Source organism: Salvelinus fontinalis, chromosome 12 (assembly GCF_029448725.1).
Source record: "Salvelinus fontinalis isolate EN_2023a chromosome 12, ASM2944872v1, whole genome shotgun sequence".
NCBI lineage: Eukaryota > Metazoa > Chordata > Actinopteri > Salmoniformes > Salmonidae > Salvelinus > Salvelinus fontinalis.
The window spans coordinates 17807668-17879756 of NC_074676.1; positions in this window are offsets into that span (position 1 = coordinate 17807668).

Below are 72089 nucleotides of genomic sequence, written 5' to 3' on the forward strand. Positions count from 1 at the left end.
TTGAACAGGCTAGTAATAAGGGTTGCAACAATTCCGGCAGATCATTTTAGGAAGAGAGGGTCCAGATTGTCTAGCCCGGCTGATTTGTAGGGGTCCAGATTTATCAGCTCTTTCAGAACAACAGCTATCTGGATTTGGGTGAAGGAGAAATGGGGGAGGGTTGGGCAAGTTGCTGCGGGGTGTGGAGGGCTGTTGACCAGGGTAGGGGTGGCCAGGTAAAAGCATGGCCAGCCGTAGAAAAATGCATATTGGAAGTCTCAATTATTGAGGATTTATCGGTGGTAACAGTGTTTCCTAGCCTCAGTGCAGTGGGCAGGTGGGAGGAGGTGCTCTTATTCTCCATGGACTTTACAGTGTCCCAGAACTTTTTGGAGTTTGTGCTTTGAGCAAGGCTTTAGGCTCTACAGTGAAATAAGACAATCACTAACCAAAACAGCAATGAACAAGGCATATTGACATTAGGGAGAGGCATGCATAGCCGAATGATCATAGGGTCCAATGAGTAGCTGGACGGGCTGGAGACACGGCGATTCAGACAACTAGCGGGCTGGATATAGCAGGCTAGCAGAAGGGCCTTAGAGGGACGTTGCAACGGAAGAAGTCTGTTGTTTTAGCCCCCTCATGCAGTTACGTTGGCATGCCAGTCGTGCTGGATCAGCAGGTGTCCGTGTAGTAAAAGGGTCCAGGCCAATTGGCAAAATAGGAATAGCAGCCCAAGAATTTGACTGATGGACCAATACAGCTAACAGTCCGGTATGCCCTAGATAGCTAGCGGGCCGCGGGTAGCAGGCTAGCAGATGGGCATTCAGGGGACGTCGCGACGAAGGAGCCAATTGAAAAAAATGTTTTTATTTTTTATTTTACCTTTATTTAACCAGGTAGGCTAGTTGAGAACAAGTTCTCATTTGCAACTGCGACCTGGCCAAGATAAAGCATAGCAGTGTGAACAGACAACAACACAGAGTTACACATGGAGTAAACAATAAACAAGTCAATAACATGGTAGAAAAAGAGAATCTATATACAATGTGTGCAAAAAGCATGAGGTAGGCAATAAATCGAATAATTACAATTTAGCAGATTAACACTGGAGTGATAGATCATCAGATGATCATGTGCAAGAAGAGATACTGGTGTGCAAAAGAGCAGAAAAGTAAATAAATAAAAGCAGTATGGGGGTGAGGTAGGTAAATTGGGTGGGTAGTTTACAGATGGACTATGTACAGCTGCAGCGATCGGTTAGCTGCTCGGATAGCAGATTTTTAAAGATTTTTGCAATTCGTTCCAGTCGCAGGCAGCAGAGAACTGGAAGGAAAGGCGTCCAAATGAGGTTTTGGGCGGATTACGTCGGTAGTCCAGTCGTGTTGGATCGTCGGGGCTCCGTATCGGCAATAAAAGGGGTCCAGGCCAATTGGCAAAATAGGTATTGTAGCCCAAGGAGTGGCTGATGGTCCTCTTCAGCCAGCCGGGAGATGGGCTTGGCATAGGCTAGCTCCAGGCTAATTGGTGCTTGCTTTGGGACAGGGACGTTAGCCAGGAGAAGCCAATCGGATAGCAGCTAGCTAGCTGCGGTGATCCAGGTGAAGAGGTTCAGAGCTTGCGATAGGATTCCAGTGATATGGAGAAAATGGAGTCCGATAAGCTCTGGGTTGAAACACACTGTACAGACTGACAGGAGTTGTCCTGGCTAAAGTTTAGCTGATGACCGCTAGCAGTGGCTAGCTGACTACTAGCTGGTAGTTAGTTAGCTGGCTAACTTCTGTTGGGGGTTCCGGTTCTTAGGTAAAGAAAATAGAAGATCCATACCATATTGGGTGAGAGCGGGTTACAGGAGAGTATGTTGAAGTTGGGGTTAAAAAAAATATATGCGAAGAAAAAATATGTAAAGATATATACACGGGACACGAAAAGATGAAGACAAAAGACGTGTGACTGCTACGCCATCTTGGATTTAGGATTTAACAGTCTGATGACCTTGAGATAGAAGCTGTTTTTCACTCACCCTTGTGGGGCCCCTGTGTTGAGGATCAGCGAAGTGGAGGTGTTGTTTTCTACCTTCACCACCTGGGGGCGGCCCGTCAGGAAGTCCAGGACCCAGTTGCACAGGGCGGGGTTCAAACCCAGGGCCCTGAGCTTAATGATGAGTTTGGAGGTTACTATGTGGTTGAATGCTGAGCTATAGTCAATGAACAGGATTCTTACATAGGTATTCCTCTTGTCCAGATGGGATAGGGCGGTGTACAGCGCGATGGTGATTGCATCGTCTGTGGATCTATTGGGGTGGTAAGCAAATTGAAGTGAGTCCAGAGTGTCAGGTAAGGTGAAAGCACTTCATTATGACAGAAGTGAGTGCTACTGTAGTCATTTAGTTCAGTTACCTTTGCTTTCTTGGGTACAAGAACAATAGTGGACATCTTGAAGCAAGTTTGGACAGCAGACAGTGACAGGGAGAGATTGAATATGTCCGTACACAATATATCCGTAAAACAATATGGTCAGCCATATTAATTTAATTCACTTAATACACATTCACTGTAGTCATTTTTTTCTATTTAACCTCTTCAGATTGGAAAAGTAGTTACTTTTTTATGATGTTGAACTCAATATTAGGAAGACATTCTTCATTTTTTGTACACTCAATGTAGAGTATAACCATTGTTAAGATGGTACTACTTATGAGAAATAAGTAGAGTGAGTGAATTCGGAAAGTATTCAGACCCCTTGACTTTTCCCACATTTTGTTACATTACAGCGTATTCTAAAATTGATTTAAAATGTTTTTATCCTCATCAATCTACAAACAAACCCCATAATGACAAAGAAAAAACTAGTTTTTCAAAAATGTTGCACATTTATTAAAACAAAAACAGAAATACCTTTAAAGAAGTATTCTGATCCTTTGCTATGAGACTTGAAATTGAGCTCAGGTGCATCCTGTTTGATTGGTGGAGTCTACCTGTGGTAAATTCATTTGATTGGACATGGTTTGGAAAGGTACACACCTGTCTAGTATTGTGTCGAGGCGCAGATCTGGGGAAGGGTACCATCATTCTTAAGTGGAGGAAGTTTGTAATCAGGAAGACTCTTCCTAGAGCTGGCCGCCCGGCGAAACTGAGCAATCGGTTGAGAGAATGTGGAAAGCTGTCATCAATGCAAAGGGTGGCTACTTTGAAGAATCAAGAATATATTTAGATTTGTTTAAAAAACAATTGGTTACTTCATGATTTCATAAGTGTTATTTCATAGTTTTGATGTCTTCACTGTTATTCTACTATGTAGAACATTTAAAAAAATTAAGAAAAACCCTTGAATGAGTAGGTGTGTCAACTTTTGACTGGTACCGTAAACTTAAATCATACTTCATTAATATATTTTAGATCAATTTTAAATATATTTAATACATTTAATGTACATTTTATTTGTATCTTATTAGCATTATGTCTATTAAATGAATTTAAAATGATCTAAATTGGGCCACTGTTTTGTACTTAAGTATATTCAGGCCAGTACATCAGGAGACGTGGAGGAGGCCGTAGGAGGGCAACAACCCAGCAGCAGGACCGCTACCTCCGCCTTTGTGCAAGGAGGTGCACTGCCAGCGCCCTGCAAAATGACCTCCAGCAGGCCACAAATGTGCATGTGTCTGCTCAAACGGTCAGAAACAGACTCCATGAGGGTGGTATGAGGGCCCGACGTCCAAAGGTGGGGGTTGTGCTTACAGCCCAACACCGTGCAGGACGTTTGGCATTTGCCAGAGAACACCAAGATTGGCAAATACGCCACTGGCGCCCTGTGCTCTTCACAGATGAAAGCAGGTTCACACTGAGCACATGAACACATGTGACAGACGTGACAGAGTCTGGAGACGCCGTGGAGAACGTTCTGCTGCCTGCAACATCCTCCAGCATGACATGTTTGGCGGTGGGTCAGTCATGGTGTGGGGTGGCATTTCTTTGTGGGGCCGCACAGCCATCCATGTGCTCGCCAGAGGTAGCCTGACTGCCAATAGGTACCGAGATGAGATCCTCAGACCTCTTGTGAGACCATATGCTGACACATGCACATTTGTGGCCTGCTGGAGGTCATTTTGCAGGGCTCTGGCAGTGAACCTTTTGCACAAAGGCGGAGGTAGCGGTCCTGCTGCTGGGTTGTTGCCCTCCTACGGCCTCCTCCACGTCTCCTGATGTACTGGCCTGTCTCCTGGTAGCACCTCCATGCTCTGGACACTACGCTGACAGACACAGCAAACCTTTTTGCCACAGCTCGCATTGATGTGCCATCCTGGATGAACTGCACTACCTGAGCCACTTGTGTGGGTTGTAGACTCCGTCTCATGCTACCACTAGAGTGAGAGCACCGCCAGCATTCAAAGTGACCAAAACATCAGCCAGGAAGCATAGGAACTGAGAAGTGGTCTCTGGTCACCACCTGCAGAATCATTCCTTTTTTGGGGGTGTCTTGCTAATTGCCTATAATTTCCACCTTTTGTCTATTCCATTTGCACAACAGCATGTGAAATTTATTGTCAATCAGTGTTGCTTCCTAAGTGGACAGTTTGATTTCACAGAAGTGTGATTGACTTGGAGTTACATTGTGCTGTTTAAGTGTTCCCTTTATTTTTTTTAGCAGTGTATTTTTTATGTCCCAGGCTATTACAATGGAAAGCTATTCCGTCTCCCAGATTGCAATTCCTATGGCTTCCACTAGATGTCAACAGTCTTCATTGAAGGTTTCAGGCTTGTTTCTTGAAAAACGAGCAAGAATTTGGAGTTTTGGTGAATAGCGCACCGGAACAATATCAGTCTTTCTGCGCACGAGGAAGAGGGTGCACACTTACTAATTTTACTTTCCTATTGAACATACTACTTTCCATATGAAATATTATAGTTCATTTACATTTTAGAGTACCTGAGGATTAAATAGAAATGTCGTTTGACTTGTTTGGACGAAGTTTAGCGGTAGCTTTTTGGACTCCTTTGTCTGCCGGTTAAACGAGTGGACTACTGAAATCAATGGTGCCAACTAAACAGACTTTTGGGGTATAAAGAAGGATTTTATTTAACAAAACGACCATTCATGTTATAGCTGAGATACTTGGGATTGCAAACAGAGGAAGATCTTCAAAAGTAAGTGATTTATTTAATTGCTATTTGTGATTTTATGAAGCCTGTGCTGGTTGAAAAATATGTTGATCTGTGGTGCCTCCAAGTGTATTTTGAATGAATACACTAAATTACAATTAAAGCGTTTGAAATTGAAGTACAGATTTAATTAGTAATTTTCTATTAAGGTATCTTTAATCTCCAATTGCACACTCCCTCAAAATTTGAGATCATGCTATTTAATCAGGTTCTTGATATGCCACACCTGTCAGTTGGATGGATTATCTTGGCAAAGGAGATATGTTCACTAACGGGGATGAAACAAATTTGTGCACAACATTTGAGAGAGATTAGCTTTTTGTGCATACGGAACATTTTTGAGATATTTTATTTCAGCTCATGAAAACTACACCATCTATATTTTTGTTCAGTGTAGAATTTAACACTCAAAAATGTTTTAAAAGATAAAGACATTTCAAGTGTTATATCATCAGCTATGTAGTGTTTTAGTAATGTACGAATAGTAGGGGAAGATAAATAAATATTGGTGTTATTCATAATGTGGTTTGTGCTCCACTGGTTGCCCTTTTCTCATGGCAAAGGGCCACAAATCTTTCTGCTGTGATTGCACATTGCGTAATTCCCCTAAAATATATAGGAGTTTACCAATGATTGATTTGTTTTCAAATGCTTTGTAGATCTATGTAATTTGAGGGAAATATATATCTCTAATGTGGTTATACTTTACGTCTGGCAGGTTAGGAAGTGCAGCTCAGCTTCCACCTCATTGTGTGGGCATTGGCCACATAGCCTGTCATATGTCTGCCTATGGTGGCCTCTCAATAGCAAGGCTATGCTCACTGAGTCTTTACATAGTACAACTATTTTCTTAATTTTGGGACAGCCACGGTGGTCAGGTATTCTGCCATTATGTACTTTCTGTTTATGGCCAGATAGCCTTCCAATTTGCTCAGTTTGTTTGTTGTTGATAATTTTCACAATGTGTAAAATAGTTATTTTTTGCTTTGGTCATGTTACTGTCCTCGGGCTCTGCGGGGTCTGTTTGTGTTTGTGAACAGAGCCCCAGAACCAGCTTGCTGAGGGGATTCTTTTCTACATTCATCTCTCTGTAGGCGAGGGCTTAGTTGTGGAATGCATGGGCATTGCTTCCTTTTAGGTGGTTGTAGAATTTAACAGCTCTTTTCTGGATTTTGATAACTAACGGAGATATTTAAACCTGAAAGCATAGCAGGGGCGACACACTTCCCATTACATTTTCCCACCAAGGAGGGGGTGATAAGAGGTTCTAATAATCATTTCAATAATTGCTCTCTAAGTGGAGTAAAAGCTATATTAAAACAATTGCTAAACAACATTTAGCAATAATGACCTTTTAAACTATTTACTGCACTCTGGTGTTGTGGAAAATTAGGTTTCAGCAGATGCATTTAATTTAATTGTTTCCCCTGTATGCATTTTACAGCGAATAAAGGTATAAAGAGAGGGACAGTGTAGTGAATGGCAAATCAAACCAGTGAACCAAATATGAAGCCAAGATTGACTTCAAGACAATTACTGATTGTAACATTTGAGACCATGATTTCAACATCTGTGTCGATTTAATTCGTTGTGTTCTGCTAACTTCTTACAAAAAAACATGAACAAAACAAAAACAACAACACATTTATGGTCAATATGTGCTAAACACTTGTCATACAGTGCTTTGTTGTCACCAAAACATACGTCAACTGTGCCCATCTGTTGGGTAAATTGTGACACACCCCTCTAGCCTTAGCATATTTTCTCTTTGTGAAAATGAATTAACGGCAGTCCTGATTCATTAAGAGACTTAAATAATTGTTTTCCCTTGCGCAGCAACATGAAGGATGGTGAGGGAAAAAAGCATTTATCAAACTTTAATTTAGCAGGAAGCACTGAGAGAAAAACGCTTAGATGTATTAGTCTTAATCTGTACTCGCCTGCAAATTTCTGTCCACTCCAGTGTTTGCAGATAATTTCCTGGTTGTTTAATTGTTTTATTGTATTTATTTAACCAGGTAGGCCAGTTGAGAACAAGTTCTCATTTACAACTGCGACCTGGCCAAGATAAAGCAAAGCAGTGCAACAAAAACATCAACACAGAGTTACATGTCATAAACAAACATACAGTCAATAACACAACATAAAAATCTGTATACAGTGTGTGCAAATTATGTAAGGAGGTAAGGCAATATATAGGCCATAGTGGCAAAGTAATTACAATTTAGCAATTAACACTGGAGTGATAGATGTGCAGGTGGGGATGTGCAGGTAGAAATACTGGTGTGCAAAAGAGCAGAAAAACAAATATAGGATGAGGTAGGTAGTTGGTTGGATGGGCTATTTACAGCTGCAGCGATCGGAAAGCTGCTCTGACAGCTGATGCTTAAAGTTAGTGATGGAGATATGTCTCCAATTTCAGTGATTTTTGCAATTCGTTCCAGTCATTGGCAGCAGAGAACTGGAAGGAAAGGCGGCCAAAGCAGGTGTTGGCTTTCGGGATGACCAGTGAAATGTACCTGCTGGAGCGCGTGCTACGGGTGGGTGTTGCTATGGTAACCAGTGAGCTGAGATAAGTCTTTGCTAGTTAAAGCTCTGCCTTATAGATGACCTGGAGCCAGTGGGTTTGGCGACAAATATGTTGCGAGGACAGTGTCCAAAGAAGTGCCAGATGTATACAGAATGGTGTTGTCTGCGTAGAGCTGGATCAAAGAATCATCCACAGCAAGAGCGACATCATTGATATATACAGAGAAAAGACTCGGCCCAAGAATTGAACCCTGTGGCACCCCCATTGAGACTGCCAGAGGTCTGGATAACAGGCCCTCTGATTTGACACACTGAACTCTATTTGAGAAGTAGTTAGTGAACCAGGCGAACCAGTCATTAGAGAAACCAAGGCTGTTGAGTCTGCCGTAAATAATACGGTGATTGACAGAGTCGAAAGCCTTGGCCAGGTTGATGAAGACGGCTGCACAGTACTGTCTTTTATGATGGCAGTTATGATATCGTTTAGGATATTGTGCGTGGCTGAGGTGCACCCGTGACCAGCTCGGAAACCAGGTTGCATAGCGGAGAAGGTACGGTGGGATTCTAAATGGTTGGTGATCTGTTTGTTAACTTGGCTTTCGAAGACCTTAGAAAGGCAGGGCAGGATGGATATAGGTCTGTAACAGTTTGGGTCTAGAGTGTCTCCCCCTTCGAAGAGGGACGATAAGAAAGAGAGGTTGAACAGACTAGTAATAGGGGTTGCAAGAATCGTGGCGGATAATTTTAGGAAGAGAGGGTCCAGATTGTCTAGCCCAGCTAATTTGTAGGGATCCAGATTTTGCAGCTCTATCAGAACATCAGCTGTCTGGATTTGGGTGAAAGAGAAGCAGGGGGGGTGCCTTGGGCAAGTTGCTGTGGGGGGTGCAGAGCTGTTGGCCAGGGATGGGGTTGCCAGGTGCAAGAAATACTTTTGAAATTCTCGATTATGGTGGATTTATCGGTGGTGAGTGTTTCCTAGCCTCAGTGCAGTGGGTAGCTGGGAGGAGAGCTCTCATTCTCCATGGACTTCACAGTGCCCCAAAACTTTTTGGAATCAGTGCTACAAGAAGCAAATTTCTGTTAAAATTTAGTTTTCTTAACTGAATGTGTATATTGGTTCCTGACTTCCCTGAAAAGTTGCATATCGCGGGGACTATTCGATGGTAGTGCAGTATGCCACCGGATGTTTTTGTGCTGGTCAAGGGCAGTCATGTCTGGAATGAACCATGGGCTATATCTGTCTTAGCTCTACATTTTTTGAAAGGGGCGTGCTTATTTAAGATGGTGACGAAAGCACTTTAAAGAACAACCAGGCATCCTCTACTGACGGGATGAGGTCAATATCCTTCCAGGATACCCGGGCCAGGTTGATTAGAAATGTCTGCTCGCAGAAGTGTTTTAGGGAGCGTTTGACAGTGATGAGGGGTGGCAATGAGCCAGTAATTGCTGAGATCCTGGTTGAAAACAGCAGAGGTGTATTAGAGGGTAAGTTGGTTGAAAAAGTTGTAATTGGGAATGGAAATTTGAGAATTTTTGGTGGCCTTTCTAAGCCAGAATTCAGATTCGGCTAGGACATCAGGGTTGGCGGAGTGTGCTAAAGCAGTGAATAGAGCAAATTTAGGGAGAAGGCTTCTGATGTTAACATGACTAAATAGCTAGAAGCTATTGAGGATTTTTATTTTACATTTTTATTTAAACACATTAACAGTATCTATGGCATTAAGGAACTTCATTGATAATACGAATGAAAGTGTATGAAGGAAAATCTATATGAAAAAACACCAAGCTGCTTGAGAAAAGGTGATAATTTTTGTTCACCATTATAACTTAAATGGTTGTAAATGATGTATATCTTGATTTAGAATGGCACGTCTTCATTGGCCAGCCTGTTTATGTGGGCTTTTTCAACTTGTCACCTGGTTAGTCATTGTTGCCATTTTCAATTATGTTTTTCATCTATTTTCCTGCAGTCACAAGAGTCAGTCCAACAATGTCATCCCTCAGGTAGGCCCCGCCATGTTTGATTAGCCTTTAGCTTGGAAAACAGGTGGAACAGATACACAACAATCACAACACATTCCAGATGAAAGTTTGCCTCTGAACTAGATCCAAATAAAAGAGGGTTAATTGAGTTCACCCTTGTTTGTTCACTCAGAAAATGGAGGCAGAGGCTCTCACTCTGGATACACAACTGAGAGTAATTGACAGGCGTCGCTAAAAATATGAAAATATGTGGTGACAGAGTGGAGTTAAGTATAATGTTCCTAAAATTGTTGTAGAGTGCTGTGTGTTGGTGTATTTCTATGTCTGATTATGTGTGTGTTTCTGGTGCCTGTGTGTGCTTGCTCACGTGTCACGAGTCTGTGTGTATTTGCAGCATAATTACATTAGTTTTAATGAAGATGGATCTGAGCATCATGTGGATTCCTCCAACCAACAGAGCGTTTCTGACGTGTTTCGGACATGTTTGTGTGTGTGTGTGCGCGCTGACACTAATGTGGTGTGGCAGGGCCTTGATAGCCAGACTGGGAGGCCAGATTTCCCAGGGGTCTCTGTCACCTCCTGCTGTCAAGACGAACGGCCACAATGCAGGGGGATGCCCCAGTGACTGGGCTCCAGCTCGACTAGAGAGACCTTGGACGTGACAGAGGTGTACAGGAAGTGGTAATACATGTAGGAGGGCAGCATCCTCAAAACTAGTCCTGCAACAGACAGATTTACAAGTAGAGCCCTTATTGCATAGTGTAATTTAGTGACCTTGTACTGTATTAATGTTCTCTGCAATGTTCTTGTGAATTGTTCTTAGGGCATATTTGCAACCCTTCAAATGTATACTGAACAAAAATACAAATGCAATGTGCAGAATTACAAAGATTTCTGAGTTACAGTTCATATAAGGAAACCAGTCAATTTAAATACATTGATTAGGACCTGAGCAGGAATGCAGCCATGGGTGAGCCTGGGAGGGCAGATCCAGCCAAACAGAATGCATTTTTCATCACAAAAGGGCTTTATTACAAACAGAAATACTCTTCAACCCCCCCCCCCCCCCCCCCTGCAGTTGAAGAAGCCGGATGTGGAGGTCCTAGACTGGCATGGTAACACGTGGTATGCGGTTATTGGGCGTACTTCCAAATTCCTTCAAACAAAGTTTGAGGCGGCTTATGGTAAAGAATTAAATATACAATTCTCTGACAACAGCTCTGGTGGACATTCCTACGGTCAGCATGCCAATTGCATGCTCCCTGAAAACTTGAGGCATCTGTGGCATTGTGTTGTGTGACAAAACGGCACATTTTAGTGGCCTTTTATTTTACCCAGCAAAAGCTGCACCTGTATAATGACAATGCTGTTTATTCAGATTCTTGATATGCCACTCCTGTCAGGTGAATAGATTATCTTGACAAAGTATAAATGCTCACTAACAGGGATATAAACAAATTTGTGCACAACATTTGAGAGAAATAAGCTTTATGTACGTATGGAACATTTCTGGGATATTTAATTTCAGCTCATGAAGCACGGTACCAACACTTTACAGGTTGCGTTTATATTTTTGTTCAGTATAGATTTTTGTACAACGTTTTGGATACACCTAAAACGTATGTGCAACGTTTTTGCTACCTAGGTCCTAAACTGATTAAATGTGTTTTGGAGACGACATTAACTGTACCCTTGTTCTTAAAATAGTGTTGGCGCCCAGGGCTATAACTGAGGGTGTGTAAAGGAGAGTGTTGATGAAGCATAAACTGTGGATTAAAGTGGACATATTAGCAGTAAATGGGTCAGTGAGGGAGTGAAGTACTGAGCCATGCATCCATTCTCTGGCCTTAATCTGACTCAAGAGCCTGTCAGACATGGGTAATACAGACAGATATAGATGGTTACAGTATATTATGTGCACGCCTACATAATAACCATATGCTTTGGCTGTCTTATTCTCTGTTCCACTTTTGCTTTATAAAGCCAAATAATTTTCGCAACATGCTTTATTAGAAAATCGCCAAAGTAATCATATCTATACAATATTATGGATGTATTTCTAGCATTGTGTAGTCTTCCATTGAAAGTAGGTGCCCTCCGTGTGAATCAGCTGGAGGAAATTAGAAGAGAGAAGCAGCTTGATAACATCTGCCCAAATCTGAGCTGCATTAAAAGCCCCCATAAACATATTCTCTCTCTCTCTCTCTCTCGCTGAATATGACATCAGTGTTATGGCATCTATCAAGGTATAGACATGTTGGAAAATATATATATATTTTAACAAACAACTTAAACACCACAAACTTACAGCAGATAACATGGCTCTGACAAATAAGCATTGTTTTCAATTCAATTCTGTATCCATATACGACACTTTCACATCTGTGGTGGCTGTTGGCTCATAAATATTTCATTTCAGCACTGACATACACATAGACCCAGCTTGACTTGGATTTATATATTCTATATCTGCTCCCTTCAGTTTCAGGATCACTGAGTGAGAGCCTTCATCCCCCATACGACCGTCTGTCAGTCAGAGATTCAACATTTCTTTCACGGCTAGAAAATGACTTCCCAGTCTTGGCCACAGGGTATGCCTTCAGATCCCCTAGACCTTTCCAACTCTTATCTATCCATAATGATATTTCTTTGGCTACAAGATCTCTCCTTGAATCCCTTTAAATAGCTAGACACTACCTGAGGCTCTATAAATGGTTGCATCCGTTTATGGAGTTGGTTACGTTTTATCGGTGACATTCAAGAGCTTATCAGGACATATATACTGTATATATTTAGAATATGTAAGGGATAGTTGATTGGCTAAGGTCATTGTCTCTTCGCTGACCCAGTCAATCAGTAAACAGAACCAAGACATTCTAAGGAAGGTACAATAAACCTCAAGAGGCGGGACTAACTATCACGTTCTTCGCAATGCGGGAGAGATTTAACAGCATGTTGAATAGAGTGCCATGCTAAAATCCTACAGAACAAAGACACTACTGGAAAAGTCTACTGGAAAACGGAAGACAGACTTCATGTGTAATAATATTATAATTCATCTGTGCTACAAGTGGAGCGAGAGACCAGCAACGGTTTCTGTGGCATCAGCTACAGAGAGATCAGTTAGCAGCAGCACAGGAAAGTTGAGGATCGGGACATTGAATAGCGGGGGAATTTGCAGCTCGAGGAAAGCAGACATTGAAATTCAGCAAAGGGAAGTAAAAATGGTCACTATTAGACATAAATTGACACCATACCCAAACCGGGCGCGCAAATGGATTTTGTCCCCCCACACCAAATGCGATCCCGACACGCAGGTTGAAATATTAAAACAAACTCTGAACCACCAATTATATTAATTTGGGGACAGGTCGAAAAGCATGAAAGATTTATGGCAATTTAGCTAGCTAGCTTGCAGTTGCTAGCTAATTTGTCCAAGGATATAAACGTTGAGTTGTTATTTTAGCTGAAATGCACAAGGTCCTCTACTCCGACAATTAATCCACACACAAAACGGTCAACCGAATCGTTTCTAGTCATCTTTCCTCCTTCAAGGCTTTTTCTTCTTTGGACTTTATATGGCGATTGGCATCTAACTTTCATAGTATTACCACAAACGACCTCAGTTAATCTTTCAGTCACTAAAGTGGGTATAACCAATGAGGAGACGGCACGTGGGTATCTGCTTCTATAAACCAATGCGGAGTTGGGAGAGGCAGAACTTGCACTGCGTTCAGCGTCACAAATAGAACTGACTTCTATTTTAGCCTCGACAATGCAGATGCTCGTTGGTGCGCGAGCAGTGTAGGTGCAATCATTGAATAACATGTATGTGTACATTTCTTTTGCAACGCTCATGCACGCGACTTGAGCGGTGTGGTTAGCATGTTAACGTAATTCATAGATACGGATAGTATCAGTGTTAACGAACAGTGCCTGTGTGAAGTTTTCAACAATAACAATTAGCCACAGTAGCAGACAGTGTAGCTTACTCAAGTACAGCTATTCTGGATACTCATGAGCTGGAGCATATAGCTAGCTCTGACAATAGAAGCAGATTAAAAACTCATTCTAGCTGAAGATCAATAGTTTGGTAGAGGAGCAGACTTGTGATTCTAAGAGAATACACATGATTACCTCATAGGAGAAAGCAGTTACATGAAGAGAGCTAAACAGGACATTGATTTTAAGAACCAGTGTATCTTTCATTTGCCATACAACAAGTATTTTTATGTAAAGTTTATGATGAGTTCTTTGGTTAGTTTAGGTGACTGTCCAAAATATCTCCGGAGATTTTGGTGAATTGCTGCTACGTATTCATAATGTATAACCACGATTTGCAGCTCTAAATATGCACATTTTCGAACATAACAAATGTATTGTACAACATGATGTTATAAGACTGTCATCTGATGAAGTTGTCCAAAGGTTAGTGATTAATTTTATCTCTATTGCTGGTTTTTGCGAAAGCTATGTTGGCGGTGAATAAATGTTTTTGTGTGTTTGGCTATTGTGGTGAGCTAATATAAATATATTTTGTTTTCGCTGTAAAACACTTAAAAAAATCGGAAATATTGGCTGGATTCACAAGATGTTTATCTTTCATTTGCTGTACACCAGGTATTTTTCACAAGTGTTTTATGATGAGTATTTATGTATTTCACGTTGCTCTCTATTTATTCTGGCTGCTTTGGTGCTATTGGATGGTGGCTGCAATGTAAAACTACGATTTATACCTCAAATGTGCACCTTTTCGAACAAAAAATAAATGTATTGTATAACATGATGTTATAAGACTGTCATCTGATGAAGTTGTTCAAGGTTAGTGATTAATTTTCTCTCTATTTCTGGGTTTTGTGAAAGCTACCTATGCGGTGGAAACATGATGAAAACATGCCGTTGTGTGTTTGGATATTGTGGTTAGCTAATATAAATACATAATGTGTTTTTGCTGTAAAACATTTTAAAAATCGGAAATGATGGCTGGATTCACAAGATGTTTATCTTTCATTTGCTGTGTTGGACTTGTGATTTCATGAACTTATATTATATGATATCCCTGTTCCGTTAGGCTAGACTATGCTAGTCAGCTTTTTTGATGAGGATGCTCCCGGATCCGGGATGGGTATCACTGAAAGGTTAACCTTTTCTCAATAGGGGGTGCTGTTGGCACTTTGTAATAATTTCGTTCCCAAATTAAAATGCCTCATACTCAATTCTTGCTCGTACAATATGCATATTATTATTACTATTGGATAGAAAACACTTTCTAATTTCTAAAACCGTTTGAATTATATCTGTGAGTCAAACAGAACTTATTTGGCACAAACTTCCTGACCAGGAAGTGGAAAGTCTGAAATTGGGGCTCTGTTCTACTTCCTGCCAATAAATGGGCATGATACGTAAGAGTATACGTGCACCTCATAGACCTTCCCCTGGATGTCAAGAGGCGGTGAGAGAAGAAATTTAGTGTTTATCTTGGTCTGAAGTGGAATACAGGCTCTTTGTATGACGTGTCCTCCCATTTCCTGTTTTCTGGAGGCGTGAAAGGGTACTTGGATTTGCCTTCTGTTTAGCTGCCGTTATGGACGACTAATCTCTCCGGCTTTGATTTTATTTGATACATGTGACCATATCATCGTAAAGTATGTTTTTTAAATATAGTTTCATCAGATTATTGAACAATTTTCGGGAGTTTTGCCGTGTTCCGTTCTCTTCCGTTTGTTGACATGGAGAGCTTTGTGCCACTAGGCTAGCGCGCTTGCTAATTCAAAAGGGAAAATGAACGTTCTAATTCCAAACAACGATTGTTCTTGACAAAGGACACCTTGTACAACATTCTGATGGAAGATCACCAAATGTAAGAAACATTTTATGATGCTATTTCATATATCTGTCGTGCATGTGAACTAGTTGTCGGCGCCCAACGTTTGGGTACTCAGCTATACCGAAGCTGGATGTCGTAATGAAGTTATTTTTTAGAATTCTAACACTGCGATTTCATTAAGAACTAATGGATCTATCATTTCCTATACAACATGTATTTTTTAGTTATGTTTATGAATAGCTATTTGGTCAGAATATGTGTGTCAGAAAACGTGTCAGAAAAATATCGTTGCTGTTTAGACGTTGTGGAAAAAGTAGCTAAGTTAGTACAATGTGTAACAACTGATTTCAGCTCTAAATATGCACATTTTCGAACAAAACATAAGTGTATGTATAACCTGATGTTATAGGACTGTCATCTGATGAAGAATATCAAGGTTAGTCAAATTATACACTGCTCAAAAAAATAAAGGGAACACTTAAACAACACAATGTAACTCCAAGTCAATCACACTTCTGTAAAATCAAACTGTCCACTTAGGAAGCAACACTGATTGACAATACATTTCACATGCTGTTGTGCAAATGGAATAGACAAAAGGTGGAAATTATTGGCAATTAGCAAGACACCCCCCAAAACAGGAGTGATTCTGCAGGTGGTGACCACAGACCACTTCTCAGTTCCTATGCTTCCTGGCTGATGTTTTGGTCACTTTTGAATGCTGGCGGTGTTCTCACTCTAGTGGTAGCATGAGACGGAGTCTACAACCCACACAAGTGGCTCAGGTAGTGCAGTTCATCAAGGATGGCACATCAATGCGAACTGTGGCAAAAAGGTTTGCTGTGTCTGTCAGCGTAGTGTCCAGAGCATGCAGGCGCTACCAGGAGACAGGCCAGTACATCAGGAGACGTGGAGGAGGCCGTAGGAGGGCAACAACCCAGCAGCAGGACCGCTACCTCCGCCTTTGTGCAAGGAGGTGCACTGCCAGCGCCCTGCAAAATGACCTCCAGCAGGCCACAAATGTGCATGTGTCTGCTCAAACAGTCAGAAACAGACTCCATGAGGGTGGTATGAGGGCCCGACGTCCACAGGTGGGGGTTGTGCTTACAGCCCAACACCGTGCAGGACGTTTGGCATTTGCCAGAGAACACCAAGATTGGCAAATTCGCCACTGGCGCCCTGTGCTCTTCACAGATGAAAGCAGGTTCACACTGAGCACATGAGCACATGTGACAGACGTGACAGAGTCTGGAGACGCCGTGGAGAACGTTCTGCTGCCTGCAACATCCTCCAGCATGACCGGTTTGACGATGGGTCAGTCATGGTGTGGGGTGGCATTTCTTTGTGGGGCTGCACAGCCCTCCATGTGCTCGCCAGAGGTAGCCTGATTGCCATTAGGTACCGAGATGAGATCCTCAGACCCCTTGTGAGACCATATGCTGACACATGCACATTTGTGGCCTGCTGGAGGTCATTTTGCAGGGCTCTGGCAGTGCACCTCCTTGCACTAAGGCGGAGGTAGCGGTCCTGCTGCTGGGTTGTTGCCCTCCTACGGCCTCCTCCACGTCTCCTGATGTACTGGCCTGTCTCCTGGTAGCGCCTGCATGCTCTGGACACTACGATGACAGACACAGCAAACCTTGTTGCCACAGTTCGCATTGATGTGCCATCCTGGATGAACTGCACTACCTGAGCCACTTGTGTGGGTTGTAGACTCCGTCTCATACTACCACTAGAGTGAGAGCACCGCCAGCATTCAAAAGTGACCAAAACATCAGCCAGAAGCATAGGAACTGAGAAGTGGTCTGTGGTCACCACCTGCAGAATCACTCCTGTTTTGGGGGGTGTCTTGCTAATTGCTTATAATTTCCACCTTTTGTCTATTCCATTTGCACAACAGCATGTGAAATGTATTGTCAATCAGTGTTGCTTCCTAAGTGGACAGTTTGATTTCACAGAAGTGTGATTGACTTGGAGTTACATTGTGTTGTTTAAGTGTTCCCTTTATTTTTTTGAGCAGTGTATATCTTTTGCTTGTTTGTTACGATCGCTAACCTTTTGCTACTGGGAAATGGCATGTCTTTCTGGCTATTGTGGTAAGCTAATATAACGCTATATTTTGTTTTCGCTGTAAAATACTTAATAAATCGGAAATATTGTCTGACATCACAAGATGCCTGTCTTTCATTTGCTGTACACTATGTATTTTTCAGAAATGTTTTATGATGAGTAATTAGGTATTTGACGTTGGAGTCTGTAAATATTATGGCTGCTTTCGGTGCAATTTCTGATTGTAGCTGCAATGTAAACTATGGTTTATACCTGAAATATGCACATTTTTCAAAAAAAACATATGTTATACAATAAATATGTTATCAGACTGTCATCTGATGAGTTTGTTTCTTGGTTAGTGGCTATTTACATCTTTATTTGGCCGAATTTGTGATAGCTACTGATGGAGTCAAAAAACTGATGGAGTAATAAAAGTGGAGTCTTTTGCTAACGTGGTTAGCTAATAGATTTACATATTTTGTCTTCCCTGTAAAACATTTTAAAAATCTGACATGTTGGCTGGATTCACGAGATGTGTACCTTTCATATGCTGTATTGGACTTGTTAATGTGTGAAAGTTAAATATTTAAAAAAAATATCTTTTGAATTTCGCGCCCCGCACTTGAAGTGGCTGTTGTCATAAATGTTCCGACGTCGGGCTTGCACGCCAAACAGGTTAAATTAAGTTTAAGTTTAAGTTGTGGTAAACCGTGGGGTGCTGGGTTGAGCGTGCAGAGATTGACACAGATACAGGGAGGCTTTAGTCCGCAAAAACAACTTTACTAAGACAGAAAATAAACACAACAAAGAAAATCACTGAGGTTTGGCTAGGTCCTTCTTCTCTCTTTTCGCTTAGTTTCGGTCTCTCCCTGTTCTCTCTCACGGTGTGCCACCGTGCTTCCTTTGTTTGGCCTCCACGGCTGGTTGGCACTTTCCTCTAATTACCTCCACTCAGCTCCCGTATTCCCAGCAGCGGGAGCCATCGTCACCTCACGTTCCTCCCCTCTATTACCATCCCCCGGGGTAGACCTCATGGGATACCACAGTGTTATGTTTGTGACAAATTCAACACAACACATCACGCTTCATATCTTCAAGCATGGTGGTGGCTGCATAATGTTATGGGTATGCTTGTCATATCCAAGCACTAAGGAATTGTTAAGATGAAAAGCAATGGAATAGAGCTAAGAACAGGCAAAATGATAGAGGAAAACCTGGTTCAATCTGCTTTCCAAAGGTGACAAATTCACCTTTCAGTGAGGACAACAACCTAAAACACAAGGTCAAATATACACAGGAGTTGCTTAGCAAGGCGACATGAATGTTCCAGAGAGACTTAGTTACAGTTTTGACTTAAATCGGCTTGAAATTCTATGGCAAGACATGAAAATGGCTGTTTAGTAATGATCAGCATACAACTGACTGCCATGCCTGCTCCCGCTCCCCCACCCTGGCGCTTGAGGGCGCCAGGCTACCCGTCATCATAAGCACCAGTTACCATAATTATGCGCAGCTGCGATCATTGGACTCACCTGGACTCCCTCACTTTGTTGTTTGCCCCTGCATATATGTCTGCTCCTCTGTGTTGTTCCCTGTAGTACCATTGTTTGTTGTGTCGTGTTTATGTCCAGAAGCTGTTCCTGTTCCTGTTCTGCATGTCCGTCTGTATTAAAGGTTCACTCCCTGTACCTGCTTCTCATCTCCTGCATTGGGCCTTACATTGACAGGCCTTTCTAATTGACCTTGCCTGGGTATCCTGGAAGGATATTGACCTCATCTCATCACTAGAGGATGCCTGGTTGCTCTTCAAAAGTGCTTTCCTCTCCATCTTAAATAAGCATGCCCCATTTAAAAAATGTAGAACTAAGAACAGATATTGCCTTTGGTTCAACCCAGACTTGACTGCCCTTGACCAGCACAAAAACATCCTGTGGCGTTCTGCATTAGCATCGAATAGCCCCTGCTATTCGGGGAAGTCAGGAACCAATATACTCAGTAAAATCGGAAAGCTAAGGCTAGCTTTTTCAAATAGAAATTTGCTTCCTGTAGCACTAATTCCAAAAAGTTTTGGGACACTGTAAAGTCCATGGAGAATAAGAGTTCCTCCTCCCAGATGCCCACTGTACTGAGGCTAGGAAACACTGTCACCACCGATAAATATACGACAATCGAGAATTTCAATAAGCATTTTCCTATGGCTGGCCATGCTTTCCACCTGGCTACCCCTACCCCGGCCAACACCTCAGCACCCCCTGCAACAACATGTCCAAACCTCTCCAGTGTCTCCTTCACCCAAATCCAGACAGCTGATGTTCTGAAAGAACTGTAAAATCTGGATCCCTACAAATCAGCTGGGCTAGAAAATCTGGACCCTCTCTTTCTAAAATTATCAGCCGAAATTGTTGCAACTCCTATAACTATCCTATTCAACCTCTTTCGTATCGTCTGAGATCCCCAAAGATTGGAAAGCTGCCGCGGTCATCCCCGTCTTCAAAGGCGGAGACACTCTAGACCCAAACTGTTATAGACCTATATCCATCCTGCATTTCTAAAATCTTCGAAAGCCAAGTTAATAAACAGATCACCGATCATTCCGAATCCAACTGTCATGACGTTGGCCTGAGGGGGGAGGTTTATGACCCCCATAAATACCTTTCCCCTTTTTCCTCTCTCTACACTACCGTTGTGACTATTGAAAATCCCTTTGTTAACATTGAGAGAGAGTCTGGTGACATCAAAAGATGGGAAACGGAACCATATTTCGGTAATCCAACCAGTTGAAAATATGAAAACTCTGCTCAAAAAAATAAAGGGAACACTTAAACAACACAATGTAACTCCAAGTCAATCACACTTCTGTGAAATCAAACTGTCCACTTAGGAAGCAACACTGATTGACAATAAATGTCACATGCTGTTGTGCAAATGGAATAGACAACAGGTGGAAATTATAGGCAATTAGCAAGACACCCCCAATATAGGAGTGGTTCTGCAGGTGGTGACCACAGACCACTTCTCAGTTCCTATGCTTCCTGGCTGATGTTTTGGTCACTTTTGAATGCTGGCGGGGCTTTCACTCTAGTGGTAGCATGAGACGGAGTCTACAACCCACACAAGTGGCTCAGGTAGTGCAGCTCATCCAGGATGGCACATCAATGCGAGCTGTGGCAAGAAGGTTTGCTGTGTCTGTCAGCGTAGTGTCCAGAGCATGGAGGCACTACCAGGAGACAGGCCAGTACATCAGGAGACGTGGAGGAGGCCGTAGGAGGGCAGCAACCCAGCAGCAGGACCGCTACCTCCGCCTTTGTGCAAGGAGGAGCACTGCCAGAGCCCTGCAAAATGACCTCCAGCAGGCCACAAATGTGCATGTGTCAGCATCTGGCTAGCGTGCGTGACCAGGAACTGGCAATCTGCCAGACCAGCGACTCAAAAGCTCCCATCTGGCCCCACATCACACTAGAGGCTTTATTCCACATTCTACTGACTGTTGACATCTAGTGGAAGGTGTATGAAGTGCAAACAGATCCATAAATTACAGGGATTTGAATAGGCGATGACTTTCACATTGACCCTTTTCAGAATTTTCACTTCCTGTTTGGAAGTTTGCCTGCCATATGCGTTCTGTTATACTCAGAGACATACATCAAACAGTTTTAGAAACTTCAGAGTGTTTTCTATCCAATGGTAATAATAATATGCATATATTATCATATGGGACAGAGTAGGAGGGCCTTTCAATTTGGGCACCAATTCATCCAAAAGTGAAAATGCTGCCCCCTATCCATAAAAAGGTAAAGCCCCGCCTTATCTCAGCTCACTGGTCAGTGTAGCAACAACCACCCGTAGCACGTGCTCCAGCAGGTATATTGCACTGGTCATCCCCAAAGCCCACACTTCCTTTGGCCGCCTTTCCTTCCAGTTCTCAGCTGCCAATGACTCGAACAAATTGCAAAAATCTCTGAAGCTGGAGTCTGTCTCCCTCTCTAACTTTAATTATGCTAGACAACTTGTGATGAAACTGGAGGGCACGCAATTCAAAAATATTATCATACATATTATTGAATTAAACATGTATGTACATATAAGTGTCTTATATCGGCTGAACGCTTCAATTCTTGTTAATCTAACTGCACTGTCTGATTTACTGTAGCTATTACAGCTAAAACATGCCTTGCGATTGTTTGAGGACGGCGCCCCACTTCAAACAGCACAGGTTTCATACATTCACAAATAACAATTAAATATTCACTTACTTATTGAAAATCTTCCTCCTATATGTCATCCAAAGGGTCCCAGCTATGACATGTAGTATCGTTTTGTTAGATAAAATCCTTCATATATCCCAAAAAGTATGTTAAGTTGGCGCAATCGATTTGAGTAATCCACTCGTTCAACATGCAGAGAAAGGAATCCGAAAATCTACTCCCAAACTTTGTTTCAAAAAGTCAAAATACATTTCTGTTTACTCCTCAGACACACTAAAATGTAATTAAACTATAATTTCTCTTTCGGAAATAAGTTTGTTCAACAGGAAACCGATTTTAGCAGGTGCGTAATGTCTTCATGTCGCACGCAAACACACATTTCCAAGACTGTGTCCTGATATTTCTTATTCGTTTTTGAAGTACAAGCCTGAAACCTTAAACATAGACTGCTAACACCCTGTGGAAGGCATAGGAATTGCATTCAGGGAGCAGAATTTTCAATATGACCTTACTCTTGCATTTCTAAGAGGAGGGTTCTGTTGGGTTCTGTTGGAAGGAGAGGACCAAGGGACGTGGTACGTGTCCATATTTATTAAATGAACACTGAAATAACAAAGATAACGACCTAAACAGTTCTGGCTGGTGCAGACACACAACAGAAAATAGGAAACAACTACTCACCAAGCACAGGTGGGAAAAGGCTACCTAAGTATGGTTCTCAATCAGAGACAACGATAGACAGCTGCCTCTGATTGAGAACCACACCAGGCCAAACACATAGAAATACAAAACATAGAATGCCCACCCCAACTCACGCCCTGACCAAACCAAAATAGAGACATAAAAAAGGAACTAAGGTCAGGGCGTGACAGGCCCCCCCCCCCCAAAAAAAAATCTGGTTGTTTTTTCTTTGGATTTTCTCCTACCATAACTATTGGGTTATATTCTCCTACATCATTTTAACATTTCTACAAACGTCAAAGTGTTTTCTTTCAAATGCTACCAATTATATGCAAATCCTGGCTTCAGGGCCTGAGCTACAGGCAGTTTACTTTGGGCACGTCATTCAGACAGGATGTGGAGAAAAAAGGGGCCTAGCCCTTAGAAGCTGTCAGAGCAGCTTACCGATCACTGTACCTGTACACAGCCAATCTGTAAATAGCACACCCAATTACCTCATCCCCATATTATTACTTACCCTCTTGCTCTTTTGCACCCCTGTATCTCTACTTGCAAATCATCATCTGCACATCTATCACTCCAGTATTAATGCTAAATTGTAATTATTTTGTCTCTATGGCCTATTTATTGCCTACCTCCCTGCTCTTCTACATTTGCACACACTGTAAATCTATGTTTCTATTATATTGTGTTATTGACTTTACATTTGTTTATGTGTAACTCTGTGTTGTTGTTTTTGTTGCACTGCTTTGCTTTATCTTGGCCAGGTCATAGTTGTGAATGAGAACTTGTTCTCAACTGGCCTACCTGGTTAAATAAAGATGAAATAAATAAATACAAATAAAAGAGCTTGAGGAATTATTTAAAGACTAATGCAATCAAACAAGAGAAATGTCAGTATAGGGACAAAGTGGAGTCACAATTCAATGGCTCAGACACGAGACAATCAAGGATTACAAAAATAAAATCAGCCACATCACGGACACCTCTGTCTTGCTTCCAGACAAACTAAACTCCTTCTTTGTCCGCTTTGAGGATAATACAGTGCCACCGACACGGCCCGCTACCAACGGCTGTGGGCTCTCCTTCTCCGTGGCCGACGTGAGTACAACATTTAAACGTGTTAACACTCGCTGGGCTGCCGGCCCTTAGCCGCATCCTCAGACCAGCTGGATGGTGTGTTTATGGACATATTCAATCTCCCTATCCCAGTCTGTTGTTCTATGCCATAAGAAAATAGTATAAATAATGAAAAACACTTGAATGAGTGGGTGTGTCAACTTTTACTGGAACTGTATATAACAAATATGACTCTGGTGTAGTCAAAAAACATGTCCAACAAAACAAGAGAGAGGTTCGTTTTCTTTGACTAGCAAATATGAATCAGCAAGCCGCTGATACTTCAGTCTGACTGAAATGTTGTTTGCTCATCCAGCTGTTAGTTGTATCTAATTAAAAAGAAAGTACCTCGCTAAAGACCAATGCTATTGAAAAACAACCCTAGCGAAGTCGGTCGCTCCATGCCACAATAAAATGTCACCAAATGTTTGTAAGCTAATACTCCAATTAATTTCCACAGCAACATTAACATATCCCTTGCTGACTATGGCAGAAACACAGCTCTCTTCGACATGATGAATCCTCAGTGACTTTATCTATCTTCTGTGATCTGATCGGAGTGCCTTTTCGCGGTAATCGCCTGTGATTATGTGAGTAATTGAACCATGTTAGTCTGACACCCTGGGGATGCCTCCTGACAGAGAGAGGGAAACGGGGTGAGGACAAGATAGCCAGAAGCAGGATGGGGCATAGTTTATCATCAGTGTCAGATTATAGGCAGGTGACACAACAGACGAGCACATTATGCAATAAAACATATTAAGAGACCAAAGCTTCAAAAGGCCTTTCTAAAAGATGCAGATAAAAAACTTGTTGGTTACAGTGTAGGCTTTGATAGAGAAAGATACATTACTCATTGTGTACTGTTTATCAATGTATATACTGTAGCTTCACTTATGACTGGGATTGATGCACAGTAAACCATGTAGACCCAGAAGCGCTAAATTCAGATACAGTTTTGACTTCCAGCTTATACTCTGAGTCGCTATTCACGTCATAAACAAGTATAACGACCACCGTGGGAGAAAACAAATGCAATTTGCCATCTGCGCCCATTCAACATCGCCTAGATTTATTTAGTTATTAATCCAAACAGAAAACTTGTTGGTGTTCTCATAAATTATGTTTTAATTATTGCTTGAACAGTCTGTAATATTATATTTGGTTGTGATATTTTTTAGATGCAGCAGTTGTTGTTCATTAGAATGCTAATGCTCATTGACATAGGCAGGAAGCAAAGCTAGCCAAAGGGAGATTTTACCTGTTGGAGTTGAAGTGTATTTTAAAGGGTAGAAAGCATTTGTTTTACTCACCAAAGTAACAACGTAGTGTGGTCAAAGACTTAGTAACTTAGTTGTAGTCACGGTGTAGTTACCTATAACTCCAAAATAGTTTAGGATTTTGAAATATTTTGTAAACCGAAAACCGGTGCAACTTAGCTAGCTCCAGCTGGCTAACGTTAGCTACTAGCCAATCTAGCATGTAATTAAATTCAAGACCAAGTGTTGATATTGGTGAGCACATCAATGAAGAAACTACAGTGCCTTGCAAAATAATTCATCCCCCCGTTTTCCCTATTTTGTTGCATGTAATGTGAATTGATTTTTATTTGGATTTTATGTAGTGGACATAAACAAAACACAGTCTAAATTGGTGAAGTGAAATGAAAAAAATTACTTGTTTAAAAAAAATTCAACGGGAAAGTCGTGCATGCATGTATGTATTCTCCCCCTTTGCTATGAAGCCCCTAAATAAGATCTGGTGCAACTAATTACCTTCAGAAATCATATGTTTAGCTAACTTCTCTAGGAGAGGGGGCAGCATTTTCACATTTGGATGAAAAGAGTGCCCAGAGTAAACTGCCTCCTACTCAGTCCCAGATGCTAATATATGCATAGTATTATTAGTATTGGATAGAAAACACTGACTTTTCTAAAACTGTTTGAATCATGTCTGTGACGAACAAAACTTATTTGGCAGGCAAAACCCCGAGGACAAACCATTCAGATGTTTTTTTTTTAGGTCACTCTCTTTTCAATGTGTTTTCATTAGGAATCCAGAATGCTAAGGGACCTTACTGCAGTTCCTATCGCTTCCACTGGATGTCAGTCTTTAGAAATTGGTTGAGGTTTTTCCTTTGAGAAATGAAGAAGTAGCCATGTTCAGAATGAGGCTCCAGTGAAGAGTACTGTTTGTTAGAGGCCCAGAAAGCATGCTACACATTGTTTTCCTCCGGTATTGAACACAGAACACCGTCTTACATTTTATCGATTATTTCCGTTAAAAAATACCTAAAGTTGTATTACAAAGGTAGTTTGAAATGTTTGGACAAAACTTACAGGTAACTTTTGAGATATTTTGTAGTCACGTTGTGCAAGTTGGAACCGGTGTTTTTCTAGATCAAACGCGCCAAATAAATGGACATTTTGGATATACATCGACGGAATTAATCGAACAAAAGGACCATTTGTGATGTTTATGGGACATATTGGAGTGCCAACAGAAGAAGCTCGTCAAAGGTAAGGCATGAATTATATCTTTATTTCTGAGTTTTGTGTCACGCCGGGAGGGTTGAAATATGATGGTCTGTGATGTTATCTGGGGTGCTATCCTCAGATAATAGCATTGTTTGCTTTTGCCATAAAGCATTTTTGAAATCTGACACGTTGGCTGGATTCACAACAAGTGTAGCTTTAATTTGGTGTATTGAATGTGTGATTTCATGAAAGTATAATTTTTATAGTAATTTATTTTAATTTGGCGCTCTGCATTTTCACTGGATGTTGGCCATGTGAGACGCTACGGTCCCACATATCCCAGAGAGGTTAAAAAAGTCCACCTGTGTGCAATCTAAGTGTCACATGATCTGTCACATGATCTCAGTATATATACACACCTGTTCTGAAAGGCCCCAGAGTCTGCAACACCACTAAGCAAGGGGCACCACCAAGCAAGCGGCACCATGAAGACCATGGAGCTCTCCAAACAGGTCAGGGACAAAGATGTGGAGAAGTACAGATCAGTTGGGTTCTAAAAAAATCAGAAACTTTAAACATCCCATGGAGTACCATTAAATTCATTATAAAAAAAATGGAAAGAATATGGCACCACAACAAACTTGCCAAGAGAGGGCCGCCCACCAAAACTGCTGGTCAATATAGGTGACACTAGGATACAGGAGAAGAAGTAGTTGTTTCATTGATGCGATTGGACAGTCAGGATAAGAATAAAGACAGTATCTGGCAATATGTAAGCATTAACACATGACAGACTGTGCATTGTAAGGGAATAATTGCATATCTCACTAATGTGAGAAGGCCAGAAAACTGTCGGCATGACATTTTAAAATAAGATGTTTACATTATAGGCATTTCCTTTTCATTCCATGTCACAGAAGTGTGAGGCAAGTTGAGATGGATTTGTGGGTTGAAGATCTTTGCTGTGAGATATCTATGGTTTATCTACAGGTATGTATTTAAAGAGTGCAATGGTATGGTCTCTATTAATAATTCCAGATAAACGTTTAGAATTCTTTGGTTCCCCCTATTAACATGAAGTATTGTATCAGTCTTTTCTATTCTTCCTTTAGAATTACAGAATGTTTCACATGAACAATGTCCATCCACTAGGAGTAGTGGTATAGTGTCGAGAGTCTTGAAGTCAACACACCAAAACATGATAAACAGAAGGTGTTTAGTCCCTGGGACTTCATACCCATCCCGGATCCGGGAGCATCCTCATCAAAAAAGCTGACTAGCATAGCCTAGCATAACGGGACAGGGATATCATATAATATAATTTCATGAAATCACAAGTCCAATGCAGCAAATGAAAGATAAACATCTTGTGATTTTCATCATGTTTCCACCGCATAGGTTGCCTTCACAAAACCCACAAATAGAGATAAAATTAATCACTAACCTAGAACAACTTTATCAGATGACAGTCTTATAACATCATGTTATACAATACATTTATGTTTTGTTCTAAAATGTGCATATTTATAGCTACAAATCCTGGTTTTACATTGTAGCCACCATCACAAATAGTACCAAAGCAGCCAGAATAATTACAGAGAGCAATGTAAAATACATAAATACTCATCATAAAACATTTATGAAAAATACATGGTGTACAGCAAATGAAAGATAAACATCTTGTGAATCCAGCCAATATTTCCGATTTTTTAAGTGTTTTACAGCGAAAACACAATATATATTTCTATTAGCTCATCACAATAGCCAAACACACAAAGCTATTTATCCACCGCCAGCATAGATTTCACAAAAACAGCAATATAGATAAAATTAATCACTAACCTTTGGACAACTTCATCAGATGACAGTCTTATAACATCATGCTATACAATAAATTTATGTTTGGTTCGAAAATGTGCATATTTAGAGCTGCAAATCGTGGTTATACATTGTGAATATGTAGCAACAATTCACCAAAATCTCCTGAGATATTTTGGACAGTCACCTAATCTAATCAAAGAACTCATCATAAACTTTACATAAAAATACATGTTGTACAGCAAATGAAAGATACACTGGTTCTTAACTTCTTCTGGCTGCAAGCCCGACGTCGGTACACTTATGACAACAGCCAGCTCAAGTGCAGGGCGCGAAATTCAAAATATATATTTTTTAAATATTTAACTTTCACACATTAACAAGTCCAATACAGCAAATGAAAGGTACACATCTTGTGAATCCAGCCAACATGTCCGATTTTTAAAATGTTTTACAACGAAAACAGCACGTATATTTACGATAGCTCACCACCAAATACAAAAAAGGACAGACATTTTTCACAGCACAGGTAGCATGCACAAAGCCAACCTAACTAATCAAGAACCAACCAAACTAACCAAGAAACAACTTCATCAGATGACAGTCTTATAACATGTTATATATTGTGTTTCTGGCTATTGTGGTAAGCTAATATAACGCTATATTGTGTTTTCGCTGTAAAACACTTAAGAAATCGGAAATATTGGCTGGAATCACAAGATGCCTGTCTTTCATTTGCTGTACACTATGTATTTGTCATAAATGTTTTATGATGAGTAATTAGGTATTTGACGTTGGTGTCTGTAATTATTCTGGCTGCTTTCGGTGCAATTTCTGATTGTAGCTGCAATGTAAACTATGATTTATACCTGAAATGCACATTTTTCGAACAAAACAGATTTATTGTATAACATGTTATAAGACTGTCATCTGATGAAGTTGTTTGTTGGTTAGTTTGGTTGGTTCTTGGTTAGTTTGGTTGGCTTTGTGCATGCTACCTGTGCTGTGAAAAATGTCTGTCCTTTTTTTGTATTTGGTGGTGAGCTAACATAAATATACGTGCTGTTTTTACTGTAAAACATTTTATAAATCGGACATGTTGGCTGGATTCACAAGATGTGTACCTTTCATTTGCTGTATTGGACTTGTTAATGTGTGAAAGTTAAATATTTAAAAATACATATATTTTGAATTTCGCACCCTGCACTTGAGCTGGCTGTTGTCATAAATGTACCGACGTAAGGCTTGCAGCCATAAGAAGTTAACATACATGTATTTGGGGAGTTTCTCCCATTCTTCTCTGCAGATCCTCTCAAGCTCTCTCAGGTTGGATGGGGAGTGTCACTGCACAGCTGTTTTCAGGTCTCTCCATTGATGTTTGATCCAGTTCAAGTCCGGGAACATTCAGTGAACTGTCCCGAAACCACTCCTAGATCTCTCTGTTTATCTTTCCCTCAATCCTGACGACTAGTCTTCCAGGCCCTGTCGGTGAAAAACATACCAACAGCATGATGCTGCCACCACCATGCGTCACCATAGGGATGGTGCCAGGTTTCCTCCTGACTTGACGCTTGGCATTCAGGCCAAAGAGTTAATCTTGGTTTCATCAGACCAGAGATCTTGTTGCGCTTAGTCTGAGAGTCATTTGGCAAACTCCAAGAGGGCTGTCATGTGCCATTTAACCGAGGAGTGGCTTCTGTCTGGAATGCAGTGGTAGAAAAAGTACCCAATTGTCATACTTGAGTAAAAGTAAATACACCTCAATAGAAAATGACTCAAGAAAAAGTTTAAGACACACAGTAAAATACTACTTGATTAAAAGTCTAGTATATTTATATCCAAATACTTTGAAGTAACAAAAGTAAATGCAATTGCTATAATATACTTAATTATCAAAAGTATATATAATTTCAAATTCCTTATATTGAGCAAACCAGGAGTCATGATATCTTATTTTAAAAAATGTACAGATATCCGGGTGCATGCTCCAACACTCGGACATCATTTTCAAATGAAGCATGTGTTTAGTGAGTCTGCCACATCAAATGCAGTAGAGATGGCCAGGGATGTTCTATTGATAAGTGTGTACATTTGGAAATATTCCTGTCCTGGTAAGCATTCAAAATGTAACAAGTGCTTTTGGGTGTCAGGGAAAATGTTTGGAGTAAAAAGTACATAATTTCCTTTAAGAATGTAGTGAAGTAAAAGTAAAAGTTGTCAAAAATATAAATAGTAAAGCACAGATACACCATAAAACGACTTAATAAGTAAAAATACTTGAAAGTACTACTTAAGTACTTTACACCACCGTTGGAGTGCCTGCAGAGATGGTTGTCCGTCTGGAAAGTTCTCCCATCTCCACAGAGAAACTGTGGAGCTCTGTCAAGTCACCTACCTGACCAAGGACCTTCTCCCCCAATTGCTCAGTTTTTCTGGGAGGCCAGCTCTAGGAAGAGTCTTAGTGGTTCCAAACTTCTTCCACTTAAAAATGATGGAGGCTACTGTGTTCTTGGGTAGCTTCAATCCTGCAGACATTTTGTGGTACCCTTTCCCAGATCTGTGTCGACACAATGTTATCTCGGAGCTCTACGGACAATTCCTTCAACCTCATGGCTTGGTTTTTGCTCTGACATGCACTGTCAACTGTGGGACCTTATATAGACAGGTGTGTGCCTTTCCAAATCATGTCCAATCAATTGAATTTACTACAGGTGGACTCCAATCTGTAGAAACATCTCAAGGAAGATCAATGGAAACAGGATGCACCTGAGCTCAATTTCGAATCTCATAGCAAAGGGTCTGAATGCTTATGTAAATAATGTATTTCTGTTTTATTTATTTTTAAAACATTTGCAGCATTTTCTAAAAAAAAAATGTTCCTTTGTCATTATGGGTATTTTATGTAGATTGATGAGGATTTATTTTATTTAATCCATTTTAGAATAAGGCAGTACTGTAATAAATTGTGGGGAAAAATCAAGGGGTCTGAATACTTTCCGAATGCACATGTTTGTCAATAACATTCTTAGAACGTTCTCTGAATGTTAAAGTCTTGTTGTAGTTTTAATGGAAAGTTTTCTTAATGTTCTCAGAACAATGTCAAAACATGACTTTAAGTAGAAACATGTAGGAAATGTTATGCTGAAGTCCTGAAATTTCCACAGAAGAACGTTGTTTCCTAACGTACACGGAACAATGTGAGAACATAACTTTAAATTGAACCAGGAAACATTATGCTGAAGCACTGACATTTCCACATTAGAACGTTGTTTCTACATGTTTTTAAATCAATGTGACAGCATGACTTTAAACAGAACCCCGAGGAAACTTGTAGAAAACATTATGCTGAAGTACTGAAAATCACACAAAACAATACACGTTTTTATTGTAACCCTGGACAAGCACACCTGATTCAATTTGTCAACTAATCATCAAGCCCTCAATGTTTGTCCAGGGCTACAACAAAAATGTGTACTGTTGTGGTTACTTGATGACCAGGGTTGAGAAACACTACTCTAGATGAACGCACACAAACACGCACAGCTCCCTCCATAAGCCTCCAGATCCAAGGGCCTAGTGAGGTGAGGGTGGATGGCTCTGGCCCCTTTGTGCTTCGACAAGAGGGGGCTCTTTGAAGATCAGAAGCTTGGGAGGATGCACCGGGACTCTTGCGGCAGAGCGTAATTAAAACCTGGATGAGGTTGAGACGCTCTAAAGGGATAATGAGACAAGGCGGACTCTCTGCTAATCCTACCTCATTATGTTGGCATGCAGAGTTTCAATAAACAACACTTGTGTTAGAGGCTTCCCCACTATACTGCTGCGTTGAGGTATAGTGGTGTTGGAGCCCTCCCCTCTATACCAGGTTAGAGATGCTGCCCCCCTATAAAGTAGTGATTTTGAGAGGCTTAAGTTCAAGCTTGATATCCGAGGTTGTAGAGGAGAAATGAGTTCAGAAGTGTAAAGTTAGTCACATGCATGTTCTCTATAACATTATTTAACTTCTTTGGGATAGGGGGCAGCATTTTCACTTTTGGATAAATAGCGTGCCCAATTTCAACTTCCTTTTACTCATCCCCAGAATATAAGATATGCATATTATTAGTGGATTTGGATAGAACACACTCTGAAGTTTCTAAAACAGTTTGAATCATGTCTGTGAGTATAACAGAACTGATGTAGCAGGCAAAACCCCGAGGACTAACCATTCAGATTTCATTTTTTTGAGGTCACTGTCTGTTCAATGAGTTTTCATTGGGATACTAGATTTCTAATGGACTTGTTTGCAGTTCCTACCGCTTCCACTGGATGTCACCAAATTGGTTGAGGTTATTCCTTTGTGCAATGAAGAAGTACGGCCATCTTGAATCAGAGTAACGTTATATCTACTGTTTAAGAGTTGCGCAAGACTAGAAAAGTAGCGTTAGTTTGTTGTCCTCCTGTATTGAAAACAGATAGACCCGTCTTCAATTTGATCGATTATTAACGTTTAAAAATACCTAAAGTTGTATTACAAAAGTAGTTTGAAATGTTTTGGCAAAGTTTACCGCTAACTTTTGAGATATTTTGTAGTGACGTTGCGCAAATTGGAAGCTGTTTTTTTCTGGATCAAACGCGCCAAATAAATGGACATTTTGGATATAAATGGACGGAATTAATCAAACAAAAGGACCATTTGTGATGTTTATGGGACATATTGGAGTGCCAACAAAATAAACTCGTCAAAGGTAAGGCATGATTTATATTTTATTTCTACGTTTTGTGTTGCAGGAAGTAGAACAGTCTCGATTTCAGACTTTCCACTTCCTGGTCAGGAAGTTTGTGCCAAATGAGTTCTGTTTGACTCACAGATATAATTCAAACGGTTTTAGAAACTAGAGAGTGTTTTCTATCCAATAGTAATAATAATATGCGTATTGTACGAGCAAGAATTGAGTACGAGGCCGTTTGAAATGGGCACCTTTTATCAGAGCTACTCAATACTGCCCCTGCAGCCATAAAAAGTTAAGCTTGTAGCGTCATACCCAAGAAGACTCAAGGCTGTAGTTGCTGCCAAAGGTGCGTCAACAAAGTACTTATTTTAAAATCGATTAAAAAAAACTTTACTAAGCCTGTAACAACAAAATGACACTGTATATGTAAAGACAAAATGAAATGAAGAATAGTGTGATGGGTGACAATATTAGCATATCACTTGTGAATGATGCCTAGCTTAGGCCAAACAGCGCATGATATTTTGTGACTTTTTCAAATCATAGTCTCACACCTCATGTTGCGTAGCTCATAGGCCTATATGTTTCGATAAGGTTTGTATCATAACTAGTGACCAAATATCTTCTTAAAACTAACCACATTAATCCGCTTAGCAGCCGAGAAAACTCCCTAAATGATATTTTTCAACTTAAAATGTGATTACTTTCCTAGAGTTACTTCAAAATTAGAAAAAGTGAAACATCGCCTTTGTTCATATTTCCATGAAAGCTTTTACACCTCCAGGGTACAAAGATTGTCTTAGGATAATTTTTGACCCGGCAGTTATAAAATAATAAACACACGAAAATGAGAACTTGAGATAAGGTGTGCTACTGATTGAACTCAGCCAGCGTCTCCTGAAGAGGAAGATCACCATCGTTGGCACAGTTAGAAAGAACAAGCCTGAGCTCCCCCTGCACTGCTCACAACATGGGGGAGAGAGGCCTTCTCATCAAAGTTTGCCTTCACCCCCACCAACACTCTAGTTTCTTACCTCCCAAAGAGGAACACAAATTTGGTCCTCCTGAGCACACTGCACAAAACGGCTGAGATCAGTGATCGTGAGAACAGGAAGCCAGCCATCATCCTGGACTACAACCACAACAAAGGAGGCATTGACAACCTGGACAAGGTGATTGGAACTTGCAGGAGGATGACTGCCTGCTGGCCCCTGGTCATCTTCCATAACATCATTGATGTGTCCTCATACAATGTCTTTGTGATATGGAACAAGATCAACCCTACCTGGATGCCTGATAAGCGGAACAAGAGGAGGGTGTTCCTGGAGCAGCTGGGAAAGGCACTTGTAACCCCACACATTCAAAGAAGAGAGTGCCTCCCCCACACAGCAGCCTCTGTAACGCTTGTGAAAGCTGTTCAGGAGGCTGAATCTTGTCCTGATCCACCTGAGGCTGCAGCTGGAGCAGGCAAGAGGAGGAGATGCCAATTCTGCCCCCTAAAGAAGGGCTGTAAAACAAATACTATGTGCTGCACATGTGAGAATTGGCGAAGTCCATGCACACACACACGCACACTGTCCTACATGTGCTAATTAGTTGATTGGTTTATGTTCTTCACGTTTTGTTCAGTATTTATTTATTTTGTTCTTATACATTGTTGTTCATACACGTTGTGGATGGGGGCAGTGGTTCAAAAAAATGGGAGAAGACTAGTATTTTGTAGTTTAATTCCTCATTGTACAGTATATAAGAATATACCACTATGTTGCCAAAAAAGTTCAAGACTGTTAGTTTCCCTTCAATAAAATGCATTCAAAACTACTTGCTGCACATATCTGCTAATTTCTTAAGCTATACAAGTGGTATCTCTTGATAAAAAAAAAAAGTTTTACACCTATGCAGTACCTTTAGCAATAATAATAATAATAAACCTCTACTTCAGTAAAAAAAACAAAGATGACAGGTGTGTTGTAATAAAAACGAGTGGTGTCCACTGATCAGTCTTTCTGCATTGTGAAGAAGAAAAACCCAGATATTCACAAAGTTTGTTATGAATGACAGGTTATTTCTTCATGCAAATAGATTTGGGGTTAAGAATTCAATTAAGCTGCTTTATTTTGGGCAGGTAATTTTTTACCCTTAGGACAAGGGGATTATACCGAATGTTAAGACTACACAGGGGTTAACAAAGAGTTGCAGTTAGTTTCAGAGTAGGTGGCAAGGACTAAGTTAGTCCTAAATATTTCTAAAACTTAAAGCATTGTATTTGGAACAAATCATTCACTAAACCCAAAACCTCAACGAGATTTTGTAATAAATAATGTAGAAATTGAGTAAGTTGAGGTGACTAAACTGCTTGGAGTTACCCTGGATTGTAAACTGTCATGGTCAAAACCATATTGATACAACAGTAGCTAAGATGGGGAGAAGTATGTCCATGATAAGGCGCTGCTCCACCTTCTTGACAGCACTGTCAACAAGGCAGGTCCTACAGCCCTAGTTTTGTCGCACCTGGACTACTGCTCAGTCGTGTGGACAGGTGCCACAAAAAAATAACTTAGGGAAATTGCAATTGGTTGAGAACAGGGCAGCGCGGCTGGTCCTTGGATGTACACAGAGAGCTAATATTAATAATATGCATGTCAATCTCTTCTGGCTCAAAGTGGAGGAGAGATTGACCTCATCACTGCTTGTATTTATGAGAAGTATTGACATTTTGAATGCACTGTTTGAATTATTGGTGCACAGCTCGGACACCCATGCATACCCCACAAGACATGCCACAAGAGGTCTCTTCACAGTCCCCAAGTCCAGAACAGACTACGGAAGGCGAATAGTACTAAATAGAGCCATGACTACATGGAACTCTATTCCATATCAAGTAACTCATGCAAGCAGAAAAAAAACATTAAAAGAACAGAGGGGACTGAGGCAACACAAACATTGGCACAGACGCATGCATGTTGACACAGAATTTAGAAACTTTTTTTAAGAACATAGTATTTTGGATTGATTTGAAGAATTTAGATAAATAGGCCCATGTGCACCTTCATCAGATGAACCGCATCATGTCAGCTAAAGCGATTTCATTCATAAATGCAGCAATGTCAGCCTTTAAATGCTTTATTATCCAAATGTTTAAAGTGCGTATGGACAACGGAGAGAATGCATTTGACTGTTAGCACTTTCAGGAGGAACGGAAAATTGCGTGTCAATTCATAAACCATGTGCCATCGGAAATCTCTTCCCAACTATTTTGCAATCTATATGACTCCGGGAGAAGGGATTTATAATTATTATTTTCAGCCCAAGGGCACAATGGCCGCAAATGTATGGATTTTTTAAAAGGGCATTACAGCCACACTAAGGGGATTGAGCTGGGAAATTTGAGGCATTGTCAAATGTGTGTAGAGCCTGCGCAAAAATCAAAGCAGAGCTCATGCCTTTCATGCAACTTTTTTAAAACCATCATTAGATTCTCACCATGCAGCCTTAGAATGTTCAGAAAATCTAACCATATAGCCCAACATTTGTATCAAAACTAAAGTTACATCAGTAACTCTAAATTAAGCATATAGGAGTACCTGTTTTTTTTAAACTCACAGAATCATAGAAAATACACAATTGGAGAAAATGTTGTTTCTATATTATTCAGCCATGTTCAATTGTATTCTTCATACTATAAAATAATGGCACATAATTCCATATGGCATAGCCAGATCAGGGTCTAACATAAGGACAACTCAGAGTATGATATTCTGTTCTTCTGAAATAGATTACATTTTCTTCATATCATGTTTCTTTAGACCTGTCTAAAATAAATGGATTTATTGTGATGATGTAGGTTATAAAACATTGATTTATTTGACTTTTTAAAATGTAATTGTTCCTAAGGTCTGCATCAGAGGGTTGTAGGATATGCGTGGAAGCCAGGATATGATAAATGTGTTTATGTTAATTAACGGTAAATTACCGTGTGACAAGCAGTTATTTGCTTGACAATCACCGTGCTGACTCTGTGGATTTGTGTAGCCCAAAAATGGCATTCTCCTTACATAGTCTAGCATTATGATCCCACTTGGCCGATAACATATTTTAGCCTAAATGTAATTATATTTAGTTAATGACATGTTTTCATGCGTCCGAATCATAAGGGCAAATAATAGGTAACGGGAGTGAAAAACCCTCAATAAGGCTAAGTAATTTCAATTGCTAGGAGCCTCACTAGCAGTCATAACTGAATAATGCATGTTGACTTTGCACAAAGTGTAGCCTGTTTGGTTTGCAAACTCAGATTCATACCACTTGGACAACTTGAACAGTTGTCCGTTTTGCGCACTCATCTCTACGATGCAGTGTTTTAACCCTCGTGCATAAAGTTAAGGTCATATACCTAACACATGGTGCAGCCAAGCGCCTGGATATGTTTGTTGTTTACAATTGTGCATGTGACTCAGAGGCAGAAAGGAAAGGCATGTAAATGTATTCTGCCTAATTACCAAGAAGCGTTAACAGCAATGATGTGCTCTCATCCCTGCACTATGCAGATTAACATATTTTGTGACGTAGCCAACCAGGTACAGATAGATGGTTTAAGTGGCTCATAACTAAAACTGATATCTATTTGCTTAGTTGCGATGACACTACGTTCACCTGGAAATTAGCTAATTGCCAGGCTAAGGTAGGTAGCTAAAGTATTTGTTACGCGGAGCGACACAGGGGAACCCAAGAGCAGACTCAGATGAGGAAACAGGGATGAATGAACCAAAATATTTATTGTTACACAAGGAGATATGGAGTGCAGATCCGGGGAAGCTCAGATGAGTTGCAGAAAAAACAGATGTGGAGACTGAGTAGAACTGGGTAAACAGGTCCTGAGGGGAATCCAAGGTAGTGGTGGTGAGTAAAATCCAGAGCAAGGTAGTTGGGCGGTGAGATGTGGAACAGGAGCCAGAGACAGAGAAGTAACTGCAATGAGAGGATAAATGGTGTAAGGCAGGGAATCAGGCACAGCAGAGTAACATGATCTTGAATAATCATAAATGGCTAGAATCACGAACTGACTGAGCAGAGATTATGATCTGGCAGCATGGAAGTGGCAGGACTGAGTATTTGAAGAGGTTTTGATTATGGAACGAGTTGCAGCTGGTAGGGATCTGCTCTGATTCCAGCACACCTGTCTCTAACTACACAATCACACAGAGAGGGTGAGGGCGAGAGAGTGAGAGTGTACAGGGGGAGTAACTGCATGTCAAGAAGACACTGGATGAACACCAGAGGGCGTAGCAGGAGCAGATGTGACACTACTCCTCTGTGGAATATAGATTTGTAAAGGTCATGAAGCAGAGCCAGATGGAATGCATGCCTAAAGATGAGAGTGCATCAATGCATCTTATACAATGTCATTGTTGAATACTTTTTTTCTGATTGACTTGAAGGGCATTCCCTATAGAATTCAGTGGCTATAGAATATGTAAGAATGAACTATGTTTGAGCTGCTTTTGAAAGCTAAAGTCAAATTGAAAACATTATTGGTATTGCTAAATTTGAGTTTCATAATGGCAAGCTAGGACTGATGGTTTGGTTAGCTAAACTAGCAAGTTTATTTGTTTGGTTACCATGGCAACTATCTACACTTCCTAGCTACTTTAGTGAACGTTGAACACAGTTCTACCGGCAAATGAACACATTTCTAGTGCCGAATCTGTTAAAATATAGCCATGGTGTAAAAAGGATAATCAACTCGGAGCTCTAGGCATTCTCTGGAAAATAATGCAACTCCGTGGGAGGTCAGTTCCACTCTGCTAGCACGTTGTGGAACACACCTTCCACATCATTCATTATTTTCCAGAGAACACATAGCCAGCCCCTCATTGATTATCCCTTACTTATTGCAACATATTTGCACCTTGAGTGATTTCGGAGGCATATGAAAACACTGAAACTAGAAAAAAGATGTTGAATGGTCAGTGATCATCACCATTTAAGCATGTAATTAATATGTATTTTGTTTTGTTGCTTTTTGTGCTATTGCTCTGTCTGCATGATACGTGTAGCTTGTTCTATGTTGCTCTGCATGTGCTCACTGCTCATTGTTTGTCTATTGTTATTGTAATTGTTTTTAATAACCTGCCCAGGGAATATGGTTGAAAAGTAGCCGGCAGGCTAAAACCGAAACTTTTACTGAAACATTGTTTAATGTGCACTGTCCCTGTAAAAATAAAATTAAACTCATAAACTCAACTCAATCCATTTAATCCCATCTGTCACAACAGTGAGAGAGAAAAAAAAACATTGTACTTTAGCATCTCTAGAGCCTGTCAAGTTGCATGGGCACAAATATCTCTGGGGACAGGGGCACATGCCGCCCCCCCCCCCCCCCCAAATTCTGAAATTGCATTTTTCTCCTTCCCCCAGTTTTATCACTGGAATGAGATGCAAAACGGTGCAAAAATGTGATTTAGGACCACGTGGACGACTCCGAGGGTCAGGTAGGTTTGGAGTGTTTATCCGACTGGATAAATAAATGTAACACTATGTCCCACCCACTTCTAAAACCAAAGTTGTGCCTCTGTAAAGTCATAACTTCATGTAAAGTCATTATGCATTACAAATAAGTCATATATTATGCATTATTAAGATGTCTATGGATCAGAGAAGTTTCAAATGGTTTCTCAAGGGTCACAAGACTACAAGCATAAATCTACAAGGTGTACTTTTATAAACATTTGTCACCTAAAGTCTGTATTCAACAGCTTAAAAGACAAAATACATTTGGTATATGGGCTGAGATACGCAGGTGTAGATCTAGTTTACAGTTAATTTGGAAAGTATTCAGACCCCTTGACTTTTTTCACATTTGTTACATTACAGATTTATTCTGAAATGGATTAAATAAAGAAATGCCCTCATCAATTTACAAACAATACACAATAATGAGAAAGCGAAAACTGTTTATTTTTATTTTTATGTTTGCACAGTTATTAAAAAGAAAAAACAATAACCTTATTTACATAAGTATTCAAACCATTTACTATGAGACTCAAAATTGAGCTCAGGTGCATCCTGTTTCTATTGATCTTCCTTGATATGTTCCTACAACTTGATTGGAGTCCACCTGTGGGAAATTATATTGATTGGACATGATTTGGAAAGGCACACACCTGTCTTTATAAGGTCCCACAGTTGACAGTGCAAAAACCAAGCAATGAGGTTGAGGGAATTGTCTGTAAAGCTCAGTGACAGGATCGTATCGAGGCACAGATCTGGGGAAGAGTACCAAAACATTTCTGCAGGATTGAAGGTCCCCAAGAACACATTGGCCTCCATCATTCTTAAATGGAAGAAGCTTGAAACCACCAAAACTCTTTCTAGAGCTTCCTGCCCGGTTAAACTGAGCAATCGGGGAAAAAGGGCCTTGGTCAGGGAGGTGACGAGCTCCAGAGTTCCTCTGTGGAGATGGGAGAACCTTCCAGAAGGACGACCATCTCTGTAGCACTCAACTAATAAGACCTGTATGGTAGAGTGGCCAAACAGATGCCACTCCTCAGTAAAAATGCATATGACAGCCCACTTGGAGTTTGCCAAAAGGCTCCTAAAGACCATAAGTAAAACGATTCTCTGGTCTGATGAATCCAAGATTAAACTCTTTGGCCTGAATGCCAAGCATCATGTCTGGAGGAAACCTGGCATGATCCCTACGGATCTTCGGGACAAGTATCTGAATGTCCTTAAGTGGCCCAGCCAGAGCTCGGACTTGAATCTGATCGAACCTCTCTGGAGCAATCTGAAAATAGCTGTGCAGCAACGTTCCCTATCCAACCTGACAGAGCTTGAGAAGATCTGCAGAGAAGAATGGGAGAAACTCCCCAAATGCAGGTGTGCCAAGCTTGTAGCGTCATACCCAAGAAGACTCGAAGCTGTAATCGCTGCCAAAGGTGCTTCAACAAAATACTGAGTAAAGGGTCTGAATACTTATGAATACTTATGTTAATGTGATATTTCAGTTAACCTGTTAGGGTTTGTGATAGCTACTGATGGAGTCAAAAACTGATTGAGTAAGAATATTGGTGTCTTTTGCTAACGTGGTTAGCTAATAGATTTACATATTGTGTCTTCCCTGTAAAACATTTTAAAAATCGGACATGCTGGCTTGATTCACAAGATGTGCACCTTTCATCTGGTGTCTTGAACTTGTTAACCTGTTGGGGATGGGGGCGCTGTTTAGACTATTTATGCTAATGTGGCTAATTTTTTAAACGGCTTCCCACAAAATCCTTGATCGTACAATATGCATATTATTATTATTATTGGATAGAAACAGTCTATAGTTTCTATAGGAGTTGAAATTTTGTCTCTAAGTGGAACAGAGCCCATTCTACAGCAATTTCCCTGACATGGAGTCAGATTTGAGAAACGTTGGCCACTTTTCTGAAGTCATTTAAAAGGGCTCTGTCGTTGCTATGACTATACGGACACTTCTTACGTCTTCCCCTGGATGCCTTTACGTGATGACGATTCCAACGGGCTCGATTGCTCGTTCACAGGCCCTACAAATGAAAAAAACCTTTAGCTAGCAAGTCTTTTCTTGCTGCGTAACGCGCGTGGAAGACACCGACCCTCTCCTGTTCCAAGCGTTAGTTTAGCCTGTTATATTTCTCCGGTCATCTTTTCACTCGTTATAGGAGTTACAAACATCACAAAGTAGTTAATTTAAAGCGTTTTATAGCAATTTATATCCGTTTAGTGCGATTTTGGGACATTTATTTTTGCAACGATGTGAAAAGTTGGGCACGCTTTTCAGTTCATCCCGAACGTAGTTGACATTTCCACATGGCAAGAGGACAGCTTTCCACCAAAAGACGATTTCTCCCAAGAAAGGATCCTTTGCCCAAGATACTGATGGAAGAACAGCTCAAGGTAGGACATTTTTATTATGATAAATCGTGTTTCTGTCGAAACATTTTAGTGGCTTAGGACGCCATGTTTTTTGACGTAGCTTCGCTTGGCGCAAACTGTATTGAAAAGTAAGGATAAATTAAAAAATGTAATAACGCAATTGTATTAAGAATTAAATTGTCTATCAATCCCTGTCCACCCTATATTTTTTAGTCACGTTTATGAGTATTTATGTATAAGAGTAGATCACTGTCTAAGTGGCGCAAGGACGTTTTCTTTACCAGCTTGTCTACATTTCACATTGTCTAACCATGATTTTGGTGGCTAAATATAAACATTTTCGATCAAACTGTATATGCATGTTGTAATGTGATGTTACAGGAGTGTCATCGGAAGAATTCTGAGAAGGTTAGTGAAAAAATTAACTTCTACTGCCTCAGAAACCCGGATCCGGGAGCACCCCCCACCCCCCACACACTGTTTAGCATAGCTAGCATAGCTTCACAAGTAGATAGTAGCATCTAAATATCATTAAATCACAAGTCCAAGACACCAGATGAAAGATACAGATCTTGTGAATAAAGCCACCATTTCCGATTTTTAAAATGTTTTACAGGGAAGACACAATATGTAAAGATGTACATCTATTACCTAAAAACACATTAGCATAATCCACCATCTTTTATTTGTCCACCAACACCAGTAGCCATCACCAATTCGGCTAAACTAAGATATTTATAGCCCCTAACCAACAAAAAAACTCATTAGATGACAGTCTGATAACATATTTATGGTATGGGATAGGTTTTGTTAGAAAAATGTGCATATTTCAGGTAGCTGCCATAGGTTACAATTGCACCCACCGTCACAAATGGACTAGAATAATTACAATGAGCAACGTGTTTACCTAACTACTAATCATCAAACATTTCGTAAAAATACACAGCATACACTAATCGAAAGACACAGATCCTGTGAATACAGACAATATTTCAGATTTTCTAAGTGTCTTACAGCGAAAACACAATAAATCGTTATATTAGCATAGCACATAGCACATAGCAGCCCAGCATTGATTCTAGCCAAAGTGAGCGATAAAAGTCAACATCGCCAAAAGATATTAATTTTTTCACTAACCTTCTCAGAATTCTTCCGATGACACTCCTGTAACATCATTTTACAATATACATATACAGTTTGTTCGAAAAGGTGCATATTTAGCCATACAAAACCGTGGTTACACAATGAAAATAGTAGCAAAACAAGCCTGAAAATGTCGGTCGCCATCTTTCAGAGTGATCTAGTTTAATTAATAGCTAATCATATACTTGACTAAAAAATACAGGGTTTACAGGAATCGAAAGACAAATTAGTTCTTAATGCAACCGCTGATTTACATTTTTAAAATTATCCTTACTTTTCAATACAGGGTTCGCCAAGTGAAGCTATACCAAACAAAATGGCGAAATATGCGTTTAAAATATTTCGACAGAAACACGATTTATCATATTAAATATTGCTTACTTTGAGGTGTTCTTCCATCAGATTCTTGGGCAATGTATCCTTTCTATGTTATAAACGTCTTTTGGTCGATAGATGTCCTCTGTCCTTCGAAATGTCCACCACCAACGACCGACACCCCAAAACGTGTCCAAAGTTTCAGAGTGCACAACAAATAAATTCCTCTAAAATCGCACTAAACGGATATAAATTGCTATAAAACGGTTCAAATTAACTACATTATGATGTTTTTAACACCTAAAACGAGTAAAAACATGACCGGAGAAATATTGCTGGTTAGAAAACGATTTGGAACGAGGCAGGTCCGATGCCCTTCACGCTTCAGGCGCACGACGAGAAAGGGCGGTCTCTATACATTTTGGTCTTTTATACTGGCTGTGAATATCCCATCGATTCCATTGAAAGCGTGATGACGTACAGACACCCAGAGGAAGACGTAGGCAGTGTCGGTTTCTTCATAGCATTCACTGTCGCCTTAAAAACAGACCCCAGATCAGAGGTAAAAAAAATTGAAATCTGAACCCTGTCATGAAAAGTGCTGTAGAAATTGTTCTGTACAACTCAGAGACAAAATTTCAACTTCTATAGAAACTAGAAGGTGTTTTCTATCCAATAATAACAATAATATGCATATTGTACGATCAAGAATTTAGCACGAGGCAGTTTAATTTGGAGACACAAATATGCTAATGCGGAACAGCACCCCCTATAGTTCCAAGAGGTTAATATCTTTTGGCGATGTTGACTTTTATCGCTCACTTTGGCTAGAATCAATGCTGGGCTGCTAATTGCTATGTGCTAAGCTAATATAACGATTTATTGTGTTTTCGCTGTAAGACACTTAGAAAATCTGAAATATTGTCTGTATTCACAGGATCTGTGTCTTTCGATTCGTGTATGCTGTGTATTTTTACGAAATGTTTGATGATTAGTAGTTAGGTAAACACGTTGCTCATTGTAATTATTCTAGTCCATTTGTGATGGTGGGTGCAATTGTAAACTATGCCATATACCTGAAATATGCACTTTTTTCTAACAAAACCTATCCCATACCATAAATATGTTATCAGACTGTCATCTAATGAGTTTTTTTGTTGGTTAGGGGCTATAAATATCTTAGTTTAGCCGAATTGGTGATGGCTACTGGTGTTGGTGGACAAATAAAAGATGGTGGATTATGCTAATGTGTTTTTAGGTAATAGATGTACATCTTTACATATTGTGTCTTCCCTGTAAAACATTTTAAAAATCGGAAATGTTGACTGGATTCATAAGATCTGTGTCTTTCATTAGCTGTATTGGACTTTAATGTGTGAAAGTTAAATATTTTAAAAAAATATTTTTTTTGAATTTCGCGGCACTGGTTTTTCAGTGGGGGGGGGGGGGGGGTGCCGCTAGCGCCACGCTGATCCTAGACAGGTTAATGTGTGAAAGTTAAATATTTAAAAAAAAATATCTTTTGAATTTCGCGCCCTGCACTTGAGCTGGATGTTGTCATAAGTGTACCGGTGTCGGGCTGCAGCCCAAACAGGTTAATTAGTGCATGATATTCAGTTTCACTGGCATATAAACTCAGCAAAAAAGAAACGTCCTCTCACTGTCAACTGTATTTATTTTCATGAACATAACATTCAACACCTGAGACATAAACTGTACAAGATCAACAGACGTGACTAACAGAAATGGAATAATGTGTCCCTGAACAAAGGGGGGGGGGGGGGGTCAAAATCAAAAGTGACAGACAGTATATGTTGTGGCCACCAGCTGCATTAAGTTCTGCAGTACATCTCCTCCTCATGGACTGCACCAGATTTGCCAGTTCTTGCTGTGAGATGTTACCCCCCTCATCCACCAAGGCACCTGCAAGTTCCCGGACATTTTTGGGGGGAATGACACTAGCCCTCACCCTCCGTTCCAACAGGTCCCAGACGTGCTCAATGGGATTGAGATCCGGGCTCTTCACTGGCCATGGCAGAACACTGACATTCCTGTCTTGCAGGAAATCACGCACAGAACGAGCAGTATGGCTGGTGGCATTGTCATGCTGGATGGTCATGTCAGGATGAGACTGCAGGAAGGGTACCACATGAGGGAGGAGGATGTCTATCCTGTAAAGCACAGCGTTGAGATTGCCTGCAATTACAACAAGCTCAGTCTGATGATGCTGTGACACACTGCCCCAGACCATGATGGACCCTCCACCTACAAATCGTTCCCGCTCCAGAGTATAGGCCTCGGTGTAACGCTCATTCCTTCGACGATAAATGTGAATCCGTCTATCACCCCTGGTGAGAAAAAAACGCGACTCATTATTGAAGAGCACGTTTTGCCAGTCCTGTCTGGTCCAGCGATGGTGGGTTTGTGCCCATAGGCGACGTTGTTGCGTGATGTCTGGTGAGGACCTGCCTTACAACAGGCCTACAAGCCCTCAGTCCAGCCTCTCTCAGCCTATTTCGGACAGTCTGAGCACTGATGGAGGGATTGTGCATTCCTGGTGTAACTCAGGCAGTTGTTGTTGTCATCTTGTACCTGTCCCGCAGGTGTGATGTTCGGATGTACCGATCCTGTGCAGGTGTTGTAACACGTGGTCTGCCACTGCGAGGACGATCAGCTGTCCATCATGTCTCCCTGTAGCGAGGTCGTAGGCGTCTCACACTACGGACATTGCAATTTATTACCCTGGCCACATCTGCAGTCCTAGTGCCTCTTTGCAGCAATCCTAAGGCACATTCATGCAGATGAGCAGGGACCATGGGCATCTTTCTTTTGGTGTTTTTCAGAGTAAGTAGAAAGGCCTCTTTAGTGTCCTAAGTTTTCATAACTGTGACCTTAATTGCCTATCGTCTGTAAGCTGTTAGCGTCTTAACGACCGTTCCACAGGTACATGTTCATTAATTGTTTATGGTTCATTGAAAAAGCATGGGAAACAGTGTTTAAACCCTTTACAATGAAGATCTTTGAAGTTATTTGGATTTTTACGAATTATCTTTGAAAGACAGGGTCCTGAAAAAGAGACATTTCAATTTTTGCTGAGTTTAGTACATTCTATAAATGGTGTTAAACTGTAGTAATTTTTCTGAGATTACAGTATGATTTCATTAAATAGGCATTCTAACATATCTGTATCCATTCAACATCATCATCATCTATAGTGTCTCCTAGGTCTTTTTTGTTTTACATGTTTTGTTTCATTTTGAAAAGCCTCTATCAACTCCTGATACAGTTCGTTAATCAACTTTAGAGGTTTGTCAGACTGCCTTAAAATAGTTTCAATCTTTTAAGTTTCTTGCTTGTGCAGTGTTTGCTTCACATAATAATAAAGTGTTGATCTGCAAAAGTTCACCTCTGCGCCATCACTGACTGGTCTTCCCTGGCTGCCTTACATTGATGAGATCCTGGTCACCATCTGATCCTGCTCAGATTAGGCATGACAGAGAATTACCTTGGTGTACATTTACACATATTATCCAAGAATAGAATCAATGGTTGGATAATTTAAATGACCATTATTCCCAGACCCCAGACTGTAGCCTACCCATCAACTCAAGATGGAACTTGGCATCATTCACTGATATTGTTAATATCTGAGCTCTGTAAACTGGTCTTCCCTGGCTGTCACCATCTGATCCTGCTAAGACATGATTAGAATAATGTCGTGTACTGACTGCCCCATGGCAGTGAAGCCTGTAGAGCTGTTTATACCGTCCCAGTGTGAAAAGTAGAGAGTTAGTTTGGGAAACAGACAGATCAATAACGTTACATTGCTATACTGACTAATAAAAATTGAAGCTGGGAGAATACAGATTTTAACCTTATGTGATTGCTCGACGTCAACTGATATTACATTATTAGAGGATTGATATGACTATAATGGACCATTCATGACCTGTCCTTTACCATTATCATGTCGCTGTATTGCTTTTTGGATCAAGTCTAACTAATGTTGAAGTTCAGTGGTTTCAATGGACATGACACTGCACATGTGATTAGTGGAAAGCTGAAATCAAAGTCTAGGCTCTTGTCTTGACTTGAAAGAGTCGGTAAGAAGATGTGACAACATGATAAAGCCACTGTCTACTTTGGATGAGGAGATGCATTATGCATAGATGCCATCACATCCTGATTGAGAGAAATTGATAGAAGTGTTGGCATTGATGCACTTATTCTGGACTTTTCGGTATAATCTATTTCTAAAAGCCTTTTTGTTGAATACATTCCATACAATCCTGTCAGTTAGGGACTTTAATATCTCACAACACAAACACACACACACACCAGGTTTGAAGTCCTGTCTGTCATTTTCTACATCCTATGGGCAGATAGAGCTCAAACCATTATCAGGCCAACCAGAAAGCCATTACTGCAGTAATGGATGTGCATCCCAGAGTGACAATGGATGGACAGTTAAATTAATGACAGGTGATGAGGTGGTCTAGGGGAACAAAACAAAGGAACATGTAGTAGGGCTATAGGCCTCATTCCTCCTGGTCAATCCTTTTCCAGGACTTCAGTCCAGAAGACACAAGGAACTACAGTAATACAGGACACATAGATTCCACTCTTTCTTGATTGTCAATGCTAGGTCCAAAGTGATCAGGTTATCAAGTTGGTAAAATCAATAAATCTGACCAGGAGATAACAAGGAATGGTTCTTAATAAAAAGCTGAAAAGTGGGAACTCGAACACGCTGTCATACACGTCGATCGAGAGCATCCCAAACATGCTCAATGGGTGACATGTCTGGTGAGTATGCAGGCCATGAAGAACTGGGACATTTTCTGCTTCTGGGAATTGTGTACAGATCCTTGCGACATTGTTGGTTTCGCAATAATTTTTCTCGCTGTCTCAACTCCTCTTAAATGTATTCCAGCTCAAATAAATAGGTCTTTATGTTCCTAGCTCTTCTTGGAAAGAGGAATCATCAGAAAAAGCCATTTTAGCTAATTATTTAGCAGTCTCGGATAGGCAGTGAACCTGTAAACTAAACTGAAAAGTCTACCTTCGCGGGTGGGAACAAGGAAGTATGACGCCCGTCAGGCTGTAGTATTTACATAGCCAGGGAAAATGTGTTAACCTAGATATATTGCAATGTCCTGGCAGATAGGAAGATCGTGAGACAAGTCCAATGGCTTTGTTGAACAAGGATAGCCATATCTACTTGTGCAATCAGTCAAACAATAATTGCGAAAATATTTGCGAATATAATTGATACAAAACATGACTCCATAAATTTTTGGATCGAAGAGCGGGCTCAATCAACCAATGATGTCATCGGTTTAATTTTCCCGGCGGGGAAAAAAAATACAAATATAGTGCATGATTATGTCTGAAACACCCTCTCATCAGTCATAATTATGTATGGAGACTGGGAAAACACCCAAAATAATGTCTAGCGGTGATGTTTCTCTTTTAAGACCAATTAGCAAATGTTTGATTTCATGATTTTTCCAATTTGACTTTGTGGTTGTGGTAACTAGTGGAAACCAGGGAATACGCAACAAGCATGCAAATGCAATAAGTGACAACACATTATCTAACTGGGGATAGCTAGCTAACATAATGTCACAAAGCATGATGCACTAGCAGGAACTTCTATTCTGAAATAACTTCATATCTCTGAGTTAGTCAGATATTGGTTTAGAAAGACTTGAAATTGGAATGGGCGCCAACTAGCTAGCAAGCTAACAGCTAGCTATAGTTGGCTAGCTAGATGCTTATCTAGGTAACTGGTTAAAACCAAGATAATCCATCCACCTGACAGGTGTGGCATATCAATAAGTTGATTACAGCAGGACCATTACACAAGAGCACCTTGTGCTGGGGACAATAAAAGGCCACTCTAAAAAGTGTTTTGTCACTCAACACAATGCAACAGATGTCTCAAGTTTTGAGGGAGTGTGCAATTGGCATGCTACCTGCAGAAATGTCCACCACAGCTGTTCAATTTAATGTTAATTTCTCTACCACAAATCAATCACCTCCCAAATCATTTTAGAGAATTTGGCAGTATGCCCAACTGGCCTCACCACCGCAAACCATGTATAACCACGCCAGCCCAAGACCTCCATCTGGCTTCTTCACCTAAGAAGAGACCAACCACCGGGACAGCTGATGAAACTGTGAATTTGCACAACTGAAGAATTTCTGCACAAACTGTCAGAAACCGTCTCAGGGAAGCTCATCTGCATGCTCGTCATCCTCACCAGGGTCTTGACCTGTCTGCAGTTCGGCATCGTAACCGACATCAGTGGGCACACCTTCGATGACCACTGGCACGTGTGTTCTTCACGGATGATGATGACATTACAACAGTTAAGGTTATAGAGTGCATTCATAAAGTATTCAGGCCCCTTGACTTTTTCCACATTTTGATACGTTACAACATTATTCTAAAATTGATTAAAACATTTTGTTCCATCAATCTACACACAATACCCCATGATCACATTTGCAGATGTATAAAAAAAGGGAAATATGGAAACATTTACTTAAGCGTTCAGGCCCTTTACTCAGCACTTTGTTGAAGCACCTTTGGCAGCAATTACATCCTCGAATCTTCTTGGGTATGACGGTATAAGCTTGGCACACCTGTATTTGGAGTTTCTCCCATTCTTCTCTGCAGATCGCCAAGCTCTGTCAGGTTGAATGGGGGGGGCGTCACTGCACAGTTATATTCAGGTCTCCCCAGAGATGTTCGATCGGGTTCAAGTCCGGGCTCTGGCTGAGCCACTCAAGGACATTCAGAGACTTGTCCCGGAGCCACACCTGCATTGTTTTGGCTGTGTGCTTAGGGTCGTTGTCCTGTTGGAAGATGAACATTTGCGCCAAGTCTGAGGCCCTGAGTGCTCTGGAGCAGTTTTTCATCAAGGATCTCTCTGTACTTTGCCCTGTTCATCTTTCCCTCGATCTTGACTAGTCTCCCTGTCCCTTCCGCAGAAAAACATCCCCACGGCATAATGATGCCACCACCATGCTTCACCATATGGATGGTGCTAGGTTTCCTCAAGATATTATGCATGGCATTCAGGCCAAAGAGCTCAATCTTGGTTTAATCAGACCATAAAATCTTGTTTCTCATGGTCTGAGAGTCTTTAGGTGCCTTTTGGCAAACCCCAAGCGGGCTGTCATGTGCCTTTTACTGAGGAGTGGCTTCCATATGGCCACTCTAACATAAAGGCCTAATTGGTGGAGTGCTGCAGAGATGGTTGTCCTGGAAGGTTCTCCCATCTCCATAGATGAACTCTGGAGCTCCGTCAGAGTGACCATGGGTTCTTGGTCACCTTCCTGACCAAGGCCTTTATCCCCGATTGCTCAGTTTGGCCACGCTGCCAGCTCTAAGAAGAATCTTGGTGGTTCCAAACTTCTCACATTTAAGAATAATGGAGGCCAATGTGTTTTTGGGGACATTTAATGCTGCAGACAATTTGATACCTTTCCCAGATCTGTGCCTCGACACAATTCTGCCTCGGAGCGCTACGTACAATTCCTTCGACCTCATTGCTGGGTTTTTGCTCTGACATGCACTGTCAACTGTGGGACCTTATAAAGACGTGTGTGCCTTTCCAAATCATGTCCCATCAATTGAATTTACAGGTGGACGCCAATCAAGTTGTAGAAACATCTCAAGGTTGATCAATGGAAACATATTGCACCTGAGCTCAATTTCGAGTCTCATAGCAAAGGACCTGAATACTTATGTAAATAATGTATTTCTGTTTCTCTTTTTAATACATTTGCAAAAAAATCTAAAAACACGTAACGTACAAAATGTGGAAAAAGTCAAGGTGTCTTAACTCTTTGTCCTTCGTACAAAGTGCTATATTTGGTGCAAATCCAATGCAACACATTACTGAGTACCACTCTTTATATTTTCAAGCATAGTGGTGGCTGCATCTTGTTATGAGTATGCTTCTAATTTTTAAGGACTGGGGAGTTTTTCAGGATAAAAAAGAAACGGAATGGAGCTAAGCACAGGCAAAAACCTGGTTCAGTCTGCTTTCCACCAGACACTGGACGATAAATTCAGATACATTCACCTTTACGCAGGACGATAACCTAAAACACAATTACCATTCTGGAGTTGTTTACAAATCGCCGAGTTACATTTTTGACTTAAATCTTCTTGAAAATATATGGCAAGACCGGAAAATGTTGTCTAGCAAATATCTAGCAAATATCAATAACATATTTGACAGAGCTTGAAGAGTTCTGAAAACAGTAATAGGCAAAGGTGTGAAAAGCTCTTAGAGACTTACCCAGAAAGACTCAACAGCTGAATTTGCTGCCAAAGGTGCTTCAACAAAGTATTGACTCAGGGGTTGTGAATAGTTTCTAAAACATACAATGCTCAAAAAAATAAAGGGAACACTTAAACAACACAATGTAACTCCAAGTCAATCACACTTCTGTGAAATCAAACTGTCCACTTAGGAAGCAACACTGATTGACAATACATTTCAAATGCTGTTGTGCAAATGGAATAGACAATATGTGGAAATTATAGGCAATTAGCAAGACACCCCCAATAAAGGAGTGGTTCTGCAGGTGGTGACCACAGACCACTTCTCAGTTCCTATGCTTCCTGGCTGATGTTTTGGTCACTTTTGAATGCTGGCGGTGCTTTCACTCTAGTGGTAGCATGAGACGGAGTCTACAACCCACACAAGTGCCTCAGGTAGTGCAGCTCATCCAGGATGGCACATCAATGCGAGCTGTGGCAAGAAGGTTTGCTGTGTCTGTCAGGGTAGTGTCCAGAGCATGGAGGCGCTACCAGGAGACAGGCCAGTACATAAGGAGACGTGGAGGAGGCCGTAGGAGGGCAACAACCCAGCAGCAGGACCGCTACCTCCGCCTTTGTGCAAGGAGGAGCACTGCCAGAACCCTGCAAAATGACCTCCAGCAGTCCACAAATGTGCATGAGATAAGAGAGATAATGAGATAAGTCACAAACTATGAATCAATCTTTGAAGGAAATGATCTCCAGCAGGCCACAAATGTGCATGTGTCTGCTCAAACGGTCAGAAACAGACTCCATGAGGGTGGTATGAGGGCCCGACGTTCACAGGTGGGGGTTGAGCTTACAGCCCAACACCGTGCAGGACGTTTGGCATTTGCCAGAGAACACCAAGATTGGCAAATTCGCCACTGGCGCCCTGTGCTCTTCACAGATGAAAGCAGGTTCACACTGAGCACGTGACAGACGTGACAGAGTCTGAAGACGCCGTGGAGAACGTTCTGCTGCTTGCAACATCCTCCAGCATGACCGGTTTGGCGGTGGGTCAGTCATGGTGTGGGGTGGCATTTCTTTGGGGGGCCGCACATCCCTCCATGTGCTCGCCAGAGGTAGCCTGACTGCCATTAGGTACCGAGATGAGATCCTCAGACCCCTTGTGAGACCATAGGCTGGTGCGGTTGGCCCTGGGTTCCTCCTAATGCAAGACAATGCTAGACCTCTTGCAGGAACTGCTGACACACTCCAGCCACATGAGGAAGGCATTGATGCTATGGACTGGCCCGCCCTTCCCCAGACCTGAATCCAATTGAGCACATCTGGGACATCATGTCTCGCTCCATCCACCAACGCCACATTGCACCACAGACTGTCCAGGAGTTGGCGGATGCTTTAGTCCAGGTCTGGGAGGAGATCCCTCAGGAGACCATCCGCCACCTCATCAGGAGCATACACAGGCGTTGTAGGGAGGTCATACAGGCACGTGGAGGCCACACACACTACTGAGCCTCATTTTGACTTGTTTTAAGTACATTACATCAAAAGTTGGATCAGCCTGTAGTGTGGTTTTCCACTTTATTTTTGAGTGCCACTCCAAATCCAGACCTCCATGGGTTGATAAATGTGATTTCCATTGATAATTTTTGTGTGATTTTGTTGTCAGCACATTCAACTATGTAAAGAAAAAAGTATTTAATAAGAATAGTTCATTCATTCAGATCTAGGATGTGTTATTTTAGTGTTCCCTTTATTTTTTTAAGCGGTGTATTTTCACTTTGTCATTACACCTCCCTCTGCAACTGGATTACATTTACATTTAAGTCATTTAGCAGACGCTCTTATCCAGAGCGACTTACAAATTGGATCCTTGACTTCCTGACGGGCCGCCCCCAGGTGGTATGAGTAGGTAACAACACGTCTGCCACGCTGATCCTTAACACTGGGGCCCCACAGGGGTTTGTACTTAGTCCCCTCCTGTATTCCCTGTTCACCCACAACTGCGTGGCCAAACACGACTCCAACACCATCATTAAGTTTGCTGATGACACAACATTGGTAGGCCTGATCACCGCCAACAATGAGATGGCCTTTAGGGAGGAGGTCAGATAACTGGCAGTGTGGTGCCAGGACAACAACCTCTCCCTCAATGTGAGCAAGACAAAGGAGCTGATCGTGGATGACAGGAAAAGCCCGGCCGAACAGGCCCCCATTAACATCTACCGGGCTGTAGTGGAGCGGGTCGAGAGTTTCAAGTTCCTTGGTGTCCACATCAACAACGAACTATCATGGTCCAAACATACCAAGACAGTCGTGAAGAGGGCACGACAAAACCTTTTAAGCCTCAGGAGACTGAAAAGATTTGCCATGGGTCCCCAGATCATCAAAAGGTTCTACAGCTGCTCCATCGAGAGCATCCTGACGGTTGCATCACCGCTTGGTATGGCACCTCGGCATCTGACCGTAAGGCGCTACAGAGGGTAGTGCGAATGGCTGAGTACATCACTGGGGCCAAGCTTCCTGCCATCCAGGACCAATATAATAGCCGGTGTCAGAGGAAAGCCCATACAATTGTCAGAGATTCCAGATACCCAAGTTATAGACTGTTTTCTCTGCTACCGCAAAGCAAGCGGTACCGGAGCACCAAGTCTACTGTAGGACCAAAAGGTTCATCAACAGCTTCTACCCCCAAGCCATTAGACTGCTGAACAATTCATAAAAATCGGCAATGACCATTTTACATTGACCCCCCCTCTTGTACACTGCTGCTACTCGCTGTTTGTTTGTTACTTAAGCATACTCACTTCATCCCCACCTACAGTTGAAGTAGGTAGCTTATATACACTTAGGTTGGAGTCATTAAAACTAGTTTTTCAACCACCCCAAACTATAGTTTGTTAGGACATCTACTTTATGCACGACACAAGTCATTTTTCCAACAATTGAAAGTGAAATAATCTGTTTGTAATCAATTGTTGGAAAAATGACTTGTGTCATGCATAAAGTAGATGTATCACAATTCCAGTGGGTCAGAAGTTTACATACACTAAGTTGACTGTGCCTTTAAACAGTTTGGAAAATTCTAGAAAAGGATGTCATGGCTTTAGAAGCTTCTGATAGGCTAATTGACATCATTTGAGTCAATTGGAGGTGTATCTGTGGATGTATTTCAAGGCCTACCTTCAAACTCAGTTCGTCCTTGCTTGACATCATGGGAAAATCAAAAGAAATCAGACAAGACCTCTGAATTTTTTTTGTAGACCTCCACAAGTCTGGATCATCTTTGGGAGCAATTTCCAAACACCTGAAGGTACCACGTTCATCTGTACAAACAATAGTATGCAAGTATAAACACCATGGGACCACGCAGCCGTCATACCGCTCAGGAAGAAGACGCGTTCTGTCTCCTAGAGATGAATGTACTTTGGTGCGAAAAGTGCAAATCCATCCCAGAAGAACAGCAAAGGACCTTGTGAAGATGCTGGAGGAAACGAGTACAAAAGTATATATATCTACAGTAAAACGAGTCTTATATCAACATAACCTGAAAGCCCGCTCAGCAAGGAGGAAGCCACTGCTCCAAAACTGCCATAAAAAAAACCCAGACTACGGTTCGCAACTGCACATGGGTACAAAGATCATACTTTCTGGAGAAATGTCCTCTGGTCTTATGAAACAAAAATAGAACTGTTTGTCCATAATGACCATCGTTATGTTTGGAGGAAAAAGGGGGAGGCTTGCTAGCCAAAGAACACCATTCCAACCGTGAAGCACGGGGTGTCAGCATCATGTTGTGGGATGCTTTGCTGCAGCAGGGACTGGTGCACTTCACAGAATAGATGGCATCATGAGGAAAGGAAAATTATGTAGGTATACTGAAGCAACATCTCAAGACATCAGTCAGGAAGTTAAACCTTGGTCGCAAATGGGTCTTACAAATGGATAATGACCCCAAGCAGACTTCCAAAGTTGTGGCAAAATGGCTTAAGGACAACAAAGTCAAGGTATTGGAGTGGCCATCACAAAGCCCTGACCTCAATCCTATAGAAAATGTGTGGGCAGAACTGAAAAAGAGCATGCGAGCAAGGTGGCCTACAAATGTGACTCAGTTACACCAGCTCTGTCAGGAGGAATGGGACACAATTCACCCAAATTATTGTGGGAAGCTTGTGGAAGGCTACCCAAAACGTTTGACCCAAGTTAAACAATTTAAAGGCAATGCTACCAAATATTAATTGAGTGTATGTAAACTTATGACCTACTGATGAAATAAATAAAGCTGAAATAAATAATTCTCCAATATTATTCTGACATTCTGACATTCTTAAAATAAAGTGATGATTCTAACTGACCTAAAACAGGGAATATTTACTTGGATTAAATGTCAGGAATTGTGAAAAACAGTTTAAATGTATTTTGCTAAGGTGTATGTAAACTTCCGACTTCAGCTGTATGTATATTCTTAATCTATTCCTTACTTAGATTTATGTGTATTTTGGGTATATGTTGTGAAACTGTTAGATTTTACTTGTTAGATTTTGCTGCACTGTCGGAGCTATAAGCACAGGGATTTTGCTACACCCACAATAACATCTGCTAAACACGTGTATGTGACCAATAAGATTTGATTTGATTTGGATTTTACAAAGACAACAAGCTAAGTCATCTGACCATGGGTCTTGAAGTGTGTGCACCATATATATTCTTTACCATGATAATCTAACTTTGCTGGTCATCTATGAACATATATTTTGTGTGCTCAATCCTGTCTGATTATCTATCAGTCTGACTAACATACTGTATATGCACACAATGAACTGAGAAACAATCTTGCCACTAAGGGCTTTATAAAATAATTTTGATTAGTGATTGATTGATTGATAGAATGCAAGTGCTGTATAGCGTTATTATGATATTGTACGTGTGTGTGTTTGTGTGTAATGGGATTTGATTGATTGATTGAAAGTGCTGTATAGCATCATGATTTAGTTTATTAGGATTCCCATTAGCTATTGCACATGCAACAGCTATTCGTCACGGGGTACCACAATAATATACTGTGTGTGTGTGTGTGTGTGTGTGTGTGTGTGTGTGTGTGTGTGTGTGTGTGTGTGTGTGTGTGTGTGTGTGTGTGTGTGTGTGTGTGTGTGTGTGTGTGTGTGTGTGTGTGTGTGTGTGTGTAATGGGAGATGTGTTGTAGCTGTAACACAATTTATTATGGAAACCCCTAAGAGGTGATTATTAGAGAGTTTGTGTATGGCTGAGAAAAAGAGAGGAAGGAAAAAAGAGAGTGTGTGTGTATGAGTGAAAGAGAGAGAGATAGAAATGATGATGCTGACCGGAATTGATTAATATTTGTTCCTCTGTACCTGTTTTCTCTCTCTCTCTTCCTTCCTCTTTCCCGACCCCCAGTTAGTCTGTTCTTCTAGTTCAGTATAGGCAAGGGAAGTGATGTGGAGAGTATATGCTCAGCAGAAGAAGGCAGGAAGGAAGAATAGTTACAGATGATTGAAAGGATAAAGATGTGGAGCGAGGAGGAAGAGGAAAATGGAGAGGAGGAAGAGGAAGAGAGAGAGCACACCAGAGTGGAGCATCTGCCCAGAGTCTCACCATTCAACCTTATACCACACAGCTTACTTTGTACCATTTGTCTATCTGATTTGTTGAATTTGGATCAGAAAAATGCATGTACCTACAAAGCTGCTCAAAGAGGTTGCGTGGCACATTGCTAAATATTTATTGTACCGGCATCAGTAGACTAGCGTGGGGGACCCTGCAAAGGCTCCATAAATTGCAGACACTGGTCCCTAAAGGCATTAAAAATGCAGCTTTTGTATTCACTTTGTGATGGCTACACTGGCAGGAACTGGGTAGCCAAGAGTGTGGCACCAGGGGGTGTGGACTGAGTTTGAAGGGCACAATAGAGGGTGTGGTGTGTGCATCCGGAGTGGATGCAGGGCAAAGAGTGGGAGATGTATAGACACCTTCTTTGGGTGCTATACTTGTTCTGTACCACTTTGCAGGATGGGGTCATGTTTCCAGAAGTTCCATGACATGTTGTAGTCGTGACAGTGTGAAATACACATTTTTACTACAAATCTTAATCGGGAAATGTTGTACCTTTTTAAAATTGTGTTTTGTATAGTCTCTCTATATCTGACTGAATTGCTGTCAAAGTAGGCTACCATTTCTACATTTTGTGTCAGGCCTAGTTTGAACTAAATCTTATTGAGAGAGGTTATCTACATATTTAAATATTCTCTGAATAGTTGTTTGCATTTTCACATTGTTACAGATGTAAGAATCTTTGTCAATCCAATAACCTACTTTGTGTGGGTGCATTTAGATTTTTTCTTAGATTTTTTTCGCGGAACCCTTCTCTAATACTTGTTGCACTTACTGAATTGTTGTCAAAGTACTATATTTACACTTTGTGCTACTTTGTAGGATGGGGCCGTGCTTCAATAAGTTTCATGGCATGTGGAAGGCTAAATGCAAATACTCAAGTGACAGTGTGATATGAATTTGTCCTCCAAATCTGATATGGAAATCGTCTCTGAACAGTAGTCCTGTTTTTGTATCTTCTATCTTTATTTCTCTATCTAATACTTGTCAAAGTAGCCTTCTATATCTACATTTTGTTTCAGGCCTGGTCTGTACTAAATCTTATTGAGAGAAGTTAGAATTTTTACATTGTTACACAAGTAAGAATCATTGTCAATCAAATTGCCTGTGTGGGTTTTCAAATACTTTCTCAATATTGTCCTACACCTTGACTTATTCCATATTTTCTTGTTACAGCCTGAATTCAAAATAAGTTAAATATATATATGCTCTTTCTCACCCATCTACACACAATACCCTATAATGACAAAGTGAAAACATGTTTTTAGACATTTTTGCTTATTTATTGAAACTGTATAGAGACATATCTCATTTAAATACGTATTCACACCCTTGAGTAAATACATGTTAGAATCATATTTGGCAGTGAGTACAGATGTGAGTCTTTCTGGGTAAGTCTGTAAGAGTTTTGCACACCTGGATTGTACAATATTTGCACATTATTCATTTAAAAATGCATTGCTAGACAGCCATTTTCAAATCTTGCCATATATTTTCAAGACGATTTAAGTCAAAACTGTAACTAGGCCACTCAAAAACATTCAATCTTATCTTGGTAAGCAATTCCAGTGTATATTTATCCTTGTGTTTAAGGTTATTGTCCTTCTGAAAAGTGAAGAGAACAGACTGAACCAGGTTTTCTTTTATGATTTTGCCTGTGCTTAACTCTATTCTGTTTCTTTTAATCCTAAAAAATACTCCCTAGTCCTTGCCGATGACAAGCATACCCATGACATGATGCAGCCACCACCATTCTTGAAAATATGAAGAGTGGTACTCTGTGATATGTTATGTTGGATTTGCCCCAAACATAACGCTTTTTATTCAGGGCATAAAGTTAATTTGTGACCTGTTTCAAGAAGCTAGGCATTTGTCGCATGTCACTACTTTACAGGAGAGGCATTTGAACGTTTACTTTTTTTTAAATAAAATGCATTATTTGGCAGAAATGCCTTCTGGAACAAGTGAACTTTAATGTGCCATCTGTAAATACAAAATAAATTGTTAAATTACGAGCCTAGTTTGTTTAGCCACGGAAAAAGACAAAACATTTTTACAACATATTAAGTGTGTTCCCTCAGGCCAGTACTCTACTATCACATATCTACAATACAAAATCCACGTGTATGTGTGCGTGTCTTATCATGTGTATGTGCCTGTGTGTGTCTCTTCACAGTCCCCGCTGTTCCTTAAGGTGTATTTTTACCTGTTTTTCAAATCTGATTCTACTACTTGCATCAGTTACCTGATGTGGAATAGATTTCCATGTAGCCAGACGTTTGATGGCATGTCTTGTGAGGTATGCATAGGTGTCTGATCTGTGTGCTAGTAGTTTAAACAGACACCTCAGTGCATTCAGCATGTCAACACTTCTGTCAATAACATGAGCTGCTCAGTATGTGTATATAATCCTTGCTACTGCTGCTTTTTTGAAAGATATAGCGTTAGTCATAGAGATCTGAAAAAGTGTTGCTACTGCTCACAAGAACATTGCTGCCCAGGATTTAGCAGGTGCTATCGACAATGATCAGTGGCAAAAAGTTGTGATGGACTAGTTTTCTGCACAAGGTCAGTGTGAACTGAAGGGACTTGACACAACAATGTGCCAAAAAAGCTGTAGCTAGCTACAAATCAAACTGAAAGACACGCTGCCGTGAAGCGTTCATTCATGTAACGTAAACTCACCCCATTCCTTACAAATGTGCGCAACCGCAACATTCAAACGAGGCTACAAAGAAAACTAAATGGGACTGTAGCGACTGTGTTGACTTCAATTGGGGGTGTGAACTAGGTTTCTATTCAAGCGTTGATCTACATGGTAATGGCTTTATAGTATTGGAGAAAAGTTGAAAAAACGGACCCTCCGTTACATCTAGACGTGTCATGTCGTAATGTACAGCACGCATAAAGCAACTTTCTGTCTTACAATCTCTCTCCACCAGGTGTAGCACTTCTTTCATCCTTTAAAAACAAGAAATGGACAGTGACGGGGGTAAGGGGGTAAGGGGGGGGTACCTAGTCATCATTGCATGCGATCATCATTCTCAAAGCCGCTGTTTACTTCTAAGATCACTTTAGCACCGCCCTAAAGACCCGAATCAAATTTGACATAAACCTTCAAATAGGTATGTAATGACACATTATATAAACTCTTTATAGTGTTTTATTTACATTTTAGAGGCAATAAGGTGATAAGTTGGACAGATCGAGTGAAAAAAAGCAATTTTCCCACACAATATCTCTCCTTCTCACTCTCACGCATTAGTTTCGCTTCCCCACCCGCCATTTTTAAAAAGACCCGATGGGGCTCATTGCCTGCTTGAATTATGCAGAAACAGGCAGCGTTTAGGTCATGTAATTTACTCTGTTGGAAAGGGGAGAAATTGTGCTTTACAATGGTATTGACATTACATTTGATCTGGAAGTATTACGTTTTGGGGCGCTAAAATAAGGGCAATTGTACGGACCAAGGCAATGTACGAGTTTACGTGAGTTTACGTTATACAGGTAAGTCAGAAAGTCGTATTCATTGCAAGTTAATGAAAATGTACTGTTAGCTAGCTAGCAAAAAGTATCTTACTTGTTCGCTAGCTAATGTTACATGTATGATCTGTGTAGTAATATTATTAGCATTTCAGAAAGCCATTTGAATTACTAGTTATAACCTAATGTTACCTAGCTAACATTTAACCTAGTTGCTTAGCTTTAGCTACCTGCAGAATAATACTGTACTCCAGCATTACATGCATAGTGGCTAGCTATGACAATTTGTTTGTACTGTAGCTATGCGTTGGGATTATGGTTAATTGTTTAGCTAGCTAGCTAGCTAGCTAGCTAGCTAGCTAGCTATGTCTAAACAAAAGACTCCACTTCGCAAGTGAATGATCACATGACGGTCATCTTTTGTATTTAATGAATATGTGTACTTGTCTAGACAATAGTGACCCATCCACATAGCTAGATGTGGCTGAGGGGTGGTTAAAGCATTTCTTTCACATGACGCATCAATTTAGACAAGTGTCTGGGTAGGCATTACCTAAAAATTAAAAAAAATTCTGGACACTTTCAAAGTCAGATTAGGATATAGGCCAAGGACTAGATAAATTCTTATGGCTGAGATCCCGGTAACGGGACCGATATGACAACAGCCAGTCGAAGTGCAGGGCGCCAAATTCAAAACACAGAAATCTCATAATTAAAAGTCCTCAGACATTCATGTGTCTTATATAATTTTAAAGGTAATCTTGTTGTTAATCCCACCAAAGTGTCCGATTTCAAATAGGCTTTTCAGCGAAAGCACTACAAACGATTATGTTAGGTCACCACAAAACCACAATAAGCATAGCCATTTTTTCCAGCTAAATATAGCTTCACAATAACCAGAATAGAGATAAAATGAATCACTAACCTTCAATTATTTTCATCAGATGACACTCATAGGACTTCATGTTACACATTACATGCATGTTTTGTTTGATTAAATACATATTTATATAAAAAAATCTGAGTTTACATTGAGGCGACTAGATTCACTAAATGCAAAAACATCAAGTGACTTTGCATAGCCCATCGTTTCAACAGAAATACTCATCATAAATATAGATGATAATACAAGTTGAAAATTCAAATACACATTGAATTATAGATATACCTCTCCTTAATGCAACCGCTATGTCAGATTTCAAAAAAACTTTACGGAAAAAGAAATGCACGCTATAATCTGAGACGGCGCTCAAAAGTAGCATACCACAGCTGCAAAGATGGCGTCACCATAAACACAAAAATACATGATAAATATTCCATTACCTTTGATGATCTACATCAGAAAGCACACCAGGAATCCCAGGTCCACAATAATGTTTGTTTTGTTCGAAAAAATACGTTATTTTTGTCCAATTGTTAGCGCGTTTGGTAAACATGTACAAACGCTAATTCTGGTCAGCTTTATATCGGACAAAAACTTCAAAATGTGATATCACCGGTCGAAGAAACATTTCAAACTAACTACTGAATCAATCATTAGGATGTGTTTAACTTCTTGCAACTATAGGGGGTGCTGTTTCGCATTAGCATAATTTTCTCTACAGATTAAACTGCCTAGTACTCAATTCTTGCTCGTACAATATGCATATTATTGTTATTAATTGATAGAAAACACTCTCTAGTTTCTATAGCCGTTTGAATTATGTCTCTGAGTGAAACAGAACTCATTCTACAGCACTTTTCCTCCCAGTGTGTGAGATTTAGACATCTTAAATCTCTGTAAATCCTATGAGATACAAACACTGCCCACGCCTTCCTCTAGATGTCAGTAAGTGGTGACAATTTGAATGGAGTCGATTGCGCAATCATGGGCTCTATAAATGACAAAATACCGGAAGTAGCAGTCTTTCGGACTCTGCGCTCAACGCAAGAAGGACATCTGACTGGCCTTTTTCCAAGCCTTGGTTTAGCCAGTAATATAGCGTCGGTCATGTTTTTACTCGTTATAGGTGTTAGAAACATCATAAGGTAGTTAATTTAAACCGTTTTATAGCAATTTATATCCTTTTAGTGCGATTTTGAGGCATTGCTTTGTAATACACTTTGAAGCTCCGGGCACGTTTCGGGGTCCCGGTCGTACGTTAGTGGGCATTTCGACGGACAGAGGGCATCTTTCGACCAAAAGATTAGACCCAAGAAAGGATACATTGCCCAAGAATCTGATGGAAGATCGCCTCATAGTAAGAAATATTTAAGATGATAAATCGTTGTTCTGTAGAAAAATGTCAAACGCACGTTCCGCCATTTTGTTAGATGTAGCTTTGCGTGGCGCAACCTGTATTGAAAAGTAAGGATAATTTAAAAAATGTAATTCCGCGATTGTATTAAGAATTAAATTGTCTATCAATCGCTGTCCACCCTATATTTTTTAGTCAAGTTTATGAGTATTTATGTATAAGAGTAGATCACTGTCTAATATGGTGCACGACATTTTCTTACCAGCTGGGCTACTTTTGTCATTGTCTAACCATGATTTTGGTGGCTAAATATGCACATTTTCGAACAAACTCTATATGTATGTTGTAATATGATGTTACAGGAGTGTCATCTGAAGAATTCTGAGAAGGTTAGTGAAAAACTTGATAACGATATCGCTCTCTTTGGCTTGAATTAGTGCTCGGGTAACGTTTGCATATGTGGTATGCTAATATAACGATTTATTGTGTTTTCGCCGTAAAACACTTAGAAAATCTGAAATGTTGTCAGAATTCAAAAGATCTGTGTCTTTCCATTGCTATGTGCTGTGTATTTTTAAGAAATGTTTTATGATGAGTAAATTGGTAATACAAGTTGCTCTCTGTAGTAATTCTAGTGGCTTTGGTGAGATTTGTGATGGTGGCTGCAATGGCAAACTATGATTTATACCTGAAATATGCACATTTTTCTAACAAAACCTATCCTATACCATAAATATGTTATCAGACTGTCATCTGAAGAGGTTTTTTCTTGGTTAGTGGCTATCAATATCTTAGTTTAGCCGAATTGGTGATAGCTACTGGTGTTGAGAGAAAATGGTGGACAAAGAAAAATGGTGATTTTTGCTAACGTGTTTAGCTAATAGATTTACATATTGTGTCTTCCCTGTAAAACATTACAAAAAATCTGAAATGGTGGCTTTATTCACAGGATCTGTATCTTTCATTAGGTGTCTTGGACTTGTGATTGAATGATATTTAGATGCTACTATTTAATTGTGACGCTATGCTAGCGATGCTAATCAGTGTGGGGGGGGGGGGGGGGGGTGCTCCCGGACCCGGGGTAGAGGCTCGTGAAAGGTTAACATATAGCTTCAATAAAGTTCCAACCGGAGTATTCGTTCTTGTCTGCGTGAGCAATGGAACGTAGGTGACTTCCATGGGAAAAAAAGCATGATCAGAAAATGGCTGCTTGATGGACACCTGACTGATTCTGCTATCATTCTCTCCCACAACATCATAGAAGTCTCATTGGAATTTCTATTGATGGTTGACATCTAGTGGAACCCCTAGGCAGTGCAACATCATTCATAACTCAAGTGGATTTCTTAAGGGACTCTGGTGTAACATACAGGCTCAGATTTCTGACTTCCTGTTTTGAGTTCAACTCAGGATTTTGCCTGCCAATATGAGTTCTGTTAATCTCAGACATAATTCAAACAGTTTTAGAAACTTTAGAGTGTTTTCTATCCAATACTAATAATAATATGCAAATATTAGGAACTATGACTGGGGAGCAGGCCGTTTGATATGGGCACCTTTCATCCAAGCTACTCAATACTGCCCCTTCAGCCATAAGACGATAGAGTATTTTTACTTGGAGTTGTTCCTCATTGTAAAGAGATGGGTGAGGCTAATGCTTAAGATGACTGCGGTGTAGAAAAAGAGGAGCTTTCCAGGAGGTGAACCAAAAGGGCAATTATCTCAAAAGTGGGGTTACAAATTGATCAACTTTCAAAGCAGAATGACTTCCCCATTGTTCCGCAACTGTGGTGTATGGCATACCATTTTGTAGCTCTGAGTCTCTACTTTTATCCAAAAAGTACAAGACCGAATCGACGGGGGTGGGTCACATTTACCACTTGTTTTTTCAGGATGCATGTCTGGGTAATTTGTATTCTGTACAGGCTTCCTTCTTTTTACGCTGTCATTTAGGTTAGTATTGTGAAGTAACTACTATGTTGTTGATCCATCCTCAGTTTTTACCTATCACAGACATTAAACTATGTAACTGTTTTAAAGTCACCATGAAATCCCTGAGCGGTTTCCTTCCTCTGCGGAACTGAGTTAGGAAGGACGCCTGTATCTTTGTAGTGACTTGGTGTATTGATACACCATCCAAAGTGAAATTATTAACTTCACCATGCTCAAAGGGATATTCAATGTATTATTTATCTACCAATAAGGTGTCCTTTGCGAGGCACTGGAAAACCTCCCTGGTCTGTGTGGTTGAATCTGTGTTTGAAATTCACTGCACAACTGAGGGAGGGACCTTACATATGTGTACGGTACAGAGATGAGGTAGTCATTCAAAAATAAAGTTAAACTTCATTATTGCACACAGAGTGAGTCCATGCAACTTATTATGTGACTTGTAAAGCATATGTTTACTCCTGAACCTATTCAGGCCCATCATCAATGGGGCTGTAGTGGAGAAGGTTGAGAGCTTCAAGTTCCTTGGCATCCACATCACCAACAAAATAACATGGTCTAAGCACACCAAGACAGTCGTGAAGAGGGAACAACAAAACCTATTCCCCCTCAGGAGACTGAAAAGATTTGGCATGGGTTCTCAGATCCTCAAAAGGTTTTACAGTTGCACCATCGAGAGTATCCTGACGGGTTGCATCACTGCCTAGAATGGCAACTGCTCGGCCTCCGAACGCAAGGCAGTACAGAGGGTAGTGCATACGGCCCAGTACATCACCATCATTCTCTCTGCTACCGTACGGCAAGCAGTACCGGAGCGCCAAGTCTAGGTCCAAGAGGCTCCTAAATAGCTTCTACCCCCCAAGCCATAAGACTCCTGAAGAGCTAATCAAATGACTACCCAGACTATTTGCATCCAGCAACATTAAGGTGGTTATATACAATAAAAAATATTACATGACATTTCATAACACTTTCACAACATATCTACAATGCAAAATCCATGTGTACGTGTGTGTAGAGTGCGTGTGTTCGCATGTGTATGTGTGTGTCTAAAACATAATTCCACTTTGATATTAAGGGTTATTGTGTATTTTTATTTATTAAGTATCCCCATTAACTGCTGGGGTCCAGCAACATTAAGGTGGTTATATACAATAAAAAATATGACATGACATTACATTTCATAACACTTTTCACAACATATCTACAAATGCAAAATCCATGTGTACATGTGTGTAGAGTGCATGTGTTAGCATGTGTATGTGTAAACATGTGTCTATCCCTGTGTGTGTCTGAACATAGTCCCCGCTGTTTCATAAGGTGTATTTGTATCTCTCTTTAAAATCTGATTCTACTGCTTGCATCAGTTACCTGATGTGGAATAGAGTTCTATGTAGCCATGACTATACTGTATGTAGTACTGTCCGCCTCCCATAGTCTGTTCTGAACTTGGGGATTGTGAAGAGACCTCTGGTGGCATGTATGAGAGATTTACATGCGTATTATTAATGTTAGCTCTCGGTGTACATTTAACGGCCAGCCATGCTGCCCTGTTCTGGGTCAATTGTAACTTTTCTAAGTCCCTCTTTGTGGCACCTGACCACAGGATTGGACAGTAGTCCAGGTGCGACAAAACAGGGGCCTTTAGTACCTGACTTGTTGATAATGTTGTTAAGAAGGCAGAGCAGTGCTTTATTATCGCCAGACTTCTCCCTATCTTAGCTACTGTTACTAAGGATGGGGGGACAGCCTCTATTTTTACTAATGCTCTCAGTTGTAAGGATATTTAGTTTGGCGACTTTGGGTCTTTTGAGCATGATGCTATACTGTTTAAATGTCAGCCTCCAGTGCTGGCCATAACCCTCTATAGGCCACCAAAGCAATGCCCCACTTTCTTTAGTGATTTATCTGAACTATTGTCTATTGTCCTTGAGAACTATAATACAATCATTGTGTTGTGCGACTTTAATATTCATGTTGACAAAGGGACTGACACCAAGGCCATTGAATTCATTAGTCTTTTGAGCTCTATGGACTTCATCCAACATATTACTGGGACCTGGTTTTTACCAAGGGGCTTTCTATTGGCATATGATTTATTGTTATTGTTTTATCTGCTCACCATTGTGTATTTTTTACTACCTTGTTACTCATAGCATGGGGTAATACTGAATGCATTATTAAGAAATGCTATCTCACCTTTGAAGTTGCCACACATTTTATTAAGTGTATGAACACTACTTCACCAAAAATTCTGCCTTCCTCTTGTGATGATTTAGCTGACAACTTTAATAGCAAATTATGGGCAACCATTGATGCCATTGCACCAGTAAAGTTGAAAAAGGCCTCATCCAAATGGACAGCCACTTGGATGAGTGAGGAAACTAATCAATTAAAGAGAAATTGCAAAAAGGCAGAGCAGAAGTGGAGAAAGTTAATATTCTGAGAGAGCAACTTGGCATATATATATAACAAGGCAATTAGAAAATCCGGATGGGCAAATTTTTTCTTACACGATTAATCCAAATAATTTGAGAGTACTCTTTTCGACCACTGATAAATCCTAATCCCTCAAACCTATGTGATCTTTCCTTCACATCAAACTGTGATGAATTTGCGGCATATTTCAGAGATAACCAACATTAGGCTGGGTATCAGTCAAGCAAGACCTGATGAGAAGTTTGATGATTTGTGCCCTAGCCTACCACGCAAAGGCACTATGGATTTATTGTCCCTGGTTGACACAGACATGCTCAGGAAAGTGATACGACAACTTAAGCCTTCTACCTGCCTTCTCAATTATATCCCCATCACCTTCTTCAAAACAGTTTTTATTGCACATTTATTGCACAAGAAGTGCAAGCTATTGTTAATCACTCCCTGTTCACAGGCACTTTCCCTACTGCACTGAAAACTGCTATGGTGAAAGAGCTTCTGAAGAATTGTAATCTAGATCCTTCAGCTCTAAGCAAAATTCTTGAGAAATTGGTTTTCAGCTCTTAGCAAAATTCTTGAGAAATTGGTTTTCAAACAGCTAAAAAAAATGTAAGTGCCAACTAATTTGGAAAAATTCCATTCAGATTGTCGTGCCCACCACAGCACAGAGAAGACCTTAGTTAAATTAGTAAATGATCTTAGAGCAGACACAGATGCCAAACAGCTCTCTGTCCTTTAAGTGCTGCATTCAACACTGTTGACCATGATGTCCTTCTACACAGACTGGAGAGGAGGTTTGGCCTCTACGTTCCACTTCTAAATTGATTTAGGACCTATTTAACCAGTGGAGAGTTTTTTGTCACCCTTGGTGAACGTAACTCATAGACAATAGATATTACATGTGGCGTTCCACAAGGTTTGATTTTGGGTCTGGTACTGTTCAGTTTATACAGTATATGTTACCCCTTTGCAGCATTATCAGACAGCACATCATTGATTTTCATTGCTATGCAGACAATACACTACTGTACATTTGTTTCACCAGAGGATTTTAGCTCCACAGATAAAGGATTAGACTGTATTAGTGATTTGAATACTTGGATGGCTCACAACTTCCTCCAGCTAAATCAAGACAAGACCAAGGTACTTATTGTTGGAACTGTCATGATGTGGCCCTTTCTGGGTACAGTGCGTACCCAGAAAGGGTACGCACTGTACCCCCTCTCTCCCTCCTACACCTAGTTTCTGTTATCTCAGGTCTTAAATTCCTGGAGGAGACTCTCTCCTCCTGGCCATGCAGTATAGAAAGAGAGAGTTTCACAGTAGAACAAAGGAACTTCTTCTACATCACATAACTTGAGACCTGAACAATATCTATGTTTTGGAGAATGTGTAAACTGTCGGTGGAGAAGCCAACTAGGTCCCGGTCCGTTTTGTTTCATGTTTGTGACCTCATGAAAGACAATACAGCCACATTATCATAACTCTGTTTATACAGGTGCCTCCATTATGAGGTTTGGGGCTAATTATTGTATAAAATGAATGAGTAAAAAAGAAACTATGAAACATGATGTAATGATGTTATTGTGAGAGAATTGTATTCCCTTTAAAGTTTAACTAAGTCATTGGCCCACCCCCATGAGCACAGACATGATCTGGCATCATGGAACAGCCCTATTCTACTGTTACGAATAACAACCCCACATGAAGAATTCCTCTTCACACCACGCGTACCTCGATGGACACCTAGGGGGCAAAGGTTGAGTTTAGACCACAAACACCTCAAGATATGCTAAGGTTGAAATGGTTGTTGAATTCCTAACCATACCACGTGGAGCATTGGCTACACGGGTGGAAATTGTTAAACTCTGAGACTATCGATCCTGAGAGAATAAGAGCAAATCTTAGATACTAATTACTAGTTTGCAGCTAGAAATTATGTCAACCTGGAATGCCAAGACCGACAAACGCCAAAACATTTATTCCATGAGAACATTTCTGAATGGTACTCTGAAGTATCTATTCTAACCACGAAAGACTTCAGGGAAGCAGAGACGCTCGGATGAACTTTACAACAGAAGGACTAACGATTCCAACAGAGATCAAAACGACACAATGGGCATAAATACACTGCTCAAAAAAATTAAGGGAACACTAAAATAACACATCCTAGATCTGAATGAATGAAATATTCTTATTAAATACTTTTTTCTTTACATAGTTGAATGTGCTGACAACAAAATCACACAAAAGTTATCAATGGAAATCAAATTTATCAACCCATGGAGGTCTAGATTTGGAGTCACACTCAAAATTAAAGTGGAAAACCACACTACAGGCTGATCCAACTTTGATGTAATGTCCTTAAAACAAGTCAAAATGAGGCTCTCCAGCTCCTGGATAGTCTGTGGTGCACTGTGGCGTTGGTGGATGGAGCGAAACATGATGTCCCAGATGTGCTCAATTGGATTCAGGTCTGGGGAACGGGGGGGCCAGTCCATAGCATCAATGCCTTCCTCTTGCAGGAACTGCTGACACACTCCAGCCACATGAGGTCTAGCATTGTCTTGCATTAGGAGGAACCCAGGGCCAACCCCACCAGCATATGGTTTCACAAGGGGTCTGAGGATCTCATCTCGGTACCTAATGGCAGTCAGGCTACCTCTGGCGAGCACATGGAGGGCTGTGCGGCCCCCCAAAGAAATGCCACCCCACACCATGACTGACCCACCGCCAAACCGGTCATGCTGGAGGATGTTGCAGGCAGCAGAACGTTTTCCACGGCGTCTCCAGAATCTGTCACGTCTGTCACATGTGCGTGTGAACCTGCTTTCATCTGTGAAGAGCACAGGGCGCCAGTGGCGAATTTGCCAATCTTGGTGTTCTCTGGCAAATGCCAAACTTCCTGCACGGTGTTGGGCTGTAAGCACAACCCCCACCTGTGGACGTCGGCCCCTCAAACCACCCTCATAGAGTCTGTTTCTTACCGTTTGAGCAGACACATGCTCATTTGTGGCCTGCTGGAGGTCATTTTGCAGGGCTCTGGCAGTGCACCTCCTTGCACAAAGGCGGAGGTAGAGGTGCTGCTGCTGGGTTGTTTTCCTCCTACTGCCTCCTAAACGTCTCCTGATGTACTGGCCTGTCTCCTGGTAGCGCCTCCATGCTCTGGACACTACGCTGACAGACACAGCAAACCTTCTTGCCACAGCTCGCATTGATGTGCCATCCTGGATGAGCTGCACTACCTGAGCCACTTGTGTGGGTTGTAGACTCCGTCTCATGCTACCACTAGAGTGAAAGCACCGGCAGCATTCAAAAGTGACCAAAACATCAGCCAGGAAGCATAGGAGCTGAGAAGTGGTCTGTGGTCACCACCTGCAGAACCACTCCTTTATTGGGGGTGTCTTGCTAATTGCCTTTAATTTCCACCTTTTGTCTATTCTATTTGCACAACAGCATGTGACATGTATTGTCAATCAGTGTTGCTTCCTAAGTGGACAGTTTGCTTTCACAGAAGTGTGATTGACTTGGAGTTACATTGTGTTGTTTAAGTGTTCCCTTTATTTTTTTGAGCAGTGTATATATTGATTGCAATTATTCCCAAATGAGTGAGCGTTCATGTGCAAAGGATTAGCATTTCAATTAATATAATTATCAACTGTGTAGTGACTCCGTTTTGTCTTTCCAGCCCTTCTCAGTCCACACCCACTTCCCTTTGTCCACACAGCCGTCATATCGGCTTAGCCCACTAGGGAACCTCCCCTATCATTTCCTTGTAACCATATCTACTGTTTGTTTGTTTATGCATTATTGTGATTATTTAGTTAGTTAGTAAATAAATGATTAAGACTATTGATGTATGGATGATTCAGAGTAAATGCTGGGTTTGTGCGGATAACCAACAATTTACGACATTTGGAATGAGACTAACGTGAGGTAAAGAATAATTAATTAATTAGAAGACTAATAGATCAGATGTTAAATTATCTGAAGAGTTATATTAGGAAAATTATAACTTTGTAGTCTGAAGATTTTCCTTGGTGCCCCAACTTCCTAGTTAATTACATTTACATGATTAGTTTAATTCACGTATTAATAATTACAGAGAATTTATTTGATAAAATAACAGTCTTCACTTTAATGATGCCAAAGATACGACAGAACCAAAGCACAGAGAAAGAATTCACACCAATAAAGATAAAACACCAGGTAAAAAACTCAATTTCAAATCATAATCACACCAAAATAGCTTTTTACCACCTGAGGAACATTGCCAAGGTGCAGCCATGCTTTTATTACTGTCACGCCCTGGCCTTAGTTATCTTTGTTTTCTTTATTATTTTGGTTAGGTCAGGGTGTGACATGGGGGATTTATGTGTTTTGTTTTGTCTAGGTGTTTGTATGACTATGGTTGCCTAGATTGGTTCTCAATTAGAGGCAGCTGTTTATCATTGTCTCTGATTGGGAACCACATTTAGGCAGCCATATTCCGTTGGGTATTTCGTGGGTTATTGTCTATGTCTAGTTGCCTGTGTCTGCACTTTTGTATGATAGCTTCATGTTCGTTTTGTTATTTTGTATAGTTTGTTTAGTGTTCATCTTCATAAATAAATAGAAGATGTATTCATATCACGATCCGCCTTGGTCCTCCTCTCTTCCACATTACGACGAACGTGACAATTACAAGCAGGCTTGACTTCTGTAATGCTCTCCTGTCTGGACTACCCAAGATATCAATTAGTCAACTGCTAAACATACAGAATGCAATAACACGGGTACTGACCAAGACCTAACGGAAAGCACACATTACACCAGTTATAAGGTTTCTGCACTGTGCGTTTTAGAATACATTTCATGATTATTCTATTGGTTTTTAAATTAATCCATGGTTGTGCACCCCAGTACATGTCAGACATGCTTTTAAGCTATGCACACAGTAGGTCTCTCAGGTTCTCTGGCTCTGGCATTTTAACTAGCCATATTAACTATCCTATGACCAAGAAGCATGGAGAGGCAGACTTAAGTTATTATGACACCAGCCTCTGGAATAGCCTGCCACAGAACCTGAAAGGGGCTGAAACTGTGGACATATTTAAAATAAATCTTAAAACGCATCTTTAAAGCTCTTTTTACCTCCCGTACCTCAGACTCCTGGAGCGGACCAACAC